This window comes from Durio zibethinus, chromosome 18 (assembly GCF_047325235.1).
Source record: "Durio zibethinus cultivar Kanyao isolate XHJ-2024 chromosome 18, ASM4732523v1, whole genome shotgun sequence".
Lineage (NCBI taxonomy): Eukaryota > Viridiplantae > Streptophyta > Magnoliopsida > Malvales > Malvaceae > Durio > Durio zibethinus.
This window is the reverse complement of record NC_143179.1, coordinates 16,195,409-16,267,497: the sequence shown is the minus strand read 5'-3', so window position 1 is coordinate 16,267,497 and position 72,089 is coordinate 16,195,409. Positions and strand designations below refer to the sequence as shown.

Genomic DNA, 72,089 nt, shown 5'->3' with positions numbered 1-72,089 from the left:
TCTTCTTTAAGCATATTCAAACACTCTAATTCTCCAAAAGGCATCAACCTAAGAACACAAGAAAGCAATTGCTCCACAAACTTCACATACTCCTGGGAGAATTCAAGGTCTACATTTACGAAAAGTAGTTGCAAAAGTAAAGGCAAGAAACCTATTTCGAGCAAAATGGAATTTCTAGATGGTGTTTCATCCGTTAGAACTTGAATTTTTTCTAGTGTTTGAAGTTTCTCTTGTAAGGTAGCTTCGGGAGATTCAAGGTTGTGCTTCAGGGAGACTAAAGGGTCGATCGTTGTCATGTAATCATGGTCAAATTGGTGGCGCATTTGACGCCATTGTTCAATCAAATGACGAAGATTATGATTTGGAACAAGAGATGGATCATGGAGATTTTGCATTGTAACAGGACATGTGAGATTACCTGCAGCTAACCACTTTTCTATGCTTGATCTGTCATAAGTTTGGCCTGTACATAGAGTGACAGGATCTGTGAACAAGTCCAGGCTGATTGGACATCTAAACAAGTGAGGTATGGTCATTTGAGCTTTTTTCATGGAAGAAGAGAAAACCAGAAGCTTCAATATCAAAAGAGAGAGAGAGAAGAATGAATGAAAGATGAATTTATTATATTTGTTCAATTGCAAATATTCAGAAGTGGGTGCTGATTGCTGAAGAAATGGAATAACGAATTTGAAGTAAGTGTATGAGAACAGATTTCCTTGCACAATGCAAGATGGAAGGTATTAAAAGACAAATACCAGAAGGCACTTCCGAATTCAGATTGCAAGCCAAAAGTACAGAAATGACAAGTGACTGGGAAAGTGAAACGGAGCTATCATTATTCAGTACTATACCCTATGGATAGCAGATAGTATAAAGGAAGAGAAAAACTAAAACCAAAAGTAATAATAAAAAAACTGAAGAAAAGAAGAATGGAAAGCTCAGGGCTTCCACTTGCTTTACGACCTACCAGGATGGAAGACTAAGAGAGAGTCTTGGAAGTCGGCAGTTCACTGTGACAGGACAGGGCAATAGTAAAGGAGAGATAGCAAAAGTGCAAAAGCTTAGTTGGAGGGATAGGAGCAAGAGAACAATGAGATAAAAATAGTAAACAGGGCATATCCTATCGTGATTGAAACTAAATAATATAAAATAATTGTGGGAGGTGGTCCCCGAGGCCCAACTTTCCCTCCTCTTTTCCCACATCAATCAATGCAGTCAAACTGACCCATCTAGAAAAGAAAAAAATTCATTTGTATAACGTTTTTGAAGTTTGAATGCACCAATATAGGTTGACAACCAAAATGTGGAGTAGCCTACAGCTACACATTTGCGATTGAATCCTGAAAGTGCGAGATTTACGATTGAAACTCGAAAGAGGTACGATGGTAGATGTTTAAATTCCTGTATGTATATATATATAATTTTATATAAAAATTATATCATGATTTATATTTAAATAAAAAGTAAAATATATATTTTTTTTATTAAATTTATATTATATATTATTATATTATTTTTATTATATCATTTTATAATTTTTATCGTATCTTAAATTATTAATATAAATGGCAATCACAATTCACGGTAGAAGTGGGGAACTATTATTAACTAGTACATCAAGTGGGCATCTGGGTGGGACCAGTCCAATAGGAGAAATAAAAGTAAAATCAGCTAATTCCTCTGTGCCTGTACAAGGACTAACCTGTTGAATCATTGCAAAATTTGATTACGTTTTTCTGTTTGTTTTATTTATTTTTCAGCGATTACGTTTGTTTGATGTAATATAAGAATAGTGCCATAATCCAACTATAATTATTCAATATTTTTGCTCTCGTTATCCTTAACGTCAAACCAAAAGTTTCATTTTGATTATTAAAAGCCTCGTTCCATCACGAGCCACCGTGCGATAACCCGTTTTCCACTTCATTCTCGCTCAGCATTGAACAGGGCCTAACTTCAGAATTATTTTCTTTTAAAATCCAAAATCATTTTAAATAGATACAATTTAGTCATTTTTCTTAAATTGTTTTCGTTTGGTTAAAATTAAAACAAGATAGTTATGTGTAGAGGTGATAAAATGCATCCAAATTTAAAAAATTTTCTCAAAACAATTTGCATCTAATTTCAATCGATTTTGATTTAATAAACAAGTCAAAAATCCCAACTTGAAATTGTTTAAACTTTAAACTGTTAAAAAAAACACACTGAAATGGTTACGTTTTATATAAAACCTAAAATGCCACAACTAATTCGAACATGAACTCTACTCACACTTTAAAATGTCTGAATTTAAAAAAATTCGAATGGAAAAAACCTCAAATTGGAGACATCAAAATTTAAAATAATTTCAATTTGAATTAATTTAATTAAAAAGTGGCACGTCATGATATTCTTTTAGCAATTGGGGTGAATAGATAAATAAAATAAAATTTTGAGTATCATGTTAAATATTTTTTAATATATGTATTACTCATAAACACTTTATATTAAAGGCATCAATTAGACATTATTCTTTTTTTAATGCTATTAATATTAATATCAGATCATAATCAATGATCGATTTTAATATTATTAATAACGAGAAAGAAAGGTTTTATAGAATTAAAAATAGCTAAATTTTGACTGGATTCAAGCGAAATGAACTTGAATTCTACGGTAACATAATTTGATTGTCTTAAACGTTTTAAATGGTAAAAAAAAAAAAGCCAACCATTGTTCATATAAAACAATCGTAACAACAAAACTTAATCTTTTTTTTTCTTTTCCTGAAAGAAGCCAAAAAGAGAAAACAAATTTTGGTTTAAACAAATATATTATTGAAAGCAAAGATTACAAATTTTAATGATTTCAAGAAGAAGAAAAAAAAAAAGATAAGAAAAGAAAGAGGCAAAATTTCTAACATTGTTTGATTTGCTCAAGATTTGCACGTCATTCATCAAAACTTTTATTCCATATGTTGTTTCTGGAAGTAGAAAAAATTTTCAAAGCAATTTTTCCAATAATTTGCCGCAAATTGTGTTCCGTATACAAGAAGTTCTTGCCTTTGCTTCCTATTTTTTTTCAAAGTTCTTTTCAATTCAATTCACCTTTTTTTTTTTTTTTTGAAAAAAAAATTAAAAATGAAGATACCAAACTCGTATTACCAAACCTAGTCACAGATTTTATATATAGTATATATATTATAATTATATTTTATATAAAGATATTCAATCTAAAATTGAACAATAAATTAAATTTTAATGAATTATGTGGTTTCTATTTATTTTTAAAATTTATCATTTAAAACTAAAATTTACTATATATTTTTATTAAACTTGTTTTTAATTTTAAAATAGCATTAATGAATTTTAAATTATTATATTTATTATTTATATCGTTGTTTTTGAAATGATTCCATCAAGTTTCAATAATATGGAAAATAATAATAAAATGTGATAAATTTAAATAAAAAACAATAAAATTATGCTACTATGACGATATAAAAGTATATATAACATGATGAATTTTTTTTTAATACCTATTGTTAGTATAATATTTATATAGACATATATTCTTTAGTAAAGTGAAAATTTTTAAATTACATATTAAACAATAAAAAATGTTGTCATCATTTCATCCAAATAACAAGAGCAGAGAAAATATTTTTCTTGAAAAATATTTTCCCCTGATAATATTTTTTTCAAACAATAAACAAAGTATAACTATTTAAAAAGTTTATGGATCATATTCTATCTCATTTTTTTTTATTTCATCTTTTTTTTTTTCTAACTTTCGAAAGTTATGCCTTTTTTTAAAGTTTTGAACATTTAATATCTTTTTTTTAATGCGATGTTCATTTTTTTATTTTTATTTTTTCACTAAACGTCAAAGAATATCAATATTATAAAAGATTTGAAATTTTAAACATAAACTTTATTATAAATTATTTTTTCTTAACCTTTTTAGAAAGTTTGAATAAAGATAAAAATTTTGGGATGAATGAAATAATGAATATACCTAACAATCTTAAATATAATATAGTAATATAACACGAAAATAATAAAAAATATATAAAAATGACGCGATTTAAAATTTTTAAAAAAATTATATATGAATTTAATAAAATAAAAAAATATATTTTATGCTTTTATGTTAACATAAATTGTAATATAATTTTTGTATAAAATATTATATAAATATATAAATTATCAATATTTTATACATATAAATCGTCAAATCTAGATCTAGTATTGAAAAATAATTTAATTGTTATGAATATATTATGCTGACATGGAAGAGTATGCCTTAAGATCGTGCAAAAAAAAATTTCAAATAAAACGTGAATTAATACTCCTTAATTACCATAATATCAAACAAAATTATTTGTCAAAAGAATCCATGTGGATGTGGTGGCTGTTTGGTCTTTAGTCATTGCGAATACTAAAGACGCCCATTGGCCACACTTAGTCAATCCATGGCAGCGGTATTTGGGCGATTCTTTAGACCACAAGCAGGTCAATTCTCCAATCTACAGCGCACCATTGGGTCCAATCTGCAAATTCTCACTTCAATTTTAGACTCAAAACCAAAGTGCATTTTGTTTTAATGCTTGAGCTTGCCTGATTTGAATTTGAATTATTAAATTTAAAATTTTAATATTTTATCAATAACTTATATTAAAGATATATTTAGCATACAAATTCATGATAGGATAAGATAAAATAAGATATTATAAATATGAGTAAATTAAATAATATTATTTTATCTTGTGTTTAATTTGCACAAATAAGATAATTTATTTATTCATCAAAATTATTTTTTCTTCAAATTTATATAATTTAAATTATTAATGTTATTTTTAAGCTTATAATATAACACATAAAGTTAATCTCATGAATTAAAAATAATTTCTCTATTTTGGGAGAATTAAATTATCTTATATCAAAGGGATGATTAATCCTTCTTGTAGACACCCAATTGGGTCCGGGCCCAGATCAATTGGGCCTGACCCAAATGGGTAAGGCCCATTTCAATCCTGTATATTTTTTTCTTCTTTTGTATTTTATGTATTCTATTATTATTATTATTATTATGTATATCTTTATTTATTTATTTATTTTTATTCAGATTAGATTTATATGTATTTTATTTATACAGTTATATATTATTATTATTATTATTATTTTTTTGTGTAATATATTTTTGGGTTTATCTTATTTTATTTGTTATTATTTTTTTTAATCATCTGTTAATTCTATCTTCTTTTTCCCGAATTATCTGATATTATTTTTAATTTTTAATTTTTGATTTTCTTTTCTAATTATCTAGTTTTTTTTTATTTTGATTTTGGAGGGCTGAGATTGAAGGCTGAAGAATCCCATTGGAAGTGGGAATTCAATCAGAAGAGTCCAGTGGGATTCAAAGATTGAATTCCCGTCCAAGGAGGAATTGGGATTGATCAGAAACTCCTGATCAATCCCTATATAAAGCACCTCCTGGAACAGTTCAAAAACACACAGAAAACAGTAAGCAAAGCTACTGATTTAAGAGAAAAGGAGGCGTATAGGAAGCTAGGAAAAGTTTAGGAGTGTTCTGGGAGTGAGAAAAAATTTTTAGAAATTTTTGGCGAAAATTTTTTCTGAAAATTTCTGGGAAATTTCCAGATTCCGGAGAAATTCCGACGAAGTTTGAATTTTTCGGCGAAAATTTCGGCCAACATTGAAGTTTCCGGCGACCTGCCCAGTTTCCGGCGAAGAATCCCAGAAACCGGCGACTTTTCGGCCAACTTCCGGTGAAATTTCCAGATTCCGGCGAAAATTTCCAGAATCCGGCACCGGTGTTCTTCGGTTTCTAGAGAGAAGGGAGAGAAAAAGGAAGAAGAGAGAGAGAGGGGGAGGAGCGTTTTGCCGAAAAACAGAGGAAGGTGCCTTTTATACCCTCCCAAAACGACGTCGTTTTGGCCTTAAGTAACCCAGAGGATCCGCGTGTTTTGCCGTAACCCGACCCGACCCGGGCGTCGACCCGCTTTCTGACCCGCGCGTGCCAGCCCCCTCCGAGTCGAGCCGAGCCGAGCCAAGCCGCCAAGCCGCTCCCCCCGACCGTTTTCCTGCCTTGAGCCGAGCTGAGCCGAGCCGAGCCGCGATCCGAGCCGCTCCAGGTTTTTTTTTTTTTTTTTTCTATATTTTATTTATTTCTTTGTTTATTTTAATTTTTATTTATTAGATTAGGTTTATGTAATATTCTTTTTATTTATTTTTTATTATTTTATTTTCTTTAAATAAAAATAAAAAATTCCAAAAAAATATATATTTTTAGGGAAAAGTTGAAAGTATCAATTTTCCTCAGAAATAAATTTCAAAAAAAATATTTTTGGGGAAAAGTTGAAAGTATCAATTTTCCTCAGAAATAAATTTCGAAAAAAAATATTTTTAGGGAAAAGTTGAAAGTATCAATTTTCCTTAAAAGAAAAATAAATTTCCAAAAAAATATATTTTTGGGGAAAAGTTGAAAGTATCAATTTTCCTTAAAAATCAAAATTTCAAAAAAAATATTTTTGGGGAAAAGTTGAAAGTATCAATTTTCCTTAGAAATAAATTTTTAAAAAAAGGGTTTTTGAGGAAAAGTTGAAAGTATCAATTTTCCTTGAAAATCGAAATTTCCAAAAAATATTTTTAGGGAAAAGTTGAAAGTATCAATTTTCCCTACAAAAAAAAATCATTCTTTCCTTCCTTTCTATCTTAATTTTGATTTTATTTTTTTCTTTAAATAATCCGACGACGGAGCCTCTGTAAGTGAAACAGTAGTTTTCTTGCATACTCCTGAGGTGAGGGAATTTTCTCAATTTTTTGCTAAAAGTATTAGAGTCAATTGAGAATAATTTCCAATAACTAATTACTTGGTAAAATTTTAAAGCTTTTCGATAACACAAATTTAAGCTGGTACCATCTTTTGATGGGCGTTGTGAGGGTGCTATAACCTTCCTCACACGTAACCGAACTCCCGAACCCTGTTCTGGTTAGTAGACCTGAACCTATTCTTTTAGGGACCCTTAAGCTTAGGTGTTCCCTGAAAGGACAGATTCCTTAGGTGGCCAATCACACTTAGATAAAAAAGATTGGTGGCGACTCCCTAAAGTCAATGTCTAGCGATAGATCCCCGGATCTAGACGTTACGACAGCTTGGCGACTCCACTGGGGATCTTGAGAGTCAGGCCAGCAAATAATTTGTGTTATCCAAAAGCTAAATGAAATTGAACCTTGTTGTATATATGTGTTGTTATTCATTCATGTTTTAGTTACCTTGTTAATTATGTCATTCATATGCATGTGCATAACATGAGCTCTACACCCGAGCTCTATCCCTCTAGGAGGGAGTAAAGTACCTATTGCTTTCGTGAGGTCTAATGCCTCCGCAGTGGCTAGCGAAATACTCCCACTCAAATTGAACCTTTTCCGCTTGTAGCCTGTAATGGGTGAGGATTAGGGTGCCTTACTAGTCTGTGATGGACAAGGATGTAAGGAACAATTTGAGGACCTTTAGACTTTAACCCTAAAACCACATATAGTGAACCTTAAGAGTGCCTAACCCATAGATAGAGCCATCACTCTTCCCTGTTAGAATGGACCAAAAGCTAAGATCCATCCTTTTACTTTGTGTGATGTTTAAATTTATTTTGTTATTTATTCTTTTTCTAGGTATACTAACCTTTTTTTTTTCTTTTGCATTGGTTCATGTGCATATCATAAAGTTGCATAAAGAACATTTGCCTGAAAAACGATCTTCAACAATTTTTTTTATGGATACCAATGAACGCCTAGTTTGTTCTTCATCAGTATTAGCACCCTGTGGGACACCTAACGAAGTAAGGGCCCTGTCAGAAAAGACCCAACTGAAGATGGGAGATTGCTTGCCAATTGGGTATGAGTCTACTTTGTCTCAAGAAACATCTATCCTCCTCAAACAGAATAATTTAGAAGATTTGGTTGATATCTGGAAGAAGATGAGTCCGTCAAGACAAGAGCAGTTTTGTCAGAAACATGGGCATATAGCACACCTTTTAGCAGTGGCTGTTGATGATCAACTAATTAGAGCTGCAACACAATTCTGGGATCCTGCATACAGGTGTTTCATCTTTAATGAAGCTGATATGACTCCCACCATAGAAGAATATTCGGTCTTGTTGGGTTTGCATCTCAAGACTCCTGACAAGATATATGTCAAAAAGCATAAGTCAGGATTTCGTAAAAGTCTGGCTCAACTCATGGGGATAGACAAGGAAGTTGTGGATTCTCATACAAAGAAGAAACAGGAACAGGTTTGCCTACCTTGGAAGTTCTTTCATGAGTTTCTGATGCAACATGCCGGTGAAGAACGATGGTTAGACATATTTGCCTTGGCTATATACGGACTGGTAATCTTCCCAAAAATTTTGGGACATATTGAGATAGCAGTGATTGATTTCTTTGAGAGTGTGATCAATGGTTGTAATCCTTCAACGGTAATATTAGCAGAGACTATCAGATCTTTGAGTTATTGTCGTCGAAATGGAGGGCGCTTCATAGGATGCATACAGCTATTGTACGTATGGATGAAAAGCCATTTTGAACAAGGAAATGGGGCTTTCTCGAAGATTTATATCCGTAATCGCTTTCCGATCAAAGAGTTCTATGAAAGTGGGTGGTCAAAGCAGAAGTCTAAACAAGAATGGATAACTTTCTTGCAAAAGTTGGAAGGTGCCAGAGTGAGATGGTTAGTCCCATGGATGAATCGAGAGCCTATGTTATACCAATGTGGAGATAGTACAGTGGTTCCACTTCTGGGTTTATGGGGAGTGACGAATTATGCACCGCTCTTAGTGAGGAGACAATTGGGGGGAGAACAGTTTATTCCTATGACTTATAGGCTTCATCAGTTAGATTTCTCTTATAGTGAGCCTAAAGCATTTCAGAGGATGAATGGGATGATCAAAGCATGGAAAAATCCCCGAAGAGTGAGTCCTGGACCATTCACTGATAAGGTCACCCCAGGGTATTTGGTTTGGAGAGCAAAGAGAAGACAAGAAATGGTATTCACTTATGAAATCCCTCAACAGCCAACAGAAGAAAAACTTGAAGAGACACCATCAGATTTAGAGCTGACAACAAAAGAATTTGAGTCTGAAAAGAGCCAGTTAAAGCAAGAGATTCAGAAACTTCAAGAAAAAAAAGCCCAGTGGAAAGGTAGAGCCGAAAGGTATGAAGTTGAAGTTCACAAGATTGCTAGAGAACGTGATACAGCTACTGAAGATCTAGCAAAGTTACACCAGGAGCATAAGAGGCTATGTGTGAGGGAAAGAGCCAAAGGGATAACCATTACCGAGCTGACTGAGGAAAATACAAGACTGAAGCAAGAGTATGCCGAATTGGAAGAAGAAAGTACCGAAGCACAGGCAGAACTTAACATGCTGAACAGTTATTTGAGCGGGCTAAGTCAAAGGTTGGAAGAACAAGGAGATCGCATCGCTGCATTGGTCAGAGAACATAGAGAATTATCATACCAAGTCTGGTGTGGTAAAAGAGAGAACCTAGGAAGGCAAAAATACATTGAGCACTTAACAACCCAGATCCATAAAGGGGTGTGTAAGGCAAGAGAGATGGTGGAAGAGGCAGAAGCATTAAGAGAAGTGGTGGCCCCAGTAGGAGAACATGGACAGCGTCTGTTGAACTTCATAGAAGAAGCCAAAGCCCAGTATGAACAGATCAAACAATTTTATGGCTATAATTCTAGAGGGATAAACTCAATGTAGATCAAAGTTTTTTGGAATAAATTGAATACCGTTTTGAGGCAAATGTTCTTTGCATACATGCATTTCTCATTCATTACATTTCTCATTCATTACATTCTCATTCATTGCATTCTCATTCATTACACTTACAAAATAACCATGTGATGATCATGCCAATTTACTGATTCTAAGATATGGTACTCAAGGTTCCAGGATAGCTCCGTCTAGCAAAAATCTTGCCCATCGATTCAACACAAGATTCAGAGTAAGGCAAATGGAGCAGGAAAATTCCCAAAGATTTGAAAAGATAAAGAAAGCCCAGGAGAAGATTGAGGGCGAGCTAAGCAAGATTCTGGAGGCTCTTAATAACATGAATAAAGGAAAAAGAGTTGAAGGAAGTACAAGCCAACAAATTCCCCCATTACAAGAAATAGCTGACCCCCTGTACCCTCCAGGTTTTGGCCCACCTCAAGCTCAGTCTGCTCAAGAGGTCCCACCACAACACTTCGCATATCCAACATATCCTGGAATGCCATCGACTTTCAACCCCGGGCAGTATAATAGCTATCTAAATCCTGTCTTCAATGAAAAGGCAGCAGAACCAATTCCTGATTTAGATGATTTAAAAGAGAAGGAAAGGGAAAAGATGAGGGTGGAAGCTGAGGAGAGTTCCAAGATTAGCATGCTAGAGCAAAGGCTAAGGGCCGTGGAAGGATTTAGCTTCTATGGGTCAGTTGATGCTGCGAGACTCTGCCTAGTTCCTGATGTGGTTATCCCCCATAAGTTCAAGGTACCAAAATTTAAAAAATATGATGGTACAAAGTGCCCCAAAACCCATATCACCATGTATTGCAGGAAGATGGCAGCTCATGCACAGGATGAGAAACTCTTGATGCATGTTTTTCAAGACAGTCTTACTGGTTCTGCGGCCAGATGGTATGTTCAACTGGACAGGACTCGCATTCGCTCTTGGAGCGATATGGCGCATGACTTTATCAGTCAATACCGACATATCATCGATTTGGCTCCAGATCGTTTGTCTTTACAGAATCTGGAGAAAAAGACAAACGAATCTTTTAAAGAGTATGCCCAGAGGTGGAGAGATATTGCTTCTCAGGTACAGCCTCCTCTGACCGAGAAAGAAACTACAGTGCTATTTGTTAGCACTTTAAAACCTCCCTATTATGAAAAGATGATAGGGAATGCAAAAAAGAATTTTGCCGATATGGTAATTTCAGGAGAAATCATTGAGAGTGCCATCAAGAATGGCAAGCTAGAAGGGAATGAAGCATCTAGCAAAAGAATCCCAAAGAAAAAAGAAACTGAAGCTCAGGCTGTGAGCTTTGATAGACAGCAACTTAGGGGTTATTCGCCCTACCCCCCACCAGAATATCTGGCCTATCACCCCACTGTAAATAACACTTCTTTTCACCCATACCAACCACCATACCCCCAAACCTATCAAACCTCTCATAGACCCCAAAACACCATGTACAGTTCTAACATTCAACCCACCCCAAAACCACAAATTCGCCCAACTAACGCTGCTGGTGGCTCGCGGGAGCAACGAACCACTCGTGAAAGACCTGTTTTTGACCCTATTCCCATGACCTATACGGAATTATACAAGGAGCTCTACAACAATAATTTGATTGCTCCAAGTAAATTGGAACCCCTCAAGCCACCTTACCCAAAGTGGTATGATCCCACCGCCCACTGTGACTACCATTATGGGATTGCTGGTCACTCCACCGAAAATTGCACTACCCTGAAATATAAAGTGCAACGGTTGATTAAGGATGGGATGATCTGCTTTGACACTGGAGGGATGACTGCACCAAATGTTAGTGGCAATCCTTTGCCAAATCATAATGTGAATGCTATAGGTGAAGAGCATGAGCGCCATGTGAAGAAAGAAGTGGTAGATATTAAGACACCTCTCGATCAATTGTTTGATGTCTTACGAAAGACAGACATGATGCAACTGGTAAGTCCACACAGCTATCATGGAGCATATATAGCTGGTACTAGTTGTAAGTATCATAGTGGGGCAAGAGGCCACTCCATTGAGACCTGTAAACAATTTTCACCGAGAGGTGCAAAAACTCCTGAATTCACATCAGATAGAGGTCTACGAAGAAAAAGAAAGCTTGAAGAATGCTGAGGTGTGCATGAATGATAGGCCTGAAAAGCTGTTTCCCAAACTAGTGACAATTCGGTGTGGAAACAAACCAAAATCAGTCATAGACAAGCTCCTCCCTAGGCCGGTAACTTTTAAAGTCCCGACTCCTTTCCCATACAAAGATGATAAAGCTGTACCCTGGAGATATGGATGTGACGCTGTAGTGCAGGGGCAAAAAGAAGAGGTCTCCAAAGCCGATGCTTCTAACATTACTGGTGTAGGAGGCATTACTCGAAGTGGGAGATGTTACACCCCAGAAATGCTAGAGAAGGCTAGAAGAGAGAAGGCTAAAGAAGGAGAAAGACGAAATAATCCAGAGATAGAGCCTGAAGAAGATCAGCCAAAGCCAGTATCAGAAAGAGAGGTTTGTGAATTCCTGAAGCTGGTAAAACATAGTGAATATTCAGTTGTGGAACAGTTGAATAAAATGCCAGCTCGAATCTCATTGTTATCACTGTTGCTGAATTCAGAGCCACATCGAAATACCTTGCTGAAAGTGTTGAATCAGGCATACGTGGCACATAACGTGTCTGTCGAATATGTGAATCACTTGGCTGGAAACTTAGTCATGCCAAATCACATTTCATTCAGTGATGATGAGATTTCTTTGGAGGGAAAGAGAAATGCTAAGGCCTTGCATATCACAGTAAAGTGCCAGAGCCATATCATAGCTAAAGTCCTTATCGATAATGGTTCTGCCATCAATGTCATGCCTATGTCAACTTTGGCAAGGCTACCCATCGATTATTCTCATATGTGAGATAGTCAGATGATTGTGAGAGCCTTTGATGGAACCAGAAAAGAAGTCCTGGGGGATATTGAGATGCCCTTACAAATTGGGCCGTGCACCTTTAATATAAAATTTCAAGTGATGGATATCTCTCCATCCTACAGCTGTCTGTTAGGAAGGCCATGGATTCACATGGCAGGAGCTGTACCCTCTACTTTGCATCAGAAGATCAAATTCAATGTGAAAGGTCAATTAGTAGTGGTAGTTGGGGAGGAAGACATGCTAGTGACCCAACCATTGAACACTCCATATGTAGAGGCTGCCGAAGAAGCATTGGAATGCTCCTATCGATCTTTTGAATTGGTCAATACTGTAGGTGAAGGATTTCAAAGTCAGCCTTTTTCAAAGATAGTGGTGAGCCAAGTCATCAACAAAGGTTGGTGTCCAGGACTAGGGCTAGGCAAAAATTTACAGGGAATCAAAGAACCTCCAACAATAGCAGACAATAGCGACAGGGTGGGCCTAGGCTATGAGATGGCAGAGTGGGAAGTCAAAAGAAGGCCATCAAGAAAAATAGCTAGACTGATGTTTATCCCACACTTGTATGAAACCTTCAGACCTGGAGGATTCATGTACCCAGTTGCAAAGGAAAGTGTGGAAGACGATTTTACCCAGTTAGCCATTAATGCTGTTGAAGATGAAATGGGAGCTAATCAAGAGGAGTGGGTTCGCCTTTGTCCACAAGACTATGAGCTGAACAATTGGAGTGCCATTGAAATGCCTCTGACTTTTGATTTTGATTCAATGTAATAGTAACATCTCAATAGCTTTTGCCCAAGGCTATGGGGTGATCTTTTTTGTTTGGGCCATTCATCATTTATTATTTTTAATAAAAATTAGGAAGTATGCATTTTCATTCATTTCTTCTTGTGTCTTCATTTTTTTCATCTCTCCAAGCACATCTTGCCAACATATCCCCATTTCATTCAATTGCAGGTCTTTAAATGAACATGAAGATAATCATGATAACAATCAAGAGGTTAGCTTTGAGAATTCAATCAATACTGATGAACTTGATAATGAAGAGAATTTTGAAGAACATGTTATGCCTCCGGACCTAATGAGGATGGTTGAACAAGAGAATAAGCCAATTGAGCCTCATCAGGAGGTAGTGGACTTAGTGAATCTAGGAGATGAAGAGAATAAGAAAGAGGTCAGAATAGGTACTTCACTTACATCTGAAGATAGGCGACGGTTGGCAGATCTACTTCGTGAATTTGTAGATATATTCGCTTGGTCTTACCAGGATATGCTAGGACTGAGCACAGAGATAGTGGAGCACAGATTGCCCCTAAAGCCAGAATGTAAGCCAGTTCAGTAAAAACTGAGACGGATGAAGCCCGAAATGCTGCTAAAGATTAAAGAGGAGGTGAAGAAACAATTTGATGCAGGTTTTCTACAAGTGGCCAAGTATCCAGAATGGGTAGCCAATATAGTCCGAGTTCCTAAGAAAGATGGAAAAGTACGAATGTGTGTGGACTATCGAGACTTGAATAAGGCTAGCCCAAAGGATAACTTTCCTTTACCTCATATTGACACACTGGTAGATAACACAGCTAAGCATTCAATTTTCTCCTTTATGGATGGTTTCTCAGGGTATAATCAAATAAAGATGGCTGCAGATGATATGGAAAAGACTACTTTTGTGACCATGTGGGGAACTTTCTGCTACAAAGTCATGCCTTTTGGGTTAAAGAATGCTGGGGCAACATATCAAAGGGCCATGGTAACACTCTTCCATGATATGATGCACAAAGAAATCGAAGTGTATGTAGATGATATGATTGCAAAGTCTTGTGGGGATGAAGATCATGTCACCAGCCTCAGAAAGTTATTTGAGAGGCTGAAAAAATTTCAGTTAAAATTAAACCCAGCCAAGTGCACCTTTGGGGTAAGGTCAGGGAAGTTGCTAGGTTTCGTGGTCAGTGAAAGAGGAATTGAAGTTGATCCCGATAAGATACAGGCCATCCAGAATTTATCGCCTCCCAGCACACCAAGAGAAGTTCGAGGTTTTTTGGGGAGATTGAACTACATTTCTCGGTTTATCTCTCAGCTTACTTACAAATGTGATCCCATATTTAAGCTTCTCCGTAAGAATAATCCTGGGAAATGGAGCGAAGAATGTCAGGAGGCGTTTGATAAAATTAAGCAATATTTATCGAACCCTCCAGTGTTGGTGCCACCTGTTCCAGGGAAACCTTTAATCTTATACTTAACTGTATGTGAAAGTTCAATGGGATGTGTGCTGGGGCAGCAAGACGAAGCTAGCCGAAAGGAGAGAGCTATTTACTACCTGAGTAAAAAGTTCACAGAATATGAATCCAAGTATTCTTCACTGGAGAAAATGTGCTGTGCATTAGCGTGGACTGCCAAAAGACTCAGACAGTATATGCTTTATCACACTACGTGGCTCATAGCAAAACTGGATCCCATTAAGTATATCTTCGAGAAGCCTTCTTTGTCTGGAAGAATTGCTAGATGGCAAGTAATGCTCTCGGAATATGATATTATATATATGAGCCAAAAAGCAATAAAAGGGAGCGCTATAGCAGAATTTCTTGCAGATCGTGCTACTGAAGAGTATGAGCCGATGAAGCTAGAATTTCTTGATGAAGACTTAATGACTATTTCTCAACTGGAGGAAGGGGGGCATGTAGAAAAATGTTGGAGAATGTACTTTGATGGAGCTGCTAATGCCTTGGGACATGGAATTGGGGTAATTCTGATTTCTCCAGAAGAACGATATTATCCTGTAACAGCGAGGTTAAATTTCAATTGCACAAATAACATCGCTGAGTATGAGGCATGTGTTATGGGTTTGCAAGCTGCTATAGAAAGAAGAGTAAAAGCACTGAAAGTGTTCGGAGACTCAGCTCTAGTTATATACCAGTTGAAACGAGAATGGGAGACGAGAGATTCAAAACTCGTTCCGTATCATAAGTATATTCTAGAGTTGACGAAACAATTTGAAGATGTCCAGTTCGATCACTTACCTCGAGAAAAAAATGTGATTGCTGATGCATTGGCTACTCTGGCTGCAATGATTCGAATTAATGATGACACCGACATTCAGCCCATCAAGTTAGATGTTAAGGATATACCAGCATATTGTTCTAATGTAGAGGGGGAAGAAGATGGAAAACCCTGGTATTATGACATCTTACAATATGTCAAGGATCAGCAGTATCCAGTTCATGCAACAGAAAATGATAAAAGGGTCATCCGAAGATTGGCTATGAGCTTTTTCCTGGATGGGGATATCCTTTACAAAAGAAGTAAGGATCAAGTACTATTGAGGTGTGTAAATGAGACTGAAGCGAAAAAAATCATTGAAGAGGTGCATGATGGAATATGTGGGGCACATACTAGTGGACATATGATGGCAAGACAGATTATGAGAGCGGGATATTACTGGTTGACGATGGAGAATGATTGCATTGATTATGCTCGTAAATGCCATAAATGCCAGATATATGCTGATAAGATTCATGCTCCGCCGTCTGCTTTACATGTTATGGCACCACCATGGCCATTTTCAATGTGGGGCATGGATGTCATTGGTCCAATCACCCCAAAGGCTTCTAACAGGCACAGATTCATTTTTGTGATGATAGATTACTTCACAAAATGGGTAGAAGCAGCTTCATATGCAAACGTGACACACTCCGTGGTTTGCAAGTTCATAAAAAAGGAGATTATCTGTAGATATGGACTTCCGGAGAAAATCATTTCAGATAATGCCAAGAATCTAAATAGCAAGATGATACAAGAAATATGTGCTCAATATAAGATCAAACATCATAACTCGGCACCATACCGTCCAAAAATGAATGGGGCAGTTGAGGCAGCCAATAAGAACATAAAGAGGATTTTGGAAAAAATGACCGAGACTTACAAAGATTGGCATGAAAAGTTACCATTCGCATTGTATGCATACCGAACGTCAGTTCGCACCTCTACTAGGGCAACCCCGTTTTCTTTGGTTTATGGGATGGAAGCTGTACTACCAGTGGAAGTAGAGATACCCTCTTTGAGAGTTTTAAAAGAAGTTGAGTTAGAAGAAGCCGAATGGATTCGTGAACGTTATGAGCAGTTAAATTTCATAGAAGAGAAGAGATTGACTGCACTGTGCCATGGTCAGTTATACCAAAGAAGAATGATGAGGGCTCATGATAAGAAGACTCGGCCTCGTTGCTTTCGAGAAGGAGAGTTGGTTTTGAAAAGAATTCTCCCAATCCAGCACGATAGTAGAGGAAAATGGACTCCGAATTGGGAAGGGCCGTATGTGGTGAAACGGGCTTTTTCGGGTGGAGCATTGATACTGACTGAGATGGATGGAAACGATTTACCCCATCTTGTAAATTCTGATGCTGTGAAGAAATACTATGCTTGAAAAAAATACAAAAAAATAAAAAAATAAAAAAATGAAAAAAATGGAAAAAATGAAAAATGATGAAAAATGAAAAAAAATGGAAAAAATGGAAAAAAAGAAAAAAGTGAATGAAAAAGGAGGACTCAAGGCGAAAACCCAAAAAGGGCGGTTTGAGTCATAGGGGGTTGTCTAAGTTGAAAACCTGAAAAGGCAGCTTAGATAAGGAGGATACGGTATCGAATTTAAAAGTCTGCTGATATAGGGGCTAGCAAGTTCGGAAGAGTTCCAAGTTGTTAAATACATCAGAGGGTTGAGTTTTCAGAAAAGACTTTGAGATGTGTCATCATGATTATCTGATTGTTCATTTTGGGCTTTGTCCCCATACCTATCCTTGTAATTCTTTCTTGACCAAAGTTTGCCAACATTTTGCTAATAAGAGACATTCTATTCCATTCTTTGTGTCTTTTTTCTTATGACTGTTTCCCAACATTCAGATTCTTTTCTTCTTAATACCCCACCATTGAAGAAATGTGCAAATGCATTCTTAGTTTTTGAATTTGAAATAATGATTGATGAATGAATAACAACAGGAAAGATTTTTACATTACATTGAATGAGTCAAGAGTGAAAAAGGCAGAATCGACATGTTCAGTTCCTAATTAGGAAATTGAATCTAGGAAGAGATTTCTTACAAGAAGAATGTGAGTGGAAGAGACAATTGAGAGCTACACTGGTTCGATCTTAGAAGAGCAGTGCAATTGGATCCTTGAGGAATCAAAGGGCTTGACACCCAAGAAAAAAAGAGCTTGAGAAACTTGAGTACCATACATTGAACAGGAATTAATTGGCCAACATTTGCATGGCATGCATTGAAATTCATATGCATTGCACAGCATACACTACTTTCAGGAGAATATAGTGTACAAATTCAAGAAGCAGGGGTGTTCCAACATCCCACATGAAAAAGACAGATATGAAAAGACTTTGCAAGTTTGAGAAGAAACTTGTCAGGTAAGTTCCTAATCCTTGAAATAGGATGTCTCTTGGTATCAGGGTTGATTTATAAGACCTTTGGGCATAATCTCCTGAAATCCCTTCAAACACAACTTTCAACTCCTTCGGACATGATTGTCTAGGAGTATTTACTTTTCCAAGTTCGTTGCCTCTGTTTAGAGGAGCAATTTACTTTTCAAAATTCGTGGTGCCTCTGTTTAGAGGAGCAATTTACTTTTCAAAAGTCGTGGTGCCTCTGTTTAGAGGAGCAATTTACTTTTTCAAAGTTCGTTGCCTCTGTTTAGAGGAGCAATTTATTTTTCAAAGTTCCGTTGCCTCTGTTTAGAGGAGCAATTTATTTTTCAAAGTTCCGTTGCCTCTGTTTAGAGGAGCAATTTATTTTTCAAAGTCGTGGTACCTCTGTTTAGAGGAGCAATTTACTTTTCAAAGTTCGTTGCCTCTGTTTAGAGGAGCAATTTACTTTTCAAAGTCGTGGTACCTCTGTTTAGAGGAGCAATTTACTTTTCAAAGTTCGTTGCCTCTGTTTAGAGGAGCAATTTACTTTTCAAAATCGTGGTGCCTCTGTTGAGAGGAGCAATTTATTTTTCCAAAGTCGTGGTGCCTCTGTTTAGAGGAGCAATTTACTTTTCAAAGTCGTGGTGCCTCTGTTTAGAGGAGCAATTTACTTTTCCAAAGTCGTGGTACCTCTGTTGAGAGGAGCAATTTATTTTTCAAAGTTCCGTTGCCTCTGTTTAGAGGAGCAATTTACTTTCAAAAGTCGTTGAGTCTCTGTTTAGAGGAACTTCGGCCAAAAAAAAAAAAAACAAAAAAACAAAAAAATAAAAACAAAAAAAATCAAAAAAATCAAAAAAATCAAAAATAAAAAATCAAAAATAAAAATGTTGAGTTGAGTCTTGATTGGGTGTCTACGTCTTTGCGCAATTTCTGTTTCACAGAAAATGTGCAAAGAGGGGCAGCTGTAGACACCCAATTGGGTCCGGGCCCAGATCAATTGGGCCTGACCCAAATGGGTAAGGCCCATTTCAATCCTGTATATTTTTTCTTCTTTTGTATTTTATGTATTCTATTATTATTATTATTATTATGTATATCTTTATTTATTTATTTATTTTTATTCAGATTAGATTTATATGTATTTTATTTATACAGTTATATATTATTATTATTTTTTTTTTTTGTGTAATATATTTTTGGGTTTATCTTATTTTATTTGTTATTATTTTTTTTTAATCATCTGTTAATTCTATCTTCTTTTTCCCGAATTATCTGATATTATTTTTAATTTTTAATTTTTGATTTTCTTTTCTAATTATCTAGTTTTTTTTTATTTTGATTTTGGAGGGCTGAGATTGAAGGCTGAAGAATCCCATTGGAAGTGGGAATTCAATCAGAAGAGTCCAGTGGGATTCAAAGATTGAATTCCCGTCCAAGGAGGAATTGGGATTGATCAAAAACTCCTGATCAATCCCTATATAAAGCACCTCCTGGAACAGTTCAAAAACACACAGAAAACAGTAAGCAAAGCTACTGATTTAAGAGAAAAGGAGGCGTATAGGAAGCTAGGAAAAGTTTAGGAGTGTTCTGGGAGTGAGAAAAAATTTTTAGAAATTTTTGGCGAAAATTTTTTCTGGAAATTTCTGGGAAATTTCCAGATTCCGGAGAAATTCCGGCGAAGTTTGAATTTTTCGGCGAAAATTCTGACCAACATTGAAGTTTCCGGCGACCTGCCCAGTTTCCGGCGAAGAATCCCAGAAACCGGCGACTTTCCGGCCAACTTCCGGTGAAATTTCCAGATTCCGACGAAAATTTTCAGAATCCGGCACCGGTGTTCTTCGGTTTCTAGAGAGAAGGGAGAGAAAAAGGAAGAAGAGAGAGAGAGGGGGAGGAGCGTTCTGCCGAAAAACAGAGGAAGGTGCCTTTTATACCCTCCCAAAACGACGTCGTTTTGGCCTTAAGTAACCCAGAGGATCCGCGCGTTTTGCCGCAACCCGACCCGACCCGGGCGTCGACCCGCTTTCTGACCCGCGCGTGCCAGCCCCCTCCGAGTCGAGCCGAGCCGAGCCAAGCCGCCAAGCCGCTCCCCCCGAGCCGTTTTCCTGCTTTGAGCCGAGCTGAGCCGAGCCGAGCCGCGATCCGAGCCGCTCCAGGTTTTTTTTTTTTTTTTTCTATATTTTATTTATTTCTTTGTTTATTTTAATTTTTATTTATTAGATTAGGTTTATGTAATATTCTTTTTATTTATTTTTTATTATTTTATTTTCTTTAAATAAAAATAAAAAATTCCAAAAAAAAATATATTTTTAGGGAAAAGTTGAAAGTATCAATTTTCCTCAGAAATAAATTTCAAAAAAAATATTTTTGGGGAAAAGTTGAAAGTATCAATTTTCCTCAGAAATAAATTTCGAAAAAAAATATTTTTAGGGAAAAGTTGAAAGTATCAATTTTCCTTAAAAGAAAAATAAATTTCCAAAAAAATATATTTTTGGGGAAAAGTTGAAAGTATCAATTTTCCTTAAAAATCAAAATTTCAAAAAAAATATTTTTGGGGAAAAGTTGAAAGTATCAATTTTCCTTAGAAATAAATTTTTAAAAAAAGGGTTTTTGAGGAAAAGTTGAAAGTATCAATTTTCCTTGAAAATCGAAATTTCCAAAAAATATTTTTAGGGAAAAGTTGAAAGTATCAATTTTCCCTACAAAAAAAAATCATTCTTTCCTTCCTTTCTATCTTAATTTTGATTTTGTTTTTTTCTTTAAATAATCCGACGACGGAGCCTCTGTAAGTGAAACAGTAGTTTTCTTGCATACTCCTGAGGTGAGGGAATTTTCTCAATTTTCTGCTAAAAGTATTAGAGTCAATTGAGAATAATTTCCAATAACTAATTACTTGGTAAAATTTTAAAGCTTTTCGATAACACAAATTTAAGCTGGTACCATCTTTTGATGGGCGTTGTGAGGGTGCTATAACCTTCCTCACACGTAACCGAACTCCCGAACCCTGTTCTGGTTAGTAGACCTGAACCTATTCTTTTAGGGACCCTTAAGCTTAGGTGTTCCCTGAAAGGACAGATTCCTTAGGTGGCCAATCACACCTAGATAAAAAAGATTGGTGGCGACTCCCTAAAGTCAATGTCTAGCGATAGATCCCCGGATCTAGACGTTACGACACTTCTTGTAATCATATCATTTTTTTAAATACAAATCAAATATAATATAAGATAATTATCATTTTATTTTATCCATCATCCTTTGCACCAAACATGACTTAAGGTCATGTTTATTACACATGATTATGATAAAATAATATAAGATAATATTATAAATATGATTGATTTAATAATATCATCCTATCTTATATTTGATATATGTAGGAATTAGGATAAACTAATTTATTTATTGATCAAAATTATCCTTCTTCAAAATTTTATATAATTTAAATTATTAATTTAATTTTTAAGAGAATAATAAAACATGTAAATTCAATATCATGAATTAAAAAATATTTTTTTTCACTTTGAAAGGATTGAATTATCTTATATTAAGAGAATGATAATCCTTCTTGTAATCCTATCTTTTTTTTTTTTCATATAAATAAAATATAATATCTAATAATTATCATCTTATCCTATCTATTATCTTATAAATCAAACATGATATAAAGTATTATATATGAATACATGATCACACAAAAAGTGAAAGAAGAAGGAACAAAAGTTGCATGGAGCCAAAATTTTTGCTTTTTAGTAATTGATCAGTTGATAGATGACCAACTTTTTAAAAACATTTGGATATGTTGAAAAACAATCCACAAGTTATATTCGTACTCCTAATAGAGAAATACTAGATAAAATTTACTCCCTAAAGTAAAGATGAAATTTTACCCTTTGCTCTTGCCTCGACCCTTTAAGTTTTTATGTAATTTAAATTGTGTCAATATAGAAACAATACTAAAACCTTTTGTTAGATACACTTATGTTCTTTAAATTTTAGATTGCATATATAGTTTCTTTAAATTTTCAAAGGTAATTTATCGATCCTTATACTTTCCACATTCTATTGATATGGTATCTTCATTAATTTTTTTGTTAACTTTAAGGTTAAATTTTTTTGTTAACTTTAAGGTTAAGTGCTAAGTAGACAACCTCGATCACATATGTATCAAACACTTGTATGATGATGTGTGCATAATTGCTTTCTTGGAATTTCTAACTTAATCTTAATTTTACAAAATCTAGTTCTATTTAAAAAATTAAAAATATATTTTAATAATAAATCATACCATGATAGAAAAATAAATACTAAAAGTTTTTAATATTATAAATTAAATTAATGGCTTTGTTTAATTTATTAAAAATCTATTTTTTAATTTAAAAATATATTTTACTAGTAAATCATACTATAAATAAATAATAAATACTATTAGCTTTTAATATTATAAGTTAATTTAATTACTTTGTTGGAATTTAATTTATTCTTAATTTTTAAAAATCTATTTGCTATTTAAAAATATATATTATTGATAAATCATATTAAAATAAAAGAAAAACACGAATGAATTTTTTTATTTTAAAATTTTATTAAAAATTAATGTCTAAAAGAAAAAAATTATTTATTTGTAAAAATAAAAAATAAATTTAAATTATTTTACACTATAATATTTTATAAAATATATCAAAAATATAAAAATTATTTTTTTCCTTTTTTTTAATTATTGGTAATTTTTCTTTTTTTTTTCTTCTTACGTCTTTTCCCACTCTTTCTATTGGCCAAGGCCCAACAATCGCCAAATTTGGCTCAGTCGGTGTCGTGATGATCGACTGGAGCTAAGCTAGGGGAAGAAGGGATTAGGTTTCACTAAGCCCATCTCTTTTCCTTGAATCTGCGACGAAGGGGTTGATCTGACCTCAATTTGGCATACTTGACCTGAGGGATAAGGTGGAAGAAGAAATGAGGAATGGAGAAAAAAAAAAAAGGAATAAATAAGAGAAAAAAATTAAAACAAATAAAAAAAAATTTTTCACATATTTTTTAACAAGTTGGTTGACACATGTCAACCACGCATCAAACACGTATATTAGACGCATGCTTATTATTAGAGTAATAAATTTGGTTTTTGTCCCACATAAATATTTCATATGTGCTTGGTTTTTATTATTATTTTTTTGTCATATTAATGAAACAATTAAATACAATTAATTAATTTAAAATCTTATATATATATATATTTATTTATATGTTATAAATAATAAAGGATTGAAACAGAGATAAAATTAAGACTTAGAAAACATTGCATCAACAATAGCATAATATATTGGTAAAATATTAGACACTTTATTCTAATGATTAAAATTCAATATCTACAATTTCGAATAAAAAAACCCTTTAAAATGAAAAAATTTTCTTTTAAGGGCTTTTTGCCTTTTTCAAATAGTAAAGATTCATTTTTAAGTTTCAATTATGTCATCTTCCAGACCTAACTACTTAATAATCAAATCAAACCCATAATTTATGCAAAATGTGAGCGAAAAGACAACATGCTTTTCTTCCTTCTTATAAGTTATCAACTCCATTATATATATATATATATATATATATATATTTAAAGAGAGAGATGAAATCTATTTACAAGTGTAAGAATTATATATTTTTGGATTATTGGATTTAAACAATTAAGTGTAGGTATTATGAATTTAATTTAGATTTGGTTTTAAAAAGTGTGTAACTTTTACATTGTTATAAGTGGATACTTATTATATATATATATATATATATATATATATATAAAGTAAGATCAATTTATATAATGTAAATTTTTTTTTAATTTAAATATTTTTTTAGCTATTAATTTCAATAAATCTAAAAAATAAAATTAAACTATTTATATTTATCTCTCTTTCTTTTGAATCTATTAAAATAAAAAAAATTGGAATATATAAAGCTAAAAAAGTTTTATATTGTATAAATTGATTCCTTATATATATATATATATATATAAATGATCAATTTATATCAATGTAAAATTTTTTAATTTTACATATTTTTCTAATTATTAATTTAAATAAATCACATGATTGAGATTAAATTATTTTTTTCACTTGTCTCTTTTATCTTTCGGATCTATTTAAATTAATCACTAAAAAAAGTGTAACACTAAAAAATTTTATATTAAAGTAAGTGGATCTTTTTTCATATATGTAAATACATATGATAAGGGATCAACTCATACATTATAAAATTTTTTTAGCTTTACATATTTTTTTAATTTTTAATTTTAATATATCCAATTGATGAAATAGATAAATCAAAATAAAAATTGATTGAATTTTATTTTTTAAATTTAATAAAATCAATAATTAAAAAAAATATAAAATTAAAAAAGTCTTACACTTGATTCTTATATATATATATATATATATATATATATATATATATGAGTAAGCAAGAAAAACAAAACTTAAATGTTCCGCCCGAGATAGGTTAGATAGCCAAGCAAAAAGAAAATTGGAGGGACCATGATGCAATTGCGATAATGAGATAAAGACGATTGACAATAGTACAAAACAAAAGGCCCCAAACAAACTTCTAGAAGGAGGATTAATACCAATAAATTATATATTTTTGGACTTTGAACACTCTCTTGTCTGCTATTTGAGCTCTTCAATTTCCCACTAGTTCAGTTTACATACATTAATAGCGACACTTCTTCGAAATATTAAAAAGAAGGACGCAATTTTTTTTTTTTTTTTTTTGAAGTTGCTGAGGCTTACACGCAATCTCAAAACTCTTTTTTGGTAGAAATGATTTTAGAAATTTGGACAATGCAACTCTATTCTATTCATCTGGTCGAATTGCAAAAAACCCTTCGAAATGGGTTAGGCATTCGATAAGATTTTTTAAGTTCAATCCCATTTATTTTAACCCCAAAGATATTATTTTATTAATAACAATATTTTTACTTAATTTTAATTTATAATATATTTAAAAATATAGAAATATTAATATAATTTTTTAAATATTTTATAATATTAAAAATATTATTGAATATAAACGAATGAATTTGCTTGAGTTAAAATTGAATCTATACTTAACATTAATTAAAAGTTAAAAATATTGTCGAACCTAAATGAATGAATTTTTGAGAAGCTATTGTTGGGTAGGTTAAATGATCATTCAACATCATGCTCTGATTTCTGAAATTTTAGAAATATTTTTGTTAACTGGTTTTGGCCAAGTTTTGATCGAGTATGTTGTGATTATACATATAATAAGTCGGTTCTCTATTTTTTACCAATTAGTTGTAGGGTTAAATTTAACAATTTTCTTAACCGAAAACAAAGGAAAAAAACTAACATTTAATACTTACCCCAACAACAAAACAATAAAGGTCTATAAACATGTATCGTTTTGCATATACATATAAAGGAGACCCGGAAGCTAAGGATGAAACACCTACGGCACTGGAAAATTATTGTTGACTGTAGTGCATACACTGGGGAAGGGCTTCTTGAGGGATTTGATTGGTTGGTTCAAGATGTTGCCTCCCGGATTTACATGCTTGATTTATATCAAAGAAATTAAATATTATTTTTTATGAGATAAAGTATTCTACTACAATGATGTAAAAATAATTTTGGGGAGCGATGGCCCCTGCCAGCTCCCTAGCTACGCCCCTGAACGCTATGATGCTTCATTTGGTATCATAGACTTGCGTTAAATGCTTCATTAGCGTGACTCTGATTTATGATGCATCCATTTGAGTTTGGATTTTAAAACTCAAATCCTTTGTTTAGGTGACCGTTGAAGCACAAAGATACAAATTTGGAAATCTGAGGGTTTCAAATATCAAATTTTAAGATTTGAAATGCATTCTTGCACTTTGCATTTAACATATCCATCCGATTTGAATTGATCAGTAACTCTTTCTCTAGTAATTCATGAAAGTCTTTTATTCCTGTTTCAGGGGGTTCTGGTGCTCTAGAGAAAGAAAATAGGCTACTGAGTTGATTTGTTGTCTTGATGGTGTTGGGATAAGCAATGGAGGAGAGAAGGAGAGTAATAAAAAGAGAAAGGAGGGAAGTGTGTTTTTGGCGCAGCAGACTTTTGCTATCCATAAAATATGGTCCTGCGGGCAACGGTGCAACCAGATTTTTTTTAGGAGTTTTCACTTATAATATATATACAATTTTTGATGGATTTATCAATTTTATTGATGGATAATGTGTTTAAGAAAAAATTTTGAAGGTGTCCAAGGAAAATTTTCCTTGACATTTTCTTATTTTCTAATTTTTGGGGTGTCACCTTGGAGCATGGATCCGCCACTGCCTGCAAGGCAAACATATTTTTTAGATGAGTTTAATTTGTCTGGCTCATGAATTTAAGATAAATGGGGGAAAAGGGATCATATGTTTCTTTGTTTTTGTCTCCCTTCATGACCAGGAGCTGATTTTGGTGGGTGAGTGCCATGGGCCAGAGGGCTTACACAACAGAACGCAAAACCATTTATTTCGTTTGCGGCCATGGTTGGCTTCCTATTTCTTGGTGATACGTACCTTCATTCTTCAACTGCAATTTATAAATCAAATTATAAGACTATGTTTCTTCAAAGTTAATACAGTTACCAGCAAACGAAATGTTCGTTTATAGAACATGGCCGTTTAAAATTCATGATTCATACCCCTTATAAAATATAGTTAAACATGACCGATTGGCCGTTCAGAATCTCTTTCAGTAGTTTCACCGTGGTTCTGTACTCTTTCTAGCTCTTTTTATTTCTTGAGAAATCAGTGCAGCCTCGTTGATGGATATCAAATTGGTGCCGAGAGAAGTCAATTTGCTTACCTTAGAGAATCAGAAAAAAGTAAGCTATTTTCCAGTTCTACAAATTAACTTTTTCTCCTTCAAGCCCCCAGGGGTAAAAAAAAGAAAAATCATCAATCAACTGGCCTTGATAATGCTGCACGAATCGGTTGCTTGTATTTGATTTATCAGCAATTAGAGCTTCAGAGAGCACTTTAGCCTTGATTCACTAAATGTATTTATGTTTCTCAATTTGATTTTGACATGTTTCGCAAACAACATATGAACTGATTCACTATCCAGATTGAAATACATAATTTTCTTAGAAAACTCATGCTTCACAAACAATTTGGAACATAATTTTCTTGGAAAACTCATGTTTTACAAACAATTTGGAACAATCAGCTAAAAGATTGTCTGTGAATTGTCAGCCATATAATTCTATTTCTAATGTACATAGATAAAATGAAAAAGAAACCTGTAACCAGAATTCTAAACAATGGCGGAAAGAAAGTGAAAAAAAAAAAAATACCATAGTTAAGAAGACAAAGAAAAAAGAAAAGAAAGCATGGAGGTAATAGCTTGTGTTTTGGTTTGAGGTTGTTTTCTTTTAGTCGGACAAATGTTCTTCAGTGCCACCAGTAATGTTCTCTATTTTTTACCAGTCAAAAACAGCCAGTCCTCTTGTTGGTGTCCACCTGTTCGAAGGCTCATCATCTGGTAGACCAGTGGCATCTGGTGTTCGGATGAATTCAAGTGGCAATACCCCAGCATACTGTTGGATCACCAGCACACATACCGTTGATACAAAATCTGATGATGCTAGAATATCTCCGATTGCACCAATCTCTGGACACTCACTGCAGTCGGTAAGTCCAACTGTGAGTGGTGATATCATTCCTTGTCCTCTCCCAACGATGAACAAGTCGCGGTTGCTGTCTAATGTCCTTATCGCTGCAACCGTTCCCTCTCCATTGTTGACCACCTTCTCAATATATATAGTTGACTCATTTCCTCATCCTGAAATCATTTATATATTCCTCATCAAGCTGCTTTTCCCTTCTGTTTTCTGTTTCCACTGTTAATACTTTTGGGTCATATAGATCAGAAGTAGGCTGCACTGCAGACTCATCTGCATCCTCACCTGGAACAAAATGCAGCACAGTAAGGATAGTCCGTGGATGTTCACTCATTCTCCATCCATAGGCAGGAGCTTCTCTGTCATCCGGACCCTCAAAAAATAGCACAGCTACATGGTGAGACACGTCGTCTGCTGCAAAGCGTGTTGACCCACTTAGGCCTCTGTCAAATAAAATTCCCACGGAGCAAGGTGCATTTGCAAGTAAATTCTGGTTAACTCTTCGAAATGCTGGGTTTGTGGCTTCCATCTCTCCATCAACTGTTTGTTGCTTGTGGAAAGGGATGATTATGAGGGCAACACGTTTGTCCTCAGCCAAGCTACAAATATCTTCATGCATGGAGGAGTAAGGGGAAATGGCTGTGAGGGGCTGAATGGAGACGCAGTTTTCATGTTGCTCGAAATTTTCTAAGGCGCTGATTATGTGATCGGATTGAGCTTGAGTTCTGTTTAAGGCTAGGCGACCAGGTTTGCGGGTGTTATGGACAATGAGCATGGCAGATGCACAGCCAGTGAGTTCAACGAGATGGAGCACGTACACGCATATTGGAGATTTTTTTATGGGATGAGAGGCTTCAAGTAGGTTAATTATTGTTGGGACATTACGAGGGGTGTGGACACACACAAGCACTCTTAGCTCTCCATCTAGTTTTGATTTTTGAAGTGTTCGGCGTTTGTATGGTACAAACTTCCTTGATGGCTTGTAAACGGTTGCCACAATGGGTGAGATAATCCCAGTCATAACCACTGCTACAATCACCATGATTGCAAATGACTCATCATCTAAGACCTGCAATTCAGGGAATTTTCTTTTTTATTAGTAATAATCAGTCAGGGTCTTTGGTGTTCATGAGGGTTTGCAGTGGGAATAATATGATGGGAGAGTAACCTGTGAATTTTGCCAACGTTAGGAACAATTATTTCCATGAGGCCCTTGGTGTTCATGAGTAAGCCAAGTATAGCTCCTTCAATAAGTGGCATCTGGTAAAAGGTTGTCACAGCAAGAGTTCCCGTTATCTTGCCAGCACAGGAAAGCACGATAAGGAGAAATAAGATTCCCCATTTTTGACCTCCTTTGATAATAGTTATATCAGTGTTGAGCCCGCTAATAGCAAAGAAGAGAGGGAGTAGAAGCCCTGACACAAAGTCCTCGAGCTTTTCTATTAGAGTAATTCCAAGGGGTCCATTGGGAAAGATCAGACCAAACACAAAAGCTCCAAAAACTGAATGTGTCCCAATGGCATCTGTAATGAACCCCGAGATCATAACTCCAGTTAGAATGAGACATATATAAAACTCGCTGAATGATTCTCCTTCAGGGAATTGCTGGCCTAACAACAAAAATGTAAAAGACAACAAAAGCTGTACTGCAAAGAATCACCCAAAAGGAAGCTAAGGAGGCAGATTCATTCTCTGCCAAGGCAATAGCTAAAGCTAAGAAAATCCAAGCGCACATGTCATTGATAAAAGCAGAAGACAGGGCCAATCTGCCAATTTCTGAATTAATGAGTTTCAGCTCCGCAAGGATTCGAGCAAGCACTGGAAATGATGTGACAGAGAGAGTAACACCAAGGAAGAGGATGGAGGTGCTATTATTTTGGATTTCTTTACTAACATGGTGAATCAAAGAGAAACAGGCGGCAATTGCAAAGGGCAAGATCATGCCTGCAATGGCAATAACCAGAGCCTTTTTCCCTGTCTGGCGAATCACTAAAAGGTCCATCTGTACACCAACCAGGAAGAGGAAGTAAATAAGACCTACATTTGCCATTGCTTCAAGCACCTTGACACTCCTTAAGGGAAATATTTTTTTGGCAATTTCTTTGCTTTTGTCCTAGCACGGATGGACCTAATAGTACTCCACCCTGTTAAAAGTTGAACCGTCCATTAAATACTTTTGCAATTCATAAAGCATCAAAAAAAAAAAAAAAAAAACAAAAACAAAATGCACATGGTTATTATTTGTGGCCTCTTGCAAAATTTTCATTATAGTAAGATATCAAAGTTACATAAACCTAATATTTAAATGACATGACAAACTTTGAAAAAAGTAAAATGCAAAACATGTTAAAGAATGATTCAAAATTGAGTTCATGTTTGGGCTCAAAGTCCTGGGTTTTAGGATATAGTTGGTAGTAGAAGATAGTTTTAGGATTAGTGGGTAGTAGTTGCTGGCAGTAGTTGTTAAACGTGGTTGAGTGATTTTTAATATTTAGCCACTTTCTTCATTTTCTCATTATCTGTTAACTGTTTGAGTTTTTTCCCTATTAGTAAGCCTATAAAAAGGTTGACTGAGTTTAATAGAAATATAGAGTAATTTATTTATAATTATCCAAAATTAGTTATTTCTTGTGTGTCGGTGATTTAATTTTAGAAAAGCTTACCTCCTTCCCCAACAAATCTTTGGTATCAGAGTCTTAATATCCTTACCCATTTTTGTATCCACTGAATTGTCAACAATGGCAGTAAATAGCAGTTCAAATGTAGCCCAACCCATCATTCATGTGTTCGATGGAAAACATTACGACTTATAGAGCATTAAGATGAAAACACTCTTCAAATCTCAAGATCCTTGGGATTTTGTAGAAACCAGATACGACGAAAATGATAACGATGAAGGATGACTAAAAGACAACAAGAAGAAGGATTCCCAAGCCCTATTTATCATTCAACAGACAGTTCATGAGACACTTTTCTTTAAGATTGTAGCAGCCAACACTTTAAATGAAGCTTAGGAAACCTTGCAGAAAGAGTTTCAAGGCTCTTCAAAAGTTATTGCTGTGAAACTCTAAACTCTCTGACATGAGTTTAAAACTTTGATGATAATGAGTAAGAAAACTGTGTAAGATTTTCTTTCTAGAGTAATTTCTATTGTTACTCAATTAAGATCTTATGGTGATAAGATTATTGACAAGACTATTGTTTTCAAAGTTTTATGAAGCCTAACTCCAAAGTTTGATCAAATAGTTGTTGCAACAGAAGAGTCTAAGGATTTGTCTATTTTTTTCCTTTGATGAACTGATAGGTTCTTTGCAAGCTCATGAGGCAAGGCTGAATAGATCACAAGAGAATACTAATGAGAAGTCATTTCAAGTGAAATGAGAAAAAACTAGAAAGGAAGTGTTCGTTGGCAAAAGACGTGATAAAGGAGGCTTTCGTGGAAGAGGATATGGCAGAAGTAGAGGAAGAGGCCATTCTGATGAACAAGAGAGGCAATCTGATGGTGAGCAAAAAGGGAACATGAGTACTTTTCAGTGTTACAATTGCAAGAAATTTTGGCATGTAAAAGCAAATTGCTAGAACCAAGTGAGCTATGTGAAGGAAGAAAACAAAAAAAGTAAGTTATTCATGACTCATTTACCTACTAATGAAGTTCTAAATAATGTTTGGTTTGTGGATAGTGGGTGCTCGAACCATATGACCCCCAATAGATTACTATTTAAAGATCTTGATGAGTCAGAAAAGTTGTAAGTCAGACTTGGGGATAACAAGCAGATGCAAGTTGAAGGAAAATGTACTGTTGTAGTAGAGGCAAGCAATAGTAAAATAAAATTACTTTCTGATGTTTTATTTGTTCCTAATTTGATGCATAGTTTGTTGAGTGTTGGACAACTAATGGTTGGTGGATGTGTAATTGTGCTTGAAAATAGAGTATGTGTGATTAAAGATAAATTTGGACAACTTATGGTGAATGTGCATATGACAAAAAATAAAATGTTTCCACTTAAAATTTCTAATGTGGAAAAGTAAGCTTTCATTGTTAGCAAGAATGATGAATCAAAATTGTGGCATCTACGATATGGACATCTCAATATCAAAGGCTTGCAGTTACTAAGTAAGAAAGGTATGGTTTTTGGATTGCCTAAAATTAGATCTCTTGATTTATGTGAACGGTGTATTTATAGGAAACAAGTAAGAAAGTCATTTTCAAGTGGACAGTCATGAAGAGCCTTTGAATGCCTTGAATTGATATATGTCGATTTATGTGGGCTTATAGAACTACATCACTTGGTGGGAGTAAGTATTTTTTACTCTTTACTGATGATTGTAGTCGAATGAGTTAGGTTTATTCTCTGTCCAATAAGTCATAGACTTTTAAGAGTTTCAAAAAATTCAAGGTTCTTGTGAAGAAACAAAATGAAACTTTCATAAAGGCTTTTCACACTGATCGAGGAAGAGAATTTTTATCTAATGAGTTTAACCTTTGAGTAAAACGGTGTAGCTAAAAGAAAAAATCGTATTGTTGTGGAAATGGCTAGAAGCTTATTGCAAGTGAGAGGACTACCGAATTATTTTTAGGCTGAAGCTATGGCAACTGTTGTTTACTTATTAAATCTTTCTTCTACAAAAGCAGTCCCATTTGAGGATTTTTGGTTGTGTTGCTTATGCTTTAGTTAATTCTCAAACTCGTCACAAACTTGAAGAAAAATCTAAAAAATACATTTTTGTGGGATCTTGCACTCAATCCAAAGCATATTTTCTATATAATCCTCTTAATGGTAAGGTGATTATTAGCAGAAATATGATCTTTGATGAAGATACAAGTTGAGAATAGAATGACAAAAATGAGACTACTCAAGTTATGATTCTAAGTGAAAGTGAGAATCCAAATGAGAATGCAGCAAATGAAGATGTCGAATCAATTCCCACAAACTCTCTAGGTAATTTTTATTCATCGGTTTCCTCATCTCATTTTTCACCTCCAACCTCACGACATAGCAGTACACCTTATTTGAAAGAATTATCAGATGAAACACCTCCAAGAAAGCTCAGATCTTTGAATGAGACTTATGAAACTTGTTAATTTGCTTTCTTTGTTTCAGATCCAACAATTTTTAAATAAACAGCAAACCAAAAAAAATGACAGAATGCAATGCAAGAAGAGATTATGGCAATTCAAAAGAATAAAACATGGGAAATGGTAGATTTACCATAAGACAAAAATGCAATTGGCCTCAAATGGGCGTTCAAAACTAAATACCACGCTGATGGGACCATACAAAAGCACAAAGTCCGGTTGGTGGCAAAAGGATACTCGCAGCAACAAGGTATTGATTTCAAATAAACTTTTTCTCCGGTTGCTCGATTTGAAATGGTGAGAATTATTTTAGCATTGGTTGTACAATTTCATTAGCCTGTTTATTAATTTGTTATTGAGTCTGCTTTTTTAAGTGGAGACTTGAAAGAATAGGTGTATGTCATTCAACCTAAAAGGTTTGTGATCATAGGCAAAGAGACAAAGGTGTACAAGCAAAGAAGGCACTTTACGGGTTAAAGCAAGCACCACGGGCATGATATAGTAAGATTGATAGCTATTTTTGTCACAATGACTTTACAAGGAGTGAGAATAAACCTATTCTTTATGTGAATAAGAAAAAAAAAGATGATCTTATAATTGTTTGCCTTTATGTTGATGATATTATTTATATGGGCTCATGTGATTCTCTTGTTGTTAAATTTAAAGCTAACATGATGAAGGAATTTGAAATGTCAAACATGGGTCTGTTGCATTATTTTTTAAGGCTTGAAGTGAAGCAAGGATGAAATTTTCATTTCTCAAAGTAAGTATGCAATGGATCTACTTAAGAGATTTAATTTGCTCAAGTGCAATCCAGTTGCCACACCCATGAACATGAATGAGAAGTTACAAGTTGAAGATGGTTCAGAAAAGGTTGATGTAAAGACTTTTAGAAGCTTAGTAGGAGGTTTGATTTATTTGACCCATACTAGATCAGATATTGCATTTTCTGTTGGTATAATATCCAGGTTTATGCAAAGTCTCACAAAACATCATTGGCAAAAAGAGTCTTACATTATATTGGTGGAACTAGTGATTTTGAGATTTGGTATTGGCAAATTACAAACTTCAGGCTATATGGATTCATAGATAGTGATTGGACAAGTTCATTGGATGATAGAAAGAGTACTTCGACAAGTGTTTTTATACTTGGATCAGGTGCCATCACATGGAGTTCAAAGAAACAAGCTACAACAGCTTTATCATCTTTAGAAGCTAAGTATGTAGCAGCAACTTCAACAACTTATCAATCAATTTGGATTAGAATACTTCTTGCAGATCTTTGTCAGGTTTAAGACGGAGCAACTAAACTTTTTTGTGACAGCTAGTCAGCAATTGCTATGACAAAGAATCCAGCATTTCATGGGAGAACAAAGCACATCGACATGCACTTTCATTTTATTCGTGATTTAGTTACAGATGGTGTAATCAAAATGGAGCATTGTGGAACAAATGAATAGCTAGCAGATCTTCTCACCAAAGTACTTTCAAGAAAAAAATTTTACTACATCAGATTACGTCTTGGAATATGTGATTTTGAATAAGGGGGAGTGTTGAAGAATGATTTAAAATTGAGTTCATTGTTTGGGCTCAAAGTCCTGAGTTTTAGGATATAGTTGGTAATAGACGATGGTTTTTAAAATTAGTGGGTAGTAGTTGTTAGTAGTAGTTGTTAAACGTGATTGAGTGATTCTTAATATTCAGCCACTTTCTCCACTTTCTCATTATCTGTTAACTGTTTGAATTTTTTTTCTGTTAGTAAGTCTATAAAAAGGTTAATTGAGTTTAATAGAAATGTAGAGTAATTTATTTATAATTACCCAAAATTAGTTATTTCTTGTGTGTCGGCGATTTAATTTTAGGAAAGCTTACCTCCTTCCCCAACAGAACTAACTAACAAGAACAACAGAAAAAATAACATGTTAAATATTTAACTTAAAACTAATTGACAATAGATGGAACGAACAAGATAAATATAAAATCATAAAAAACCAAATATTTAAACGTGGGATAACACCGCTTTACCAACTATATTGCAACATTATCATATATATATATATATATATATATTTGCATGAAGAATAAGAAACTTACAAGAATCTCAGAAACCAGTCGTGGTTGGCGTAGGGGTTTGAGGATGAAAACAAGCATGCGAGTTGTGACAACGACCATTGTCAACTGCAAGACGAAAAGAGGGAGCGAATAATCCAAGGGGTTAGAATAATCCAAGGGGTTATCACCTTGCCATACACCATTTGTAGTTATCATAAGTGGTGAATAGCAAACTACTGGATTTTGTGATTTGTTCTCCACTGTATTTACCCCATCCAATTTTGCCTTTAATTGCTTCTCACACCGCCTCTTCGATCACCAATCTGCCAACTCTTGCACTCTGGAACCTCTTACCACTTTTTCAACTCAATAACTTAAATTCCACGACACGACACCTTTTATCTTTTTCACAACCATTATGGATTATTATGATCATGACATGTCAAAGCTTTTCCTTGTTTTAGCAATGTAAAAGAAGAAAAAAAACTCAGACGGGTTATCACAATTTGTATCATTATTATTATTTTTTTGTCCTTTTTCTTATTTGTTATTGCAAACAAGAAAGAAGGCTGGAGAAAATGAGGGAATTATTATGGCTTGGGTGGCTGCCCGTCCCATTTGGTAAAGTCTCTATCTTCTACGGTCTACAAGTCTAAGAAAGCACTCCATTTTAAGAATGTTAGCAAACCAGCAAGATCAGTTAAATCATTTGGACAGATGTCTGACTCAAACGGTAAAGAGATTATGCTCCTCCTTATCTTGGTTGTTTAGGTTTGAATTCGAGAGACTGTGACGAAGTAAATTTTTTTAGTCCTTTAAATCCAACAATATATAATTTTTTTTGAACCGACATAAAAAGCGGATACATTAGACAAATCCTGGCGGATACATGAGACAAAATCTAAAAATCTCGTACGGCTAAAAAAATAAGTTAAAACCTCAACTTTGAGGCCCTCTCAGCCATTTAGAAAAACTTTAAAATAACTCCATGATTCATATATCCATCCTCACTCAGCAGTAAAGTAATTGAACCTCCATTTTAAAAGGTTTCTTGAGTTAGGATCCTGAAATGAAATGAGTATAACTCAAAATTCTTGTATGTCTAAAACAAATGAACCAATAACGATTCTAATTAAACTATATAAGTACTGTATAGTACGTCTCAAGTTGAAATCAGAAACATGAAATGGTATACGTTTCTCTGCAGTGTCTATTACAAATGCAAGAACCTCTACAATTTGACGTTTGGTTTGTTTAATTTTTTGGATAAAAGTTGCTTCATCAATGAAACTCAAATTATAACATAATAGTTACCCCAGTTGGAACCGAATTCATTCTTCAATTTGCAATCCACCCTCTAACAATTTAATGAACAAAAGTTTGTCCAAAAAAATAAAATTATGAACTAAAGTGTTGACTTGTCGTCTCACATGGAGAAATTCACGATGAACAAATTGCCCAGTAATTCAACTAAATTTCCAAAATTAAAAGACATTGTTAATAGCTCGCAGCTTTCGAGTTGATTTGCTAAAGTGATCATAGACAAGTATTAGCACGTTCAGCTAGAAGTAAGCATATAATCTTTCTTTTGTAACTAGATTTGATAATTTTAAATTAGATAAAGTCAGCAACAAAAAAAAAAAAAAAAAGTGACAAAAATTAAAATTTTAACAAAAATTATATATGAATTTAATAAAAATAAAAAAAAATATCTTTTGTATTTGAAATGTCAATACAAAATTTAATACAATAATTTTTATATTTTACTTATATTTAATATAAAAAAATTATATGTATACATTAATTTACTTATATACTTATAATATATAATTTCAATGGCCTAAGAGCTATGATAACAATTTAGCAGGGTTGAGAATTTAATTAATGGCGAAGCTTTTGGGAATCCAAATATAAACAATTAAGAGATCAGATACAACCCATGCATGTTATCCGTCGAATGCCTTCAAAATTTTGTATAATTATAAATCTAGGTTTTTCCAAAGGTCGCGGGCTTGTCCAAGTCCATAGACCTGGCATGAATTCTGGTTAGGCTTTAGTATGGTCTTCCGGTTTTTGTCCGAGTATAATCATGTTAAAATAATATGTGGGCTCAAACTTAACTTTTGATGATGTTGGCTTGGTAAGGCCTGGTCCAGCATGAAACAATGTCACAAGTCACAAGTTATAAACTATAAGTGTAATTGATAAATTCAAGTTGACACAATGTTAAATTCAAAGAACTCAAAATTCAAAATTTAAAACTCAAATTCGAATTTGATCAAGTTTTATTTTTTAATTCAAACTCAACTCAAAATAAAAATTAAACTACTCAAACTCGCTCGATTAAACTCAATTAACATATAAAAATAAGTTTAATTTTTATATTCGATAAAAATTTAATTATTTGTGCTCGAATTCGAGTTCGAATTAAAAATTTTTTATTAAGTAAAATAATTTTCAACCTTTTAATTATGATACCTAATTACTTGTTCAATATAATCATATAAAATTTATTTTGAAGCATTTAGTTATTAATAATTAACATAAATTTATTTTTGATATTAATAAAAGAAGTACAATATAAATAATAATATTAGTACAATAAGTTATTATTTAGTAATTTATTCTTTAATCTTTAATAGCTCATCATTTTAGATTTGTTGGTGCTAAAAATAAAGATAATTATGTATACATTTTATATTTTTATATTAGTAATGAATATATTAAATATATACGTTAAATGTATATTAAATGGGTATTAAATTTTTTATACTTTTAATCTGCAAATTTTTTTATATTAGTAATATGCATTAAATATATATAAATCTTAACATGTTAAATATAGATTGTGCTTTGTAACTTTTTATAATAAGATTAAAAATATTTTTAAAAAATGAATTGAGAATGACAATATATACTTAATTACTAATAACAAGTAGTATCCAACATTATTGTCATTTTTAAGCTAATCCAATTTACATGAATATATAATAATAGATTATACTGATAAATTATTCTAAATAGCATGTATAATGATAAGAAATTATATAATTATCTTAATAATATGAATCATATAAGAGATTATTTTTAATCATATGTAAAAATCAAGATAAAAAATTATACATTTGAAATTAAAAACAACATATATTTTAAAAAATTGTAATTATTATTTTACTATTTTAAATATATATTATCGAGTATTTTGTTAATTAAAGATGTTATGTTAAATGTATATTATGAAGTACAATTGTGAATTATTTTGTTATTTTAAATATATATTATAGAGTGTGGAATGAATTGAAAATATTTTTATTTTGTTATGTAAGCTATTGTTCAATGTTTTTAATGAAACATCACTTTTAGAGACTTAGACTTGAATCAGTGTAATTTGCACTAAATAAATGTCTAATAGACTACTGTTTTAATGTTTAGCGTCTAGTGTATTCAGATATTTAGTACTTAATCTAATTTGAATAATTACAACGTCTAAATGGATAATTATTTATTATTTTAATTTTGTTATCCGTATTGATCATTGTAGATATCTTAGTTGGTCCGAGCTCAAATCAATTAGGCCTAACTTAATAGGGTTTAAGTAGTTAGGCCCAGCTGTTTTATTTATTTATATATTTTTAATTTTTTTGGGCTTTTATTTTTTTTTATTTTGATTTTTTTGTGATTTTTTTTATTTCATTCTTAATTGATTTATCTTTAGTTTTTTTGGGATAATAACTAAAAAAAAGGGAAAAAATTTTTAAAAAATGCAAATTCTGTCTTGTATGGGTGCTAGCAGAATTGCAATTAGTTTCAATTTCTTTAGGATAAGTCTTATGTTCGGGGATAATGTGAAAGTCTGGTAAAAGGATGAATTGTGATTGATCAAAAACTCTTCTGACTTTTCTTATAAATTGACATAGCACCAGAACACAGAAACACACAAAGCAGAAATTAGATCAAAGAACATAGAGATAGAAAACACAGATCAATAAACATAAAGAAGATCACACAAAAGAAAGTCGAAGGTGGTCAGAAAATTTTGGAGAAATTTTGGGTTAAAAAGAATATTTTTTTTGACAAACTTTTTTGAAAATTTTTTAGTTTTTCAGTGAATTTTTCGTTGTTGGTTGAATTTTTTAATGAACTTTCCAATATTGGTTGAATTTTTTGACAAGAATTCCAGATTTTGGCGAGGTTTTCAGTTTTCAACATCACTTTTTATAAAACCAACAAACCTCCCGCAAATTTTTGACGAACATCAGGTGACTCAACTCAGATTTTGGTGAGATTATCAAAATTCGATGAAGAATTTAATCGAAGTTCTTTAAATCTAGAGAGAGATGGAGAGAAAAAAGGGATGGAGAGAAAGAGGAGAAGTAGAAATCTGAAGGAAAAAGGTTGGAATGTGGGCTTTTATACCATCTTAAAATGATGTCGTTTTGGGCGTCTTATTCAGCTAAGATTCATGCGTTTTGTAATCAAGTGACCTGATCCGTAGCATCGACTCATTTGTGACACACGTCACTGTCCCTGGTTCGAGTCGAGCCGAGCTGCGAGCCGCGCCATTCTAGCCTCTTCTCATACCTATAGCAAAGTCGTTCCGCAGCTGCCTAGTCGAACCATGCCCTATTTTGGTATTTTTATTTTTTTATTATTTTATTTTATTATTTCTATTTATTTATTCCATTTGTTTATTTTTCTTTTTCTTATATTTTTGCATGATTAAATTTAGAAAAAGAATGACAAAACAAAAAAATAAAAAAATAATTTTTAGAATAAATATTAATTATACAATGATGAAATTTATAGAAATTTTAAATGGTAAATCTCTATAAAATTTTTACGTGAAAAATTTTATTTAAATTTATACCAAATGGTAGAATAATTTAGATAATGTTTCAATAATAATAATTAATATTTTATTTTCAAACAAAAAATAAAAAAATAAAAAAAATAAAAGATAAAAATATTAATAAAGTTTTGAAAAAATACTAATTACCTAAGGATGGGATTTTTAAAAGTTTTAAATTGTAAAATTTTAAGAAATCTTTAGATGACGAATTTCTCTAAATTTATCCAAAATGATAGAATAATTTAGATGAAACTTTAATAAAAGTAATTGTATTATTTTTCAAATAAAAAATTTTGATTGAAAATATTTAACAATTATTTAAGGATGAGAATCTTAAAAATTTTAAATGGTAAATTTTTTAAGAAATCTTAAGGTGAGAAATTTCTTTAAATTTGTCCCAAATGATAGAAGAATTTAAATGAAATTTCAAAAAAAATAATTGTCATATTATTTTCTTTCAAAAAAAGAAATAAAAAGAATTTCTAAATATATCTAAATTGTGAAAAATTTAAAAATTAAAAATATTATTCCAAATGGTTTTTTTTCAATCTTTAGGAGTGAAATTTCTTTAAATTTGTTCCAAATAGAAGAATTTAAAATGAAATTTCAAAAAAAATAATTATCATATTATTTTCTTTCAAAAAAAGAAATAAAAAGAATTTTTAAATAGGTCTAAATTGTGAAAAATTTAAAAATTAAAAAAATATTTTTAATTTGATCAAAATGATGGAATAATTAAATATATTTTCAACAAAAAAACCAAAAAAATAAAATAAAAATGATTAAATCTTTTGTTTCGATGACGGAGCCTCGTCACGAAAATAAATGAAAATTTTTTTAAGAGTTCTATTAGATTGATGGAAAATCTTAAGAATTATTTTTAATATTTTAACATAAAAATATAAAACCATTAGAATCAGAATCTTATGATAAATTTAAAATAAAATGGTACCATCCTGTGGATGGGTATATATGGGTGCTATAACATTCCCCACATGTAACTAAACTTTCAAACTTTATTCTGGTTAGTAGACCTGAACTTTTTTTTTTAGACCCTTAGTCAAGCTTAGGAGCTCCTTAAAAGGGTAAATTCATTAGGTGGCTAATTACATTTAGTTAAAAAAGATTGGTGGTAACTCAATTTGTTAAGTCTAGCTATAAATTTTTGGATTTATATATTATGACAATCATGTTTATTTGTGTTATGTTATGTTATTTGTATCATGTTCAAACGAGAATTATACATATATTAATCACGTCATATAATGTGCAATACTTATATTTAGATCTGACAATTTAAAATATGATACGGTGATATAATACGAAAATAATACAACTAAAGGATACGAAAATAATAATGCTTAAAAATTTTGAAAAATCATAAATATGTTTAATAAAATCAAAAAATTATATTTTATATTTTTATATCGACATAATCTGTAACATATAATTTTCGTATAAAATATAATACAAATATAATATTTTACATAATATAATAACCTAAATTATTGTATCCATTTATAATAAATATGTCATATTTAAATTTAAAAATATTTTATAATTTATATCATATTTATATTTTAATAATTTGTATCAATTCCAGCCATGTATCAACACCTAAAGTCACAGCCTCTAATTAAACGAACCAAACCTACCCTTGAAAATAAATCCACCACCAAAAGGCAAAGGACCCTCTTCTAATTACCAAAAAACCGAAAAAATAAAAGAAGAATCCCCTTTGCTGTCAGTCTATCCTTTACATGAGTATCATCATAATCACTTACCATATAAACTAATTTCGGTTACAGTCCTCACAATAAAATATGAGAGAACACAATGCTTCTATTCATGGGTTGATCAGAACCGGGCTTATCTATAGGATATTAATAGGTTTTAAATTTATTCAAGTTCGGCTCAATCAGATAGGGTCAAATATAAAAATTATTTTTATACTATATATTTTTTTATTAATTTATTAATTAAAGAAATAAAATTATTAGTATAATATTTCAACTTTTATTATGTTGTCCATTTTAGTGTATGAAATTAACGATGTTAATCAATTTGTTAATGTGATATGAATATATGATAAAAAAATTGACACGTGATAAAAAATTTAGTTAACGTTACATTATCAATTATTATATTAGTATTAAAACAATTTTTTTAAAAAAAATTATAAAAAAATTATAAATTTTTTAAAAAAAAACTAAAATATTTTTAAAAATTATTAAAATATTGAAATATTTTAAAAAAATTTTAAATTTTTGAAAAGTTAAAAATTTCAAAAATCTAAAAATTTTAATAAACATCCAAAAAAATTCAACAACTTTTTGAAAAATTTAGATTTTTTAGTTTTCAAAATATTTCAAAAAATTTTAAATTTTTTTAATTTCCAGTTTCTTAAGTTTTGTAAATCTTTTTTCAATTTTAAGAAATTTTATTTTGTAGAATTTTTTTATTTTTTATTAAAATTTGAAATTTTTTTGAAATTTTCCTATTTTTTAATTTTTATAATTTTTAAAAATATTATAGATTTTTTAAAAATTTTGAATTTTTCAGATTTTTTTTTTAATTTTTTTTCTTGCTAATGTAATAATTGATGATATAGTATTGATTGAATTTTTTTACATATATTAACATCTTGTTGGATATTTATGTAACATCAACAAATTAATTAATAACGTTAGTATGAGATATCAAAGTGATTGATATAATGAAGGTTGAAGTATTATGCTGATAATTTTATATCCTTAAATACAAACATGGTATAATACAAAATTCATTTTTATATGTAACTCAATCAAATAATATTAGTCTTATTTGCTACTAAAATCAGATTCTAAATGAAAGTAAATTGTTTAAATTCGTCCAAGTGGGCTCAGATTATATTTTTTAAAATAAAAATAAAAATAAAGTTTATAATTAATATTAACTTTGATAAAATAAATAATCAACAAAATAAAATTTAAAAAGATGACTTTGTTAAATTAATTTGATAATTGAGAGAAACTGAATACATATAGGCATATATATTAATGGGTATATGCATATTTTTTACGTATTTTTATATAATATAATTATAAATATAAAAAATATAACTATCAAATCCAACTAAATCTAAACCTTAAATATTATGTCTAAAACTCAATTTAAACTCATGCTTATTTAATAAGTTTAATATTTTTATTGTAACTTTCTCAAATTTCAAATAAACCTTTGTACTTGAACAAGTGGCCCGATCCATAAATAAGACTACTCACAACCTCGTCCTGAAACAAATCAAATCATACTAAATCAAATCAAAATTCGATTTTTTTTCAAAAAAATAATTTTTAAAAAATAATCTTTGTATTTTCAAATATTTACTTGATAAAAAATTGATTGATCAATGAACATAATTTTTTAATCAATAAAAAATGAGGTTATTTTTATTGACATTGTCTTTTCATTTCCAAAGGGGAAGACAATTTTCAAAAAAATATTATTTATGAGTAAAATTGTCTATAAATGTATTTAAACATAATTTTATTCAAATCAGATCTTATACATGATATTTTAAAATTTAAACTTAATTTGGTTTGATCTAAAATATTATTATATTAATAAATAATATATTTATTTAATTTTATTTAAAAAATATTAATATTACATTTTTTTTAATTTTATATATTTTGATAGTTCTATTCAAATAAAACTTTGAATATAATATTTTAAACTCGAATTTAATTTAATTCGACTTGAAATATTATTATATTAATAAAAATATTTTATTTAATTTTAATTAAAAAATTAAAATAGTAACATTAAAAGTTTTTGGATTTGTTAATGTTAAATATTTTTATTTTGTATATTACTAAATATAAAATATTTCGGTTATAAATAGTATTATATTATTATAATAAATAATAACATATATAATAATATTTTTATTATTTTAATAATTAATTTTAAATAATATAATAATATTATTTTTATGAATATTTTTTATAATTTCTTATTATTTTCTAGTTTAAAATATATAATTTTATATTTTATTTATTAAGGTTTTTATATTACTATTTAAATAATAAATAAATAACAAAGTTTTTTGTTATGATTTAATAATAGATACTTTCAATGTAAAATCTAAATATTTTAATAATAAATATTATTATTTTAATATTAATAAATAATATTTTAAAATAGTAATACTATTTTAAATATTTTAAAATATTAACATAAAGAATAATAAACAGTTTTATTTTAAATATTTTATATTAATATAATATTTTAATATTAAATATAATTATTAAAATATAATTATTCTTTAATATTAATAATTTTAATAATAAATAAATTTAATATATTTTAATAATTATATTAATATTATTTTTTTTAAAAATTATCCAAAAACAATGAAATAATAAAAAATATTTTTTATTAACTCAATCAACCAATAAAATATTTTTACTTTTCAAAAAAATATATTTTTTAAAAATTAATATGTACGAAACAAATCAAACACAAACCTAACCCTTGAATCCCACCACATCTAAAAGGCAGAGGACCCTTTACTTGACACCAAAAAACCTAACTTAACCTTAGGACGTGACTACTGACAGCCTCCTCATCAAACAAACCAAACCTACCCTCCACCACCCATAGGCAAAGGACCCCTCTACTCATTACCGCAAAACCTAAAAAACAAAAAAGAAACCCATTCTTTTCATGACCACCGTTACGGTCACTAAACTCATTTCGGTTACAGTCTTCAAAATAAAATGCAAAAAACATCCACAATGTATAACTTAAAATATGCCAGTAAAATTTTAACAATTTTTTTGCAAACACTTGGTACGTTGAAATTGAAAACTACAAATAAATTATTAAACTTAATTAAACAAATAGCGGAGTGATCATTTCATGAAATTTTAAGTTTAAATTTTATTATATCTAAATTTAATTAATCATATTTTGAGTAATTAATTAAATTATTCAATGATTTCTGAAGTATGATTATAGTATATATGATCGTTTGTGGTTATATTCTTATAATAACAATAGTTAGGTGACGATTGAGTGGAGCACGTGGACGGCCAACCACTTTCCTGACGACTGTGCGTCTTATTCACTAAAATATCTTTAACCATTATTCAAAGAACATGTGAAATTCCAGTAAAATTTATCATTCAGTCGAATGATTGTGCTCTGAAAAGAAAAAGCGAAGGGTGCCAAAAAAAAAAATCCTAGTTTTGAATTATTGAATTTGAATTAAATGCATATTTCTTTAAATTGGTTGAGATTTGTAACCCCCTCTACTAAAAAACCTCCTCGTTTTCATCTCAGTTGCTTGCCTTCGTCTTCTTCTTCTTCTTCTTCTTCGTCTTGTTTTTCTTCAGTGGTTGTTGCAATGTCTTATGATAAAGAGATCGCTGCTGCCAAGAAAGCTGCTTCTCTCGCTGCTCGTCTCTGCCAGGTTTCCCTTTTTCACCAAAAACCCTTTTTCTCTGCATTTTCTGTTATGGGTTTTTAGTATTTTTCTCATATCATTAGATTTTTACTTGAAAATCTGTGTTTTTTTTCGCTATTGTTTTCATTTGGTATAATGACTTTTCCTTGCACAGTATGTTTGTGTAATTTTACTTTACTTCAAAACGTAATTGCAGATTCTTTGGAATTATCAACCTGTCTAATGTTAGGGGTATTGAAGTCACCGAATTGTATATTTGTATCTCACTTTTTCAGTTTAAGTTTTAGGCTTTTCTTGAGAATTACCATACTTTATATGAAAGGAAATATATATATATATATATATATATATATCTATGGTGATGCTTCTGAAAATTTTGATAATATAAAGCTGTTAATGTATAGAATCTGAATTTGGTTTTTGGGTGTTTGTTTTTAATCTTCAGAAAGTGCAAAAGGCTTTACTTCAATCAGATGTTCAATCCAAAAATGATAGAACTCCTGTAACAGTTGCTGATTATGGTACGTTTCTGAAACTTTCTTTGTGCCTTCCTCTTAAGTTAATCACCAGTTATTCACCTGCTACTATAATATATAAATATATATATATATATTATATTAAATATGCATCTTGGATTAAAATGGGTTTCCATTCCTTTGTTATCTGGGTGATTTACATGCTTCTTTCATATTGTTACCATGATATTTGCAGTTTAGTTGTTACTACTAGGGAATTTACTGAGTTGTATGATGTTTTCCTAGCTGCATTAAGCAAATTTTTCTATTGAAAGAAAAAATTTTTTTTTCTGGTGAATCAAAATGCCATAGTTTGTCCAAAGTGAAAAAATATTATAGTTGTGCTATATGTAGTGCTTTGTTTGATGAGCATATCTCAATTGTCATTACATTGCCCTGTAAGACATTAGCTTGCTCAATAGTTACCTCCTATTTTACCTTCCTCTAAAGTCATCTGCCCTTTCCTTACATATCAGAGTTTAGCGGGAAACGTGATCATAACTTATATTTATTGTTTATGCTTATTTATATTATGTACTTGTTAGATGATGCATGTGTCATATGCGAACTGGTTTGATGCAACGATTTATGAAATTTGCTTTTTATATTTTAGACTGTTTATCCATCAAGTTTCTGGTTTAAATTTTTTTTATATTCTTGACCTCAGCATCTTTCAGCTTTTGGAGTTGGCAAATCTTAACTGATAACTAACATGTTTCCTTGACATTTTTAAATTTTCATCAGGCTCACAAGCACTGGTTAGTTTTATGCTGCAGCACGAATTTCCTGGTGAATTCTCATTAGTTGCCGAGGAGGTAAATCTTTGCTCTTCTGGAGAATAGTTTCAGGAACATTCATAAGCCATCTTCTTTTTTCCTTTAAATTGTAGAATTTTTTGTTCTTTTCCTTCTAAATATGTTTTGGGTTTTCTTTAGGATTCTAAAGATCTTCGCAAGGATGGTGCCCAGGAAATAGTAGAGCGCATTACCAAACTTGTGAATGATTCTCTAACTATTGATGGATCATACAGTGTTACTTTATCCACAGAAGATGTTCTCAAGGCCATTGACAGTGGCAAATCTGAAGGTGGTTCCCAAGGTCGACACTGGGTTTTGGATCCTATAGATGGTACTAAAGGGTGAGCTCTGAAACTTACTATTTGGCATGAGTGATTTTGCTTTAGTCATAAAGACATTGGTCTCTGATATAATAGTGATTTATGTTCACCAAGTGCATTATGGTTTGTTATATGCCTTATCCAACATAAGTGGTTTTAGTCTACTTCCAACTTCACTCCTTAGCTCGGTTAAGATTAATGCAGGGGAATGTTTAGATTTTCTCTCTATTTTCTGTTATTTAGTGCAGAAGGATTGATAAGAGATAGAGGAAAAGAGGTGCCTTAAAAATACTAGATGCAAGACAAACCATAATTCTCTCTTGGTTTTGCATGGCCAGACCTTTGAATTTAGTGCTTTAGAATTAAATGACTGGTCCCAGCTAACCTTAGCTTATTTATCTAATTATCTTCCTTTTATCTTTTTTATATATGTTGTGTTTGTATTTCTTTATAATTTGCTTTGAAAGAAATAGCTGATCTTTTTGTTTATTTTCATCTTTGGATTTCTAAATAATGATCTCTACTGTTTTCCAGTTGATAAAATGATCTTTTATTCTGTTTTTGTGTGCTTATAGACCAATTTTGAAGAATAAGTATGCTTTTTGATATTTTACATTAGGTTTCTAAGAGGAGATCAATATGCAATAGCGTTGGCTTTGCTAGACAGAGGAAAAGTTGTTTTGGGTGTGCTGGCTTGTCCAAATCTTCCTTTAGCTTACATCAGTGATGCTAATCAGCACTCTCCAAATAATGAAGTTGGTTGTCTTTTCTTTGCTGAAGTTGGTGGAGGAACTTATATGCAGCCACTTGACAGTTCTTCAACGGTGAAGGTTGTAATGATTTATTATAATTTTATTGCCATTATTCTGAGTGCGAACTTGCAACTTATACATGTTTGTGGGATTCAGGTGCAAGTAAGTGCTGTTGAAAATCCTGAAGAAGCATCATTCTTTGAGTCATATGAAGCAGCACATTCCATGCATGATTTATCTAGTTTAATTGCCCAAGTATTCTCTCTCTCTCTCTCTCTCTCTATATATATATATATATATCTTTCTCTCTCCCTCTACATATATAAACACATTTTAAGTTTTATTTTTGGATAATGTACTGAACATTGGGATGTAAACAGAAACTTGGCGTCAAAGCACCACCAGTTAGGATTGATAGCCAGGCAAAGTATGGTGCTCTTTCCAGAGGAGATGGAGCCATTTATCTGCGTCTTCCTCACAAAGGGTACCGAGAGAAAATATGGGATCATGCTGCTGGGTATATTGTTGTGACTGGTATGGACCAATATCTCTCTCAACTTAAGGTGTAGGGTAGGAATGTAATGGTTAGTTATTAGGCAGGCATTGGCTTATTCATCGCATCACTGCCCTTATTGGGTTGTGCCTTCCCCTATCTATTCTTGCATTTAATACTTTTTGACAAATCTCTTTGCCATTAATCTTTTGCAGAAGCTGGGGGTGTGGTCACTGATGCTGCTGGGAACCCATTGGATTTTTCCAGGGGAAAGTATCTTGATCTGGATACAGGCATCATTGTTACCAATCAGAAGTTGATGCCATTACTCTTAAAGGCAGTTAGAGAATCCCTGGAGGAGAAAGCTTCATCCTTGTGATTCGATTTACAGGCAGGGCTTTTTATCCTTTTCTCATTTAATCATTTATTTCCTTAGGGGGGGAAATGAATTTACTCGGTTAAGCTGGTTGAAACTTGAATCATTGTAGCGTTTTGCTCGTAATCCTCGTCCATAGGTTCCTATTTTCTCCCCAATGCATGTGGGTAAGGTACATCTCTATATGGTGAAAACTAACATGAAGGGTGGAACTTGAAACCTTGATTCCAGGGCCTTTGCTTTCCCATCAAGGCAAGGGCCCCTGGCTTTAATGCATCTATTTTTGGTGTGAAAATTTCGTGGTTATCCTCAAAATAGGGCGCCCTACTTTATGAGGCAAAAGCTTATGGGTCCAAACTCCTTAATGGCATTGCATTTGAAGTTGCATTTGATTGCAGCCAGTGAATTTTAACGCAATTGCAATAGCAAGCACCATTAAAATTGTAATATAAAATCCCAATTTTGGTTAAGTTTTTATTTTTCCCAAATGCAGTGTAAACAATTTTTATTAAATTATTAAAAATATAAATGTCCTAATTTATTTTTTTTGTATTGACAAATAATTCTGAGTCTAACTATAAAGTAAATAAATTTTTTATTTTAATTATTTCGGAATCATGTTCATTTCAGGCATGTTATCTTTTTTACATTAGTTTAACCAAAGCAATGCCAAACGCTTGCCTATTAAAGCATTTTTTTCATTGCAAACAATAATCGTCGACTGCAAAAATTATAGTAATTAATATTCATGCGTTGTTTCGAGTAAAATATTTTGTTTTTACCATTTTTATTTAAAAATTATTTAACTAAAAGAATAAAAGGAAAAAAAAATAAACGGGAATAAACCATGTATATTTTAATTGTTTTCCTTTTCTTATAAAATTAATCTAATAAAAAATAAATGCTAAAAACAAAACAAAACAAAAAAAAGAAAAGAAAAGTGGAAACAGGAGTAAATGAGACAAAAAAAAAAAACATAAAATCAGAAAAAAGAGCTCATGAAGGATGTTAATTGACATCCTATATTGAGTTTTAAATATTAATTTTTAAAATAAAGATAATAAATTATTTTATTAATATAATACATATATAAAATAATAAAATATATAGTAAAATATATTTTTATATATATTCATATAGAAAAAAATACTTTAAACTTACATTCATTTTGTGTCCTATTTTTTAAAAAAAAAACTCAATTCGATTTCAAAATTTGAGAAAACCAAATTATTGGATTCGGACAAATTAAAATTCATTTAATAGGAGTTATTTTATCATTTATACTTCAATTAACTTTTATCTTTAAAAAATTTTATTTGCCAATTTCTTTTGTTGTTATATTTATATAATTAAAAAAACAAAAAAAAAAGAAGGAAAAAACTGAAATTCATCGCCATGTGGACACATCCATTTACTCTTTTCTTTCAAACAATTGATGTAATAAAAAAGGAAGAACAAATTAAAAAAAAAAAAAGAAAAAAGAAAAGATGAATAGCAAAATGAAAAGAAAAAAAAAGGTTGAGTTGCCATGCAACACTAAAAATGATGAGTTGTTATGCAAAATTTATATCATGAATTTTTTAAACATAAAAACTAATAAAAATGGCTAAAAAAAGTTAAATTTGGATCAAGGATTTAAATAGCAGTTTAAAAGCGGACTAGCGATCGTAAAATAGTGGTAGCATCACTACCCGTCACAGCTATTAGACAAAACACGATTGTAAAACTCATTCACAACAAAAACAGAGTGTAACAATCGTAAATAATGGCTTAACGGAGAATAGCGACAATAATGGATTGTTATTGCCGCTATTCCGTTTTCCTACACGGATCTAATAGTTCGAGAAAAAAATAAAATTTCAAGTTTCAACCATTCAGTATTTCAACACCTAAATTCAAATCAACATCAAATTTTCAATCAACATTCAAGATAAAAAAATGTAAGAAAAGAAAGTTAAATTACCTTTTTTTTTTGTAAAATAATTTGTTGTGAGAGTTTGAGACTTGAGAGAGATAAATGAGGTGTACTGGATAAGTGATAATGATGAAAAGATGCGAGAAAAAATGAGAGATGAAAAAAAAAAAAGAAAGAAGAAGAAATTTTTGAAAAACAAAGCTTTGGACGCACGAAGAAGATAAACAAAAGCTAGTTCTAGATGGTTCTGCTGTCCTGCTACAATTAAACATTTGAGGGGCATTAAGGCAAGCACGTAAGGAGGGATTGGGTAGGATGGGGAGGGATTGGGTGGGGTGGGTTGTAGGGGGTGGGGAAGGGATTGGGTGTGGTGGGGTGTTGGGGGGTGAGAGTGGAATTTTGTATTTAATTTTGTAATTAATTTTTAAAATTTTTTTAGATAAAATTTAATTAGAGGTTTTAAAAATTTATAATTAAAAAAAGAGATTAATAATTTAATATAATATATATAGAGATTTTAGATGAAAATTTTTGATAAATTTTTTTGTATAAGTTAGATGAAAAATAATTAAAATTAAATATTATATTTTGATTGTGTTATATATTCATTTATAATTTTGTATCTGAATTTTAATATTTTTTTTGTTGTTTTGATATTTTATTGTTGTCAATTTTTTTGATATTAGATTAATTCTTGTTATTTTTGTGTAATTATTGAAGATTGTATTTATTATATAATTATTGAAAGTTATTTGTGACAAAGAAATTTATATCAATTAGTGTATCAAAAACATTAAGTTATTTAATAAATTTAGCATTTTATGATCTATTACTCTTACTAAGATTAAAAACTAAAAAATAAAAAATATAGGTTTGAAAATTTTATTAAAATATAAGTTTGAAAATTTTTAATTTTTGAAATTTTTTTAGATAAAATCTAATTAGAGAGATTGAAGGTTTATAATTAAAAAAATTAAGGGATTAATAATTTAATATAATATATATAGAGATTTTATATGAAAATTTTTGATAAATTTTTTTGTATAAATTAGACAAAAATTAATTAAAATTAAATATTATATTTTGATTGTGTTATTTATTAATTTATAATTTTTATATGAAATTTAATAAATTTTTTTTGTGAATAAATCAAATATGAATGCTTTTTATAATCTAAATAAAATTATTAATATTTTTTTAAAAAAATAAAAAAATAGTGTCATAAACTATTTTTAAAATCATTGAATAAGAGTTTTTATAATTATAATTATTACATTTTATATAAATTGTGCAAAAAAAAAAAAATTTATGACCGTGATGATCGCAGTGACTACAAAGATCTCCGTTATATCTGAAAACACGATAAACACGACGCAACCGAAAACGTGACTGCGACCGCTATTTAAATCCATGATCTGGATGCTATGTGAAAATTTTCATTAATATCATTTTTTACAAAATTATTAAAAGAATAAAAGAAAAGAAAACTATGAAAAAATTAATGTTTTAATCAATAATATTAAATGAGTCCCACAAAAGAAAAAATTAAATATATTTATTAAATATAAAAAAGAAAAAGTAAATAAAAAAAAGTAAGATAGAGAAAAGAAAATGAAAAAAAATTAAGGACTTGACATATAATATCAAATGAGCCCAACAAAAGAAAAAAATTAAAATAAAAAATTTTTTAAATATAAAAAAATGAAAAAATAGGAAAAAGAAAGTAAAAAAAGAAGGCTTAACATGTAACACTCCACAGGACCACACAAAAATTAAATATTTAAAAAATCTATGAAATATAAAAAATAAAAAATAGTAAATAGAAATAAAAAGAAAATAAACCATAAATTGACAATTATAAAGTGAAATATGTAAGATTTATATATAGTACTAAAAATAAACATGTGTGATGTCGCGGGTTCAATCTTTTTATAAATGAAAATAAATATTTTAATAATTTATAATTTATTTTAATTTTTTTGATATTTTGATATAAATTTTAAAATTTAGTATTCTAGAAAAACTATATCTAACAAAAAAAAATCTAAAACAAAAATCATAAAAACTAAAAATAAATAAAAACAAAACAAAATAAAATAAAATAAGAAAAAATGAGCTCATGGAGGGTGCCATATAATACTCTAATTGAATTTAAAATATTAATTTCTCAAATTAAAATATCAAATAATAATTTTATTAATATAATATATATAATAGAAGATTAAATTAATAATAAAATATATACTGATATATATCCTAAAATGAGTTGAGATAAAATACCTTAAATACACTTTTGTCCCAATCTTGTACCTCATAAACAAATATAATCCATCCTAACACAATCTCAATTTTAAAAAATCATCCCCTATCAGATTTAGATGAATCAAAACCCATTGAATACAAAATAGTTTGACATTTTATCAATCAACATTTTTGTTGTAAAATTTATCTAGTTAAAAAATACAAAAAAAAGGTGAAAGAGAAAAAAAAGTCAAATGAGGTTACCAAATGAGCATCTCCATTAATATTTTAAAAAAATTAATTTAATAAAAAAGGTATAAAACAATAAAAACAAAAAAGGAAAAATAAAAAAATAAAAAAATGAGTTCATTATGGTATTATGTAGACATCTCAACTGAGCTTATAATATTAATTTTTAAATTAAGATATTAAATAATAACTTTATTAATAAAATCATAAAAAAAAATTAAAAAAAGAAAAAAAAAGATCATTGAAGTTTTGATATCAACATTCAAATTGACTTTAAAATGCTAATATTTTAAATTAAGATATATAATAATAAATAAATTATTATATATATAAATAAAAATTAAATAGATAATAAAATATATAATTTTATTTATTCCACGAAATGGTTTGGAGCAGAGTACCTTAAATCTACTCTTGATCGATCCTTACTATAAAAAAATCGACTTGACTTTGACTTAGTACTGTTTTTTTACAAAAAAAAAAAAAAAACTCATAGAATGAGATGGATAGAAGCTATCTAATACTAATTGTTTTAGTATCCTTATCGATGAGCTTATTTTGTTAAAAAATTGATCTAATTTTAAAAAATAAAAACAAAAAAAAATGAAAGGAAATAAACAAACAAGGGTGCTACATAAACACTTATGTTGGCTTTTATTTTTAACAAAATTTATCTAATAAAAAAATAAAAAAGAAAAAAAATCATCCCCTATTAGATTAAATCAAATTGAAGTTTATTGTATATGAATTATTTTGCAAACCTAACTCGTTTACTTCTTTTTATTGCAAATTTTATATAATTAAAAAAATAAAAAAAAACCATATTAAAATGCCATGTGGATATTTTCATTGGATTTTTTAACAAATTTCTATAACTTAAAAATAAAAAAAGTTGAAAAAAGTAAAAAAAATAAGATGTCATGTCAATACCTTGAAAGTCAAAATAAGTAAAATTTATATAATAGATGGATTAAATCTTAATTATGTATAAATATTGTATTTTTATTAAATGAAGATAATAAATAATAATTTTATTAATATAATAATATATAAATATAAAATGAAATAAATAATTAAAAAAATAATATATATACTCGAGTAAATACACTAAATTCTTTTCCAACCATATTGAAATTTGTAAAATGAAAAAACCTCGATCAATTCTCAATTATTTTTTAACATTCACGTATTGCTTCAAGCCAAATAGAAACACATTAAGTATCCTTACATTTATTGGCTTTGTTTTTTATGAAATTTGTTTAATTTAAAAATATCACAAAAATTTTTGACAAATGGAGGAAATGGGGAAAAATGTAAAAAAAAAAAAAAAGCAAATGAGGATGGCAGGTGAATTTATTAAATTAAGATATTAAATAATATATTTATTAATATAATACATATATAAATATAAAATACATATTTATATGTATTTGAGTGGAATGAAACATTGTAAGTTTGTATTTGATCTATATCGATTTTTGGAAAAAACAACTCGATCTAATCTCAAATTAAATAGATGCACCTATTAGATCAAGATGAATCAAAACCCTCAGATATAAGTTGTTTTGTCATTACATATCTTCATTGTCCTTAAAAATTTTATTTACCGATTTCTTTTGGAATAAATTTTTAATTAAAAAAATAAAAAAAGAAATAAAGTGTCATGCATACACATTCATTGACCTTTTTTTTTTTCTTCAAAAAATGATCTAATTTAGACAAATAAAGGAAGGAAAGATGAAAAAAATGAAAAGAAAAAAAAAAGAAAAAAACATGAAAAGAAGAAAAATTGAACTCCCATGTAATATTAAAAATGATAAGCTTTTATTGAAAACTCTATATCATAGATTTTTAAAAAAATAGAAACTACAAAAAACTAAAAAATTGTAAGGACAAAAAAAGAAAAAATAAATCTGAATGTGAAGTTAACACCTCTGCCGATAATTTTTTCTATAAAAAATTTCAAATAAAAAAACAAAAAAAAAGAATAATATATATTTTTAACAACATTAAATAAGTCTCATATTACAAAATCAAAATATTCAAAAATATTCATTAAATGTAAAAAGGTATAAAAGAAAAAATGAATATACAAAAAGAAAAAAAGACAAAAATCAAATGGCTTAACAAGTGACATACTTTTCATATCAAATAGATCTCAAAAGAAATTAAAATTTTAATAGGTAAAAAAATAGAAAAAAATGTGGTATACTTTTAGTAGCATATTTTGTTGATTTTTTTAATAGTAGTTAGATGGAATGTATGTATATGGAATAAGTATAAAAATGGTTCTTCAATTATACATTTTTTTATCATTTTGGTACCTAAAAAAATAAAAATATCAAATTGGTACATGAACTTTTATTCTGTTATCAAGTTGGCATTTGATACTAATATCGTTAATTAACTTTACTAAAGTAGCATGAATATCTAATAAGATACTGACATGTATAAAAAAAGTTCAGTTACTGTTATATTATCAATGTCATGTCCATCTAAAAAGAAAAATTTTTAAAAATTCTAAAAAAATTAAAAATTCTAAAAGTTTTTAAAAAAGGCTAAATTTTTTTAAAAAATCATAAAAAATTAAAAAAAATTTTAAAAAATAAAAAGAATTTAAAAATTTAAAAGAAATTCAAATGATTCTAAAAAATCTTTAAAAATTCTGAAAAGTTCTAAAAACTTCTAAAATTTATAAAAAAAAATAAAAAATACACAAAATCTTTTTAAAAAGTTAAAAAATTTTTAAAAATTCTAAAAATTTTTAAAAATTTTCAATTTTTTTAAAAAATGACAATATGAAATATTTTTAAATATTATAAAATTTGTGATAATTTTAAAATTCCAAAGGTTCTAAAAAATAAAAAAAAATGAAATGTTCAATAAAAATTAAATTTTCTTACAATTTAAAAAAATAAAAAACTAAAAAACTAAAAAGTAAAAAGATTTAAAATTTATTGAAAAATGTAAAGATTTTTGGGAAAATTTAAAATTTTTTTAAAAAGAATTCTAAATTTTTTTAAAAAATTGTCAAAAATAAAAAAACTTAAAAATTTAGTGAAATAAAAAAAATGAAAATTTTATTAAATTCAAAAAATATATAAGAAATTAAAATCGTAAGAGTCAAAAGAATTTAAAATTTTTAAAATTTTTTAAAAAGTTTTTGCAATTTAAAAAAAATTATGCTTTTTTCAAAATATTTTTGATTTTTTGATTTGAAATATTTTCTATTTTTGTTATTTTTTTAATTGTAATAAATTTTTATTTTTATTAAAATCATCACTCTTGAATTTTTTGAATTTCTTTTTTGAATTTTTTTAAAATTTTGAGATTTTTATGAAATTTTTTAGATTTCTTAAAATTTTAATATGTTTTAAATTTTTTGAATTTTTAAAAGTTTTAAAAATTTTTGAAGAATTTTAAGAAATTAAATGATTTAAAATATTTTATGAACTTTTTAAAATTGTTTTTGAATTTTCTAAAATTTGAAAAAAAATTTATAGAGTTTAGAAAAGTTTTGAAAATTTTTTAGGAATTTTAAAAATTTTTTAGAATATTTTTAGAATATTTTAAATTATTTTTTATTTTAATAATTTTAAAATTTTTTTAAAAAATTTGTTAGATTTTAAAAAAAAATTTAGAATATTTTAGAATTATTGTTTTAGTGATGATGTGGCATAGATGATGTGGCATTGATTGGACTGTTTTTTTGTCACGTATCAATATCTTATTGGACGTTTATGTCACGTCAGTAAAGTTGAGTAACAATGTTAGTTTGAAGTACGAGCGTAATAATATAATGAAAGTTTAGGTACCAATCTGACAGTTTTATTTCTTTAGATATCAAGCTAAAAAAAAATGTATAGTTTAGAGACCATTTTTATATTTAATCCTATGGATAATTTAGAACATTTTTAAAAAGGTGTGGATACAAAAATTGAGTTTTAACGTGGAAAAAAAAATAAAATTTTACATAAAAATTATAGATGATTGATGTATTTTACTCAACTTTCAAGTTAACATTCCAAATTATATAAACCTTCTATGAAAATGATATTACATGTGTCATCACTCATCACACAACTTTGAGATATATTAAAGGTATGTTTGGTACACAAGATTATGATAGGATAAGATAAGATAATTTTATGAATATAATTACATTAAATAATATTATCTTATATTGTGTTTGATATAAGTAAGGATTATGGTAGATAATTTTATTTGTTGGTCATAATTATCTTTGCTCAATATTTATATAATTTAAATTTATTAACATAAATTTTAAAGGTATAATAGGTCATGTAAGTTTAATCTCATGAATCAACAAAATCCTCTCCAATTTGAGAGATTTGAATAATCTTACACCAAGAGAATGATCATCATCTTGTTTATCATCTTATGTATCAACTATTACCTAAGATATACTTGAACCTTATAAGTACTAAAAATGAGTTTTGATGAGACATTTACAGGAGAGATTTTATTTCAATCAAAATTTTTAAAATTATAAAAATGAAATTACTTATTTGGATGAAAATAAAAAAAGTTTTAAAATTTAGAAAGAATTTCAAGAAGAAATTTGAGCACATCAAATTCTCGTGTTTTCAAAATTCCCTTAAATCTCTCATTTGTTTACTACACGTGTCCCACCATAAAATACAAAACAAAAAAAGAATCAGTTTATTGACTCTAATATATATTTTATTTTTATATTATTAATAATATTTATATTTTTTTACAAATCTAATGATACCTATAAAAGCATATTTTAATATACTAGAAATAGATCTGCGCGTTGCCACATGTCTAATTTTTTAATAAACAATGTTCTTTATTAATTTAATAAATAAGTGATGATAGTTTCATCTATAATAATTTTTAATAAAAGCAGTTATTAGCAAAAATTTATCAATTAATTTATGTATAATGTAGCATTTTATTCTCATACCTTATATAACAAATCAAATTCACATTTACTCTTTCAAATTTATTTTTTCAAACACAGTTAAAAAAAGAAAATAAATAATTTTAAAAAAAGGAAAAAAAAAAAGGAAAAGGCCTAAGGAAAAATGAACCAAAAAAAAGAAAGAAAAAGAGTTAAATGGGTGTGTTATGTGGACACTTTCAATTAAGGATGACAATAAGTTGGGTCAGGATGGGTTTTTCTAGACCAAATTTCAACCTGACTCTTCAATAATTAAATTCGACCTTGATTCATACTCAGCATCGGATTATTATTTGTATACTTGATCTTAACTAATACATATATGTATAATCGCATCTGACCTGATTTAACCTCAAATGAATTCAATAATTTTAATTTAATATAATGTTTATAAAAATATTATTTTGAACATAAATTATATTTAAATAATATATAAATGTAGTATTTTATTTAATTAAGTTATTAAGTAATAACATTGTTAATATAATACATGTGAATAAATATAAAATAAAATATATAATAAAAATAGTTTTTATATATCTAGAGGATAGTTGAGATGAGACACCTTAAACTTGCCTCTGACTTGATCCCGATTTTAAAAGAGGAAAATCATTTTTGCCTTGTCTTTTTTGAAAAGAAAAATCATCCCTATTGCATAGGGCGGTTGGTATTCATCAAATACTAATTGTTTTGTCATTTTTACCTTCAATGATACATTTTCTTACAAAATTTACTAATTAAAAAAAAATGAAAAAGACAAAAGCTAAAAACAATAAATGGAAGAACAAAAAAGAAAAGAAAGCTAAATGGGGGTGCCATATGGACACTTTCATTTAAAGATGACAATGAATTGAGTCGAGGTGTTTTTAATCTCATCTCGAGATTGACTTGATTCTTTAATAATTTTATCTAACTTTGACTTTGACTCGACATTAGGTTTTTTATATTCGAGTCCAGTCTGACTTATATATGAGTAACATGTATTTGATTTGGTTTGATTCAAAATTAATTTAAAAATTTAAATTTAGTATAATTTTTATAAAAAATATAATTTTTAATATAAATAACAACTTAATTATATACAAATGTAGTATTTTATTAAATTAATATATTAAAAAATAAAATTATTAAATAATACATATATAAATATAAAATTAAATAAATAATAAAATATATATTTTATATACCACGAGTGGAGCACCATAAACTCATATTTGACTTGATCACAATTTTTAAAAAGAAAAAAAATACCCTGCCTTGACTGAATCTCAAATTTTTTTTAAAAAAATCATCCTTATTGAATTTAAATGAGTTAAAGCTTGACAGAAATAGATTATTTTATCATTCAACCTCTATTGACCCCTTTTTTATAATATTTATCTAATTAAAAAAAATAAAAACAACTATGTAGATACTTAATATTGTCCAAATCAATTCAAGTTTGTTTGATTTTTAGGCTTGATTTTAATATTTCGATTTGAGCTTACTTAGGCATTTTAATTGGATTTATCTGATTGAGCTCGATCAGGCTTTGTTTCAGATTAATCATTTTTGGATTATTTTGCATAGGTTGAAGCCAATCGAATTCAATTTGAATTCACTTGGGCTTGAAGGTCCAATAGAAGTTTAAGTTAATTTTTTAAGGCCTAAATTCCAATTGTAGGCCCAAATTCAATTTTAAAACCCAATTTTATTTTATTAAAATTAATCCATTTAATTAACTAAAATTTAAAAAAATACAAAAAAAAAGAGAAAGAAATGGTCGACTACCTTAATCCCTCTTCCCTAAAATGCTTCCCCCTATTTTTAGCTTTATATTTTCAACTTTACTTTTACCTACCTTCTCTTTCAACATTAATTTATCAAACACTTCATACCTTAAAAAATCAAAAGCTTTGTAATCTTATGTAGAACCATGCTACCAAGCTACAACAAGGCTCTAAAATGCAATTATTTTTAGGAAAGCTAAAGTTTTATAGGACCTTAATTTGTACACAGCTAAAGGGGGAAAGACAGAAGGGAAGGAATAAAAAAAAAAAAAACCTCAAATTCATTCAATCCCAATATCCTCTATCATTAAGATCATCAACCATTAGACCTAGTACCTAAAATTTTCATCCTCCACCAATTCTTGATACCATTGTAGACCATCAACATCAACCCCACTTTCCATTGAAACCTACCTTTATTAACAAATCCATCACTCGTACACTCCATTATCTACCTTACCTCCATAGTCATGACTCTTTACCATTATCAACACAACATTGCCAAAATGAAAATTAAAATCACATATTTATTAAGGATATCATTTTCATCTTTACTAAAAATTAATCATGGAAATTTCTTGAAGGATTGATTTTCTTAAATTCCACCTAAATATTAGAGAATTAAGAAAAATTTTCTATTGCTAAAGATTTTTATTTTTAAATATTTTATCAAAGAAATTAGAGACATGAAAATGAAAGATTTGAAAATAATGAAATAAGATTGACTTTTTGCATTGTGCTGTTTTTATTTTTAAGTGGCATTACATGCATTATACTTGTTGGCAATAAATGTGAACTGAATTTAAAAAAAATGATTTTGAGAAATAAAAAGCTAATATTTTTTAAGTGAAAGTAAATTTTGGGACTTTACCTACATATTGGAGAGATTCTCAATAATTATGTTTGATAAAAAAATTATGCTAGATTTTAAGGATTATTATGAAAATCCAAGTAGAGAAATATTTTTCAAAATTTTGTTTAGATGTTAAGAAATTTAGAAAACATTTCAAAACTAAAGATTTTCTTTTTCTTCCTTAATAAAAGGTTTTAAAAAGTTTTTTGCAAAAAAAAAAAAAAGGTTAAGGGAATTATCTTAAATATTAAAATTAAGGCCACTTTTATCAAAGAAAAAAGATAATATATGATTAGTATATATCATTTTTAAAACAAGCATTGTAGTGGTGCTAATTATTCCCTAATTATAATCATATTTTTGAACCCAAATTTGTTTTTACAAACTAAATGAAAAGCTGTCTTTTAATAAGTTTTAACTAGGGATGGCAGCGGGGCGGGGCGGGTCGGATTTTTGCTTTCCCCGCCTCCGACCCGAAGCCTTAGTGCTTATACCCGATACCCGACCTGTCCCCGTTCGGAGGTTTTAGTGAAAAATCCGACTCCGACCCGTTACAAATATTATTTACCCGAATAAAACCCAACCCGACCCGTTACAAATATTATTTACACTGCAGGGATTTTTCAAATTTTTTTTGTTCTTAAAGAAAAAGAAACCCGAAAAGATTCCTGGAAAACCTACAATCGTAGCTAAGGTTTTTCGATTCTGCAGGGCATTACTTTGTTCTTGAAAAGTTACAAAACCAATTTTTAAAACATAGCCTCTTTCAACTCCCTCAGAGACGTAAAAAGTTTATCCAAAACCCCTCCCATGGTTTGCAAGCACATGGTTTGCAACAGAACATGGTTTCGAACAGCACATGGTTTGCAACAGAACATGGTTTCGAAAACAGCACATGGTTTGTAACAAAACATGGTTTGCAAGTTGCAACAGAACATGAACCAGAACAGCCGGTTAGCAGAGTTTCAGCTTTGTCTGAAATCGAAATTGAAACTATCCAAGTCTCTATAAAAACTCAACATGCTTGACATAACATTAACAGTAGAGGGTAAGGAGATGATTTTGGCTTACCTCAAAACTGTTGTCTGCTAGTATCCTGGCATTGTGGAGATTACAAATGGTTGCAACTCGTCTGTCTTTCTGTCCTGTTAACTTTACTCTTTCTAGCTTGATGGCTTTTTTTGTTGAAATAGAGGAAAGATTCGAAGGAAGAAAGCTAAATAGATGAAAGTTAAATGGATGAAAACAGGTGGGATGGCTGGAATTGGATAGGTGGATGAAAATTTTTGAACAAATCGAAAGAGATGAGAAGGATAAGACGGACGAAAAACAAAAACATTGAAAGCAATCGAAACTCAGAAACCCTAAAAAAAAATTACATATATATATTAAGGGTATTTTAGTAAATATCTCGGGTCGGGTCGGTTCGGGTTTCATATAAACCCGACCCCGACCCGAAACCCGTTTTTTAAGAAAAAAACCCGACCCTAAATTATCGGGTCGGGTCGGAACCCGACGGATTCGGGTAAATTTGCCGACCCTAGTTTTAACTAATTTTAAAATTTTATTAAAAAGATAAGTTTTTTTTTTTTTGTGGTCAATCACACCTAAAAAAAAAAATTGGTGGTGACTTTTTCTTTTTTTTTAGTTTTAAATTTTTAACAATTTCTTTAGCGGTCCCTAAAATCGTTATAATAGCTTTGTGACTTTAACTGAGACTTTTTTTTTTTAGAGTCAAGCCAAAATTAATTATATGTTATCCTAAGTTTTGATTTAATTGTCATAATTAATATTTAACTTTGATTTCTTTAATTTTGATTTTTTTTAAAATTATTTTGCATTGCATTTGTATTTTAATTGTGTCATTTATTTTATGTTTTTTCATATACTATTCTTAATAAATGTTAGGGCATTTAGGATAGGGGTTATAATGTTATAAAGTGTTGACATGTTCCTCCACACATGATTATATCTACATTACATGTATGAGCTCTATACTCGAGCTTTTACCTTTTTGAGAGGGAGTGAAGTACTTACACTCTCATGAGTTGAATGCTTCTTTAATGGCTAGTGGAATACTCCTATTTAGATTAAACATTTTCTGTTGAAGCCTGTCATAGGTAAGGATCATGGTGCCTTACTAGTTTATAATGGACAATGATGTGAGAAATAATTTAGGGATCTTTAGACTTATAAATCCTAAACCAACATATAGTGAATCTTAGAGGACTAGCTTTAAGTAAAGCCATGTCGATCATTTTTGTAAAAATGACTTGAATTAGGACACATAAAGAACATTTTGACACAATTTGTATTTAAGAAAAATAATAATAAAAATAAAACTAAATTCTAAAAGAAGAAAAATAAAAGAAAAGCATTATTTCAATAAATTTTCTTTAACATGTAGTTCGATTTGTTTGGTGTGTTTGTCCAAAATCAGCATCTTTAAAATTATTTTGAAAAAAAAAAGATCTTTTTGTATTTTTCATCAAACGAAAAAAAATAAAAAAGGTTTTTCTTAATTTCTTTGTTCATTAGTCAAATAATGAAAGCAAAAAAGTTAAAAATATCTTCAAACTCTAGTCATTTCGTGTGCTTGTTTTTTCATGGGAATTCTTTTCTTAAATTTCTATTTCTTTCACAAAAGAAAGGAAAAAGGGAAAGAAATAAAATTTTGATTTTAAATGTTATTTTGTCTTTTGAACTTCATTTGACCCTTTTTGCGTTCATTTTCATCATGTTTCATATTTGAAAATAATAAGGCTGCACATTTACTTCATTTAATGCATATTTGAATGGTAATGCCAATTTGATTAAGTTGACATAGTACATGCATTGCACTTCATGTAAACATATCTTGTCATGCATATAATATATTAGTGCATTTCATATAAATATGTTTCATCATTCACGTATCTACAATTCATTACTCAAGCAGCATATAATTATGTTTTATGCATGTGCATTTACAAATGATATGTTTCTAAATTTGCATTATGCGTATATTGCATTTCATTTAAACAAATTACCTCTTGTGAAATAGAACATTACATTCCATACATATATATATTCATGTGGTTTTTATTATACATATACTGCATTTCATATAAATGTGTTTTATCACCTATATACTAGGACATTACACTTCATATGCATATATTAAAAAATGATGTGATTTCTAGCATACTTGCACTATAGACATACTTCATTTCATGTAAATATGTCTTGTTATTTCGTGTGTATACATGGATAAATAATATGATTCTCATCAAACTCGAATGGTACATGTATTGCATTTTGAAGAAGTATGCATAATTTTTATTACATATACATTCACAAATTCATTATGGAAATATCGTGCCATTCATGTATTTGTTTAATTATGCTCTCATGACATCCCATCATCTTATGAATAAAGAGTGTTCCCTATTGGTGAAAACAAAGAAAAAAATCCTAAAGTTCTTATGAGAAAAGATCATGACCAAGAAAAATTTGATGGAGCCAAAGTTTGCATTACTTCATTTTCATATAAGTTTGGCAAGAGCTTTGAAAAATTGAATATGGGAGAGTATTGAGCACCCTAAAGTGAATAAGTCCAAGATGAAAAATAACATTGTGGACATGAAAGGCCTAGTGGTTGATCATAGATGATCCTTAGTTTCTTTAGCTTTGTACATTATTTTGTTTTGAAAATTCTTGAAAATGAGTTGTTGTTTGTTCAAAACAAAATGTTTTTTAATTTTTTGGACTTTGTAAATGATAACATATTGAATTGTTAGATTGGATTTGTAAATATTGTTTATTTTATATATTTTCTAACTCTTGTTTGAAAAAAATTCAAAAGAAAAGAAAAAAAAATTGATTTACAATTATTTAGTAATAAAACCCCATATAAGCAATTTTCAAGATCATAAAGGAAAACTAAGATAAAAATGAAACAAAAATTTTAGAAAAAATGAGCCTCTATAGAAAGTGACAAGAGTCTTTAAAGAATTGATGATTACTAATAGAAATGAACTCATCCAATACCTTTATCTTTTTTTAATACTCTCTTGTTCCAAACCACTTAAATGATTTCATCTATTAGCCATAACCTTTTAAAGGGCATGAACTTGAATTTTTGAACTTTGTATTCACTTGATCATATTATGGTATAAAAAGGTGTTAATCTTTTCCTAGACAATGAATAATGAGACAATCAATTTTTTTTTTTAAAAGAAAAAGACTTTTTTGAATTTCTAAAAAATTAGGCAAACATGAAAATTTTTAAAGAATTCGAATGCTTGTAATTTGTTGTGTCAAGTTATAGTCTCAAATGTGTCAAAACCAAAACGAACCAAATTTCAGCAAATGTCAAACAAATCAAGGTTCAATTCTCACCATACCTTGTTCCATGTCTTAGGGCACATTAAACCAAAAAGCAAGTTAACTTATTGCCTGTACTCGATTAATTTGTGTCATAACCATTCCCTTTAATTGACTAACACGAGCAATTTGAGACCCTAAGTGAGTTCACTAATGTGATTGTCATTATCGTATGATTTTTCATTTGAAGTGGCTCGTTAAAGTGGGACATATTTCATAAGTTGTATATGAGTTATTAAGGGCATGTAAAAATAAAAACAAAAAAATAATTATAACATCATGCACTTTAGAAATTAAAATAAACCCCAAAGAAGACTTGGAAAATCTAGAAAAAAAAAAGGAGTAAAAAATGTTACAAAGGAAACAAGGAAGCCCAAAGTGAAAAAACCAAAAGAAATAGTCAAAAAAAATAAGAAAATCTTAAAAAAAAAACTTTTTTTTTAAATTTGTTTTCTTAAAAAGAACTACTCTTCAAATTAAGTGGCTATTCTTAATATGGTAATTGGCTGTATTTCATTATCCCTTCATAAATATGAAAATTATTCTCTTGCTACTCTTTGAACCTGATGAATTTTTTTTAAATTAACTTTAACCAAGGATCACCTTATACATTAACGGACAAAAGAGGGACATATTCAAGAATTATACACAATGAAATCTTATTCCAAGTATAAAAAAAGCACCATATGTGTTGAAAGGCAAATGTTCAGTAAAATAAGTTCTTAAAGTATTAGACCCATTTAATCAAAAGTGGATGTGTGCAAAGAAAAGTGAAGAGAAAAAAAAAAAAGAAAAAAAAGGCAAAGAAAAGATAAAGCAAAAAATAAAAAGAGAACACAAGGAAAAAAAATGATTGAATGGCAAGTGCTAAAAATGAAAAGATATATGTCCTAAAGGGAATATTGTATATGATGTGAAATGAATCTTGTTTTGATTACCCTTAGACGCATTTTGGGCCTTTTTATTCTTTCCTTTGAAACCCTGAATCTTTGCTTAAACTAAAGTCCATTTTAATGAAGCATGATACTTAAATTGAAGAGTTTTATTTCATGGAATCACCATAAAACCTATAAATCTTTTACCTTTTCTCATTGCTTAGTTTGGATGAAATTTGGATTATTGAATGCATGATGAAACAATCAAGAAAAAATTAAAAAAATGAAGATAGGGATTAATTTTGAAAATTTGAGCCCTTTTTTTTCATTCCTATATGACACTTCCAAATCTTAAGCCTCTCATAGCTAGTTTTGACATCAATTAAAATGTCACATTTGGAGATTAAAGAGAGCATTAAACATGTTTGGTTTTCAAAGAATTCATACTTTTTAGAAAATTCATACTTTTTAGAAAATTCATCTTTTGTTAGTGAGCCCAAAAGAAGGGTCATTCATTTTTCTCAAGTTGTGAGGCATTCCCTAATGAACCAAAACCTTTAATATGATGGATTGTTCAATATGTTTGAAAAGAATCACTTTTTTCATTCATAATAGTGAACACTAACTCTTAAAAGACTTGGAAGTTACATTTTTGGAATATTTCATTTTCTTTGGTCATAAAATTTATTATGTGGGGTAATTTTATTAGTCAATTTTGAGTTATTTGTTAGGCATTTCCATAAATAATAAAGAAATCAATTTTGGTGTAAAAGAAAAGCTTTAATTTGTGAGTTTTAATTTATGAAATAAGCTGTTTTTACTGAAAAACCAATTTTTTGAAAAATGGAATTTTTATTAAGAAAGAAAAGGAAAAATAAACTTTGGTGAGAATAAATGAGATTATTTTCAAATGAAAGAGAGAATAATTGTATGTGATATTGGAGCAAAAAGAAATGTGAAAAAGAAAGCATTTTTTTATGAAATGAGAAGATATGTTCCATCAAGATGTACTTAAAGAAAAACTAGAACATAAAGGTTTGTTTTCTTGAATTCATCATAGGAATAAAGTTGGCACTGATCTTATGTATGTTGCATGATTAGGTTTGAAAATGAGAACAGAAATTAAAAGTGAAGTGAAAGTTAATAAATCTTGGTGGAGAAAAAAGATCTTGAAAAAATGATGATAAAAATAGATAAGGGAATAGGAAGAAAGATGGGAAAGAATGAAAAGGAAAATCTTTTAGAAAAGAGATGAAAAATGATTTGACAAGGAAAAAGGAATAATTAAATGATTCAGAGTTGAAAGGAAAAGAATTTTGCAAATAAAAAGAATGATTTCTTTTAAGCATTCTTATCCATTGTAAGAAATTTTGCATTTACATTTTTAAAGGCATAACATTTTCATCATTGGTAAGAAATTTATGTTTGCATCATTAAGAAGGCATTTGTATCATCTTTAATTTATGTATTTGTATAATTTAGTAAGCATTTGTATAAAATTTAATGCTTAGATGTACATATTTTTAGGTGTATTTGCATTTATATCTTGGTAAGATCATTTGCATTTACATCATTGAAGTAGACATTTGTAGATTTGCATTTGCATTATTGTGATTAATCAACACCGTCATCGATTTGGGAATATTGGGAAAAAGATGAAAGAGAAAATGTCTATTTAGAATTTAAAATGTTCATGAAAAAGAAATTTTTGAAAGAAGAGATTGAAAAGAAAAAATGAAAATGAAAATGAAATTTAAAGGATGAAATATTGAGATGATTGAAAGAATTGAAAAAATTTCTTGAGAGAAAAAAAGATGAGATAGGAATTTTAAAGTGAAAGAGTTTCAAACTCAAAAGGGAACTATTTTTAAAAAATAGCTTTAACCTTGATAATAAAATGATTTGGCAAATGAAAATTGATTAGATCTTTAAAGTTGTGGAGCTTTTATTTAGAGGAACATTTATAATGTTGAGATTTATAAGATCTTGAGCAAATCTCTAAGCCCTTTGGATAAGATTCATAAATTTTTCAAGTTGAATCTGTTTTAATATCGAGATTTATAAGATATCCAGGTAAGATTTGTAATGTTTTTAAGAAAGGAAAAATGTTGAAAATTTTTTAAGATATTGAAGATGAGAAAATTTAATAACCTTCAGATTTCAAGATGAAAACTTTATCCCCAAGTCATCCAGGCAAGATTCGTAAGTTTTCTGGCTGTAACATTTTAAATTTTTAAAATTGTAGAGCCTTTTTTTAAAGGAGTATTCTTAGATGTTGAAATTTGTAAGACCTCTGGGTGTTATCTCTAAATTTTTTGGCAAGATTTGTAAGTCTTCTGAGTTGAATTTGTTTAAGTATTGAGATTTGTAAGACCTTATGGCATAACCTCTAAGTCGTTTGAGCAAAATACAAAGTCTTCTGGGCAAAATGTTTTAAATTTTCAAAGTTGTGGAGCCTTTTTCTAGAAAAGTATTCAAAGATGTCAAGATTTGGAAGACATTCAACCATTATCTCTAACTCATTTGACCAAGATTCATAAGTTTTCTAAGTTGAATTTGTTTAAATGTTGAGATTTATAAGATCTCCATGCATAATCTCTAAGTCCTCTGGTAAGATTCGTAAGTCTTTTGAGTTGAACTGTTTAAGTGTTATGATTTATAAGTACTCTAGATATAAGTCTCTAAACAAGATTCATAAGTCTTACGAGCTAAATCTGTTTAAGTGTCAAGATTTGTAGACTTTAAAGTGTAATTTTTAAGTATTTCGGGCAAGATTCGTAAGTTTTACGAGTAGAATTTGTTAGGATTTGTAAAATTTTCAGGCTCAACCTCAAGAAAGTTGTCAAAGAAAATGGAAAACAGATATGTTACTAGTTAGAAACATTTTTTTTAAACAAAATGTTTAGAGTTTTTAAGATTTTCAAGAAAAAATAAAATTTAAAGACCGTTGGGCACAATTTCTAAGTTATTATGTTATATTTTCAAAAGTTATGGAACCTCTAATAAGAAGAGCTTTTATATTTATTTTTTTAACTTTGTGAAGCCTTTAATGAAATGAGTTTTTCAAGAATTCAAAAAAAAAAGACATTAAAAATTTTAAAAAACAAAAAAAAATTCTAAAAATTTTCAAAAAATCAAGAAAAACAAAAAATAAGAAAACTTTTGAAAAATCCTTGAATCATCAACTTTGAACAAAATTATTATTTATGTCTTTATCGTATTCCTGATTCGCAAAAATTTGTAAAAAAGTATAATTGTAAACACCTAATTTTATCTATATCAATTTGAGTTTGTTCGATTTTAAGCTTGATTTGAACATTTTGATTTGGGCTACTTTAAGCATTTAAATTGGATTTATCTGATTGAGCTCATTTGGGCTTTGTTTTAGATTATTTTGCATGGGTCGAAGTTCAATCCAATTCAATTTTGAGTCATTTGGGTTTGAAGGCCTAATAGAAGTTCAAGTCAATTTTTAGGGCTCCAAGTCCAATTGTAGGCCCAAATTCAATTTTAACTCCAATTGTAGGTCCGAATTCAATTTTAAGACCCAATTTCATTTTATCAAAATTAATCAATTTAATTAACTAAAATTTACAAAACAAAAAAAAGAAAAAAAATGGTTGATTGCCTCAATTTCTTTTCCCCAAATGCTTACCCCATTTTCAACTTTCCATTTTCACCTTTACTTTTACCCCCCTTCTTCTCATACATTAATTTATCAAACACTCCACATCCCAAAAAAATCAGCAGCTCTGTAATATTAAACAAAACCATGCTGCCAAATTGCAACAAGGCTCCAACATGTAATCATTTCTTGGAAAGCAAAAGTTCTACAAAAACTCAATTTGTATATGGCTAAGGGAGAGAGACAAAGAGGAAGAAACGATAAACAAAAAAGACCTCAAATTCATTCAGTCCTACATCCTCTCCTAACCTCTACCACCGAGATCCTCAATCGTTGGACCTAATACTTGAAATTTTCATCCTCTACCAATTTTTGATACTATTACAGACCACCAACATCAGCCCCACCTTCTACCAAAACTAACCCTTGTCAGCAACCCATCACTCATACACTGTTGCCTTGCTTTCATAACTGAGACTCCTTGCCATTACCAATAAACACTGCTAGGCATTGAGACTACCTTTAACAACCACCAACCCTACTTTACCAAAACCACCCTAGCCATAAAATCCCAGCAAAAAGTAAAACCCATTGTGGACCCCGTTATCATTTTCATCATCAACCCTCATAATCAATAGCCCACCCATTTTTTAGTACCAACACCTCAGTGCCATAACCTTTCTTTCCATGAAAAAACCATCATAGAAAAATAAAAAACATAAAAAGCCATAATTCTCACTTCAGGGAAGAATCGTAGTCAGAGTTAAAATAAACACATGAAAAAAAAAAGCAAACAAAAGGACAAAATAATCAAAGCAAACGAGGTGTTTTGGGTTTCTTGGGATTTGGTGGGCTTTGGTGATTTTTTAGGAAGGCTCAGCTTGGATGGATAAAAAAGGAAAGAAGGAAAAGTTTTTGGGTTGTAAGCAGCAGTGGGAGTGGCAGTTGCATAAAGAGGTTAGGGGTAGCAATGAGATTTTTGAATGACATAAACAAGTAGAAAGGAATGATGGAAGAAAGGGAACAACATATTAAAAATGCAAAGTGATCGATGGTGGAGGATAGATTTTTAGCCACTTGAAGTTTTAGGTTTCAACCTTAGATTTAAGATATTGGGGGTTGATTTTAAGAAATCTGAGCTCAAATTTGAGAAGAAGAGAGGGTCTAGAGAGAAGTCTTTAGCAAAATTTTTTAAAAAACATCAAATAATGGCGACCAACATTGGTGAACGATAGTTCAATTAGCTGTCATCATTGGGATATGGGATTTAAAAGGGGGGAAAGTCTAGGTTTTTTTTTAAGAAGAGAGATTTGGTTTTTTTAAAGAAGGGAAGTAAAATGAAGTTAAAAAAGAAGTTTGGGTTATATAGTGGCCAAAAAAAAAAAAAAATCTACCGACCCATAACTCAGGGTTGTTGACCCAACCTCAAACCCAAGGACTTACCCAATTGCTTGATTTGTGGGTAGATCCAACTGAGCAACCTTTTGACCCAATGCCCACTTCATTGTGGTTCACTTGACTTTTTGTTTGGAGTAGGGCCAAAACATAAAGCCTAAAGTATAATATTCTCACCTACATTTAGCCCATCTTTTATTTTATGTGGGTTATATGTTTTGTTTTAAATTGAAAAAATAAAGTGTTTATATTGGTAATTGAATAATTTTTAATATATTGTTGTAGGACATTAATAAATATGGTATTTAAAAGAAAAGATAAGAAAAGGAAAATATAAGTAAATATTTTTTTCAAAATAATGATTTTGGAGACCCTACCTAGATATTGGAAAGAATCCAAATCACACTTTTATTAAGGGATATCATTTTCATGTTCACTAAAAATTAATCATGGGAATTTCTTGAAGTATCAATTTTCTTATATTTTGCTTAAATGTTGGGGAATTAAGAAAATTTTCTATTGTTAAAGATTTTTATTTTTAAATATTTTATCAAAGTAAAAAGAGACATGAAAGTGAAAGATTTGAAAATAATGAAATAAGATTGATTTTTTTGCATTGTGTTTTATTTGTAGGTGGCATTACATGCATTATACTTGTTGGCAATAAATGTGAAGCAAAAAAATAAAAATTTCTTAAAAAAATAATTTTGAGAAATAAAAAGCTAAGGTAGTGTTTGGTTTATGAAAATGATGTTGTTTTCTATTTTCATTTTCACAAAAAATGGAAAATGGACTAGAAATTTTATTTGCTTAAAAAAATAGAAAATATTTTTTAAAAAATGAAAACAGGCCAAATTTTGAGAATAATAAAAAAAAAAATGATGTTTTCATTGTTTTCAATGAAATAGTGGGGGAGATAGAAAATGGAAAAACATGGGAATTTTAAAAAATTTTGTAGTTTATGTCAATTGCCTAGAGACATGGGTTCAAATCTGTAAACAAGCGAAACAAGTTCTTTTAGTTTTAGATAAAACCCCAAACTCTTTCTTTCTCCTATTTCTTCTTCTCTTTTCTCTCTTCAGCAACTTTTCCTCCAAACCCCATACTCTTTCTTTCTCTTAATTCTTCCTTCTAAGTTGTTTTGCTTTTCTTTTTCGATTTTTTTGGTATGGCGTAGTTAGATGTAGCAGATACAAGTTATAGAAGATCCTGCGATCAACATTTCCTTCTTTTCTAATCTATAGTGCCATTTGTAAACTATGCTCCTTTAATTTAAAAAACGAATTCCTATGAAAAAGAGGGGCTCGTCGAAGAATCTGTATCTGCCTACATTTCAAACAAAGCAACCTTGCAGAACTACAAGAAAAGCAAGCTTTTCCTGGTCTTTCTTGAGCCCCATTCAATGGCTGCAACTGCTAT

General features: G+C 29.7%; 2 protein-coding genes and 1 pseudogene across 2 annotated transcripts in view; 1 reads left to right on the top strand and 2 right to left on the bottom strand.

Annotated features, from left to right (window-relative positions):
- The window catches only part of LOC111316053 (U-box domain-containing protein 26-like), a 1,849-nt gene extending 889 nt beyond the window's left edge, over positions 1-960 (bottom strand). Inside the window, exon 1 of the mRNA XM_022918062.2 lies at positions 1-960. This exon is cut by the window's left edge and continues 889 nt beyond it. Within this exon, the coding sequence (XP_022773797.2) occupies positions 1-551 (551 nt within the window). The 5' untranslated portion in view covers positions 552-960.
- Positions 961-27,359: 26,399 nt separating this feature from the next.
- Positions 27,360-44,398, bottom strand: LOC111300979 (cation/H(+) antiporter 15-like; annotated as a pseudogene).
- A 384-nt stretch (positions 44,399-44,782) lies between these two features.
- On the top strand, positions 44,783-48,730 carry LOC111300625 (3'(2'),5'-bisphosphate nucleotidase 1-like). Its single transcript, XM_022896253.2, has 8 exons — positions 44,783-45,188; positions 45,628-45,703; positions 46,442-46,512; positions 46,633-46,835; positions 47,434-47,644; positions 47,723-47,821; positions 47,947-48,100; positions 48,275-48,730. The coding sequence occupies exons 1-8, from the start codon at positions 44,988-44,990 to the stop codon at positions 48,436-48,438; spliced, it is 1,179 nt and encodes a 392-aa protein (XP_022751988.2). The 5' UTR covers positions 44,783-44,987; the 3' UTR covers positions 48,439-48,730.
- The last annotated feature ends 23,359 nt before the right edge of the window (positions 48,731-72,089 follow it).

Coding starts and splice junctions, on each gene's coding strand:
- LOC111300625 (XM_022896253.2), top strand. CDS start 44,988: ATGCATATTTCTTTAAATTGGTTGAGATTTGTAACCCCCTCTACTAAA. Junction 45,189..45,627: donor TCGCTGCTCGTCTCTGCCAG/GTTTCCCTTTTT, acceptor TTTAATCTTCAG/AAAGTGCAAAAGGCTTTACT. Junction 47,645..47,722: donor ACAGTTCTTCAACGGTGAAG/GTTGTAATGATT, acceptor TGTGGGATTCAG/GTGCAAGTAAGTGCTGTTGA.